At 40.6% G+C, this 57,770-nt stretch overlaps 5 protein-coding genes and 1 long non-coding RNA gene across 8 annotated transcripts; all 6 read right to left on the bottom strand.

Moving 5' to 3' along the window:
- Positions 1–1,249: 1,249 nt before the first annotated feature.
- Positions 1,250–3,206, bottom strand: LOC115782506 (uncharacterized). Its single transcript, XR_004020156.1, has 3 exons — positions 2,998–3,206; positions 1,521–1,572; positions 1,250–1,304 (listed from the first exon to the last, which is right to left on the bottom strand). It is a non-coding gene; the product is annotated as an uncharacterized LOC115782506 (long non-coding RNA).
- A 1,778-nt stretch (positions 3,207–4,984) lies between these two features.
- l3mbtl1 (L3MBTL histone methyl-lysine binding protein 1) lies at positions 4,985–23,667 on the bottom strand. The gene is made up of 22 exons (XM_030734698.1): positions 23,640–23,667; positions 22,353–22,548; positions 18,491–18,672; positions 17,802–17,928; positions 17,070–17,247; positions 16,850–16,988; positions 16,704–16,752; positions 16,112–16,200; positions 15,509–15,613; positions 15,260–15,395; positions 14,830–14,921; positions 14,239–14,390; positions 12,820–12,896; positions 12,448–12,533; positions 12,223–12,333; positions 11,217–11,358; positions 10,734–10,836; positions 8,550–8,738; positions 8,429–8,478; positions 7,782–7,939; positions 7,625–7,687; positions 4,985–7,334 (listed from the first exon to the last, which is right to left on the bottom strand). The coding sequence occupies exons 2-22, from the start codon at positions 22,516–22,518 to the stop codon at positions 7,200–7,202; spliced, it is 2,529 nt and encodes an 842-aa protein (XP_030590558.1). The 5' UTR covers positions 22,519–22,548; positions 23,640–23,667; the 3' UTR covers positions 4,985–7,199.
- Positions 23,668–24,582: 915 nt separating this feature from the next.
- On the bottom strand, positions 24,583–29,040 carry LOC115782745 (serine/arginine-rich splicing factor 6-like). Of its 2 annotated transcripts, none has more exons than XM_030733137.1 (6): positions 28,846–29,040; positions 28,263–28,423; positions 26,441–26,589; positions 26,113–26,315; positions 25,907–25,993; positions 24,583–25,747 (listed from the first exon to the last, which is right to left on the bottom strand). In XM_030733137.1, the coding sequence occupies exons 1-6, from the start codon at positions 28,950–28,952 to the stop codon at positions 25,294–25,296; spliced, it is 1,161 nt and encodes a 386-aa protein (XP_030588997.1). In that variant the 5' UTR covers positions 28,953–29,040; the 3' UTR covers positions 24,583–25,293. The 2 variants fall into 2 exon arrangements, with proteins under 2 accessions (XP_030588997.1, XP_030588998.1); XM_030733138.1 differs by having other exon boundaries at positions 28,290–28,423.
- Positions 29,041–33,046: 4,006 nt separating this feature from the next.
- eif2s2 (eukaryotic translation initiation factor 2, subunit 2 beta) lies at positions 33,047–37,605 on the bottom strand. Its single transcript, XM_030734195.1, has 9 exons — positions 37,460–37,605; positions 36,196–36,379; positions 35,976–36,076; positions 35,678–35,807; positions 35,494–35,594; positions 34,649–34,797; positions 34,489–34,545; positions 34,281–34,366; positions 33,047–34,169 (listed from the first exon to the last, which is right to left on the bottom strand). Exons 1-9 carry the CDS (start codon positions 37,472–37,474, stop codon positions 33,994–33,996), a joined length of 999 nt encoding a protein of 332 aa, XP_030590055.1. The 5' UTR covers positions 37,475–37,605; the 3' UTR covers positions 33,047–33,993.
- A 2,313-nt stretch (positions 37,606–39,918) lies between these two features.
- On the bottom strand, positions 39,919–47,755 carry LOC115783476 (charged multivesicular body protein 4b). Its single transcript, XM_030734308.1, has 5 exons — positions 47,415–47,755; positions 45,103–45,280; positions 44,563–44,677; positions 41,638–41,764; positions 39,919–41,228 (listed from the first exon to the last, which is right to left on the bottom strand). The coding sequence occupies exons 1-5, from the start codon at positions 47,596–47,598 to the stop codon at positions 41,164–41,166; spliced, it is 669 nt and encodes a 222-aa protein (XP_030590168.1). The 5' UTR covers positions 47,599–47,755; the 3' UTR covers positions 39,919–41,163.
- A 533-nt stretch (positions 47,756–48,288) lies between these two features.
- Positions 48,289–56,720, bottom strand: LOC115783417 (vesicle-associated membrane protein-associated protein B/C-like). 2 transcript variants are annotated; one of them, XM_030734227.1, is made up of 6 exons: positions 56,365–56,720; positions 54,941–55,093; positions 52,851–52,954; positions 52,414–52,494; positions 51,413–51,592; positions 48,289–50,181 (listed from the first exon to the last, which is right to left on the bottom strand). In XM_030734227.1, the coding sequence occupies exons 1-6, from the start codon at positions 56,420–56,422 to the stop codon at positions 50,014–50,016; spliced, it is 744 nt and encodes a 247-aa protein (XP_030590087.1). In that variant the 5' UTR covers positions 56,423–56,720; the 3' UTR covers positions 48,289–50,013. The 2 variants fall into 2 exon arrangements, with proteins under 2 accessions (XP_030590087.1, XP_030590088.1); XM_030734228.1 differs by having other exon boundaries at positions 51,413–51,544.
- Positions 56,721–57,770: the final 1,050 nt, after the last annotated feature.

Below are 57,770 nucleotides of genomic sequence, written 5' to 3'. Positions count from 1 at the left end.
GGTGAAGCCGGCAACCCACATACATATGCCGCATTGAAGTGCAGGCAGCGCGGTTCGAGTCCCGGCCCCGTTGCCAATTTGCCCGTGTGTTTTTCCTCTGTATCTCTCCCCCATTTCCTGTCTCTCTCCACTACTGATAAAAAGCTGCTGTGGCCAAAAATGCAAAAAAACAAAAACAAACTGAGGACTCTTAATGGCGCTGCTATTAAGTCCATGCTACAATTCTCAGGTCATTTTGTATATGTTCACTAAAATATCAGAATAACATTGAAAGAGACAAATAATAATTTTGGATTTATTTAATATATATATATTATATAATATATATATATATAATATATATATATATATATTTTTTTTTTTTTTTTTTTTTTTTTTTTTATATATAAAAATAAGCAAAAAAATATGTTTGTTTGGCTTGGGACTAGGAGTCCACTGGTTTGTTGTCCCCTGGACAGGATTAGAAATGAATACATGAGAGGACAAGCTCAGGTTGAGCGGTTGGAGACAAGTTAGAGAGGAAAGGCCGAGATGGTTTGAACATGTGCAGAGGAAAGTTAGTGAATATATTGGACAAAAGATGTTGAAGATGGAGCTGGTAGGCAGGAGGAAAAGAGGAAGACCTCAGAGGAGGTTCATGGATGTAGTGAAGGAGGAGGTGCCGAGGGTTGGTGTGACAGAGGAGGATGCTAGATAGCGTGAGATGGAGCCGAGTGATCCACGGTGGTGACCCCTAATGGGAGCAGCCGAAGGAAGAACAACAACGAAGACGATGTAGTAAAAGAGAAGGACTGACTCTCCTTTAAATATCAGTTTTATCAAAGTTGGAAATTTCCAGATTTAATTCTGCGGAGGATTTTGTGAAAATCTAATCTACTCTCTGGAAATCTGGACAAAAAAAAATAAAATAGAAGTGAGCACAAGCTTTGTTAAAACAGGGAAACCCAGCTAGGACACCACAAAGTGATACACCTGGAAGCAGCCATAATCATTTTTATCATTTCTCTCCTCCTAAGTGGTCACTTCAGGGGAATGACGTCTCACTGTTAGAGATCATATGTTGAATCTATTGAAAACATTCCAGTTATTCAGTGTGACCTGATCTAATATGGGATGACATGGAAGACAAAGACACAAACTACCAAAACACCCAGTAACAGTTTGCTCACAAGCAGGACTGCACTGCAAGCACGATTCCCTTTTCACCAAACACAGTGAAGTCAAAGCCTCATAATAACGTTACACTCACATTACAGTGTGCATGGGTGCTATGCTCCACTCCCATCAGTGTGTTGGCAGACCTGCTAGGAGAGGAGAAAAATTCATCAGCTCTTGTAGGGTTCAACTCTTCAACGTTTTCAAAAAATTCTCCTCATTAGCATTCCACTAAGGTGGTCACCAAATTTTTTTTTCTGTTGTCTGTGTGTGTGTGTGTGTGTGTGTGTGTGTGTGTGTGTGTGTGTGTGTGTGTGTGTGTGTGTGTGGTGTGTGTGTGTGCAGATTTTATTAAATTAGCTCACCTCATATGATGACAGCCTGAGGATCCAGAGGAGCTGGTAGTTCTGGTTTGTACTGAGGAGGATGTTGGATCAACAGAAAGGCAATGAGGGACCTTGTGTTTGTATAGTGTGTGTCTGTGTGTGTTCGTGCATTGCTAACGTTGCTAAAAAACATACATTTTTACACTGTTAGGAATCTCCAGAATTTAAAAAATTTTTTTAAAAATCAGTGAATTTTACTTTTAATATTAGGGAAAGGGTTTTGTTTAGGGAAGTAAAAGTTATGGTAGGTCTTCACAGCATTATTGGAAGTCAGTGCAGTGCCCTCTAAAGTGATGGAAACATGACTCTGTGGTGCGTTTGTGTGTGTCGGTGAACATGTTTATATGCTAAATATTTTCATATCAGTCAAAACATGTGGGATGACCAAGATCACACACGCACACACACACACACACATGAAACAAAAGCCCCATTTATCTGAGGTCATGCTTTTCCCTAGGATCCCCGGGCTTGTTTATCTATTCTAGGCACAAAGGCAAATGAGGTGCTGAACGTCCCATTACAAATGTATTCAGGAGGATTTGTTCAATCAGACTGCATTTACTGTAATTGTATAGTGATATTTTGAGGCCACAGTTAGGAGTTTTGAAGCCAGTTGGGAGATGAATCCATGCACATTCACAACTAAACATTAATTACTAATTAAAGATTTTATCCTAAATTAAACCACTACAACTACTGAACAACTATGATAGTTACTGCACGACAAAGACCAGTCATACCAATAACATTACCCTCTTCAGTCCATATGCATCCATGCATATTTAGTCTTTGCATGTAACCAAAAGAAACTGATTAGAATGCACACCCTACTTAATGTATTAATAAATAATGACACAGAGGGATTTGGAAGGACATGACAGGAGGTTAAAATGACACCGTTATGATCACCTCCTCTTAATCTGCCATGGCAAGCAAAGCTGCACTCAGCTAAACTGCAGCTCTCTGTTCAGAGATTATTCCGCAGAGCAAATCTCACAGACAGGCTCTGATTCACAAACCTAAAAGCTGGATAGAAACAAGGCTGAATCCCATGTACCCCCCCCCCCCCCCCCCCCCCCCCCCCCCCCCCAGAGGGTTCTTAGAAAAATTATGACTTTCCATTAAAGAAGAAACAAATGTTCAACTGCAAGTCAGTGATCTATGTAAGAGTCATGAAAAAAGACAACTTGTAAAGACTTCCTATGAGACACTAACAGTGATATCATACAGTATCATAAATAACCCTGATTACTGAGATCACACATGGACATGTCTAAATATGCACCTTGGCAGCACAACAAGTTTGTCCGGAAGTTTGAGTAGCAGACCTCTACAACAAACGTGAGACTCTACGGTACATGCATTGCATGCACGTCTCTATTAACAATAAAGAATATCTGAGGAATACAGAAATGAACTAAACCAGGCAAAGTATATCAGAAATGTAGCTCACCTGTGTGAAGGATGAGGCGATCCGTGTTCTGCTCAGTTCACACTGACAGGACTCAAACAGAGGCCAGTCCCAGAAGCAGGGAGCTGATGTCAGGTCAGTGTGTCTGTTTTCGTAAGGAAGGTCGGCAGGACTTCACAGAGTGAATCATTGATAAAATGTTACCGAGCTTAAAAAAATAAGGCGGAGCCAAAGGCGCTACTTTCAGCAACCCTCTGTCTGTGTGTGTGTGTGTGTGTGTGTGGGAGGAAGGGGGGGGGGGGGGGGGGGGGTGAGAGCAAATAGCCAAGACTTCCGGAACATGTCGTGTGGTTTCAAATAAGGTAATTAACCAAGTTTAAAAAAAAAAAAAAATTCCAACCTTATTTTTCAAGAAAAAGGTTAAGACAGTGACCACATTTTTGTAGATATTTCATGTATGTGATTAGATGAACTGAACTGAAACCAAGTCTAGCTTGGCTTTAGCTTGGATTGGGGTGTCAAACATGCGGTCCAGGGGTCGGAACCGGGCCTCAGAAGGTTCCAGTCCGGCCCACGGATGGTGACTATTAATTGCAATTCCAGCATTACTACACAGGAGTTCAAATATATGAAAAGTTAATTTTTTCCTGTATTTTTTATTTATTTATTTTTTAACATACAGACAATCATTTGATTCCTAAAGCTGCATCTGTAAATTTGTGGAACAATTTCAGAATAACATTCCTCAACATTAAACTGCAAAGACTTTGAACATCTCATCATCTACAGTCCATAATGCACAATTTCGTTGTACCATGTACAATGACAATAAAAGGGCATTCCTATCCTATAATATCAAAAGATTCAGAGAATCTGCAGAAATCCAGTAATGATTTTTGGGCTTCTCCCTCATGCACAGAAATTTCTCCAGATTCTCTGACTCATTTAAAATGGACTGAGGTAAAGTGGAAAACTGTTCTGTGGTCAGATGAATTGAAACTTCAGCAAGATAATACTAAATCACACACTGTAGCTATTACAACCTCACGGTTTCGTAGTAGAAGAGTCCAGGTGCTGCCTGCAGTCCAGACCTTTCACCAGCTACAAACATCTGGAGCATCATGAAACAAACAATGCAACAAAGACCCAGATCCTCCATCAGACAAGGATGGGACAACAGTCCAAAAGTCCAGCACTTGCTCTGCTCAGTTCCCAGATGTTTCTGGACTGTTGCTAAAAGGAGAGGGGATGCGACACTGTGGTAAACATGGCCCCATTTGAGGGTAAATAAAGGTCAGCACAGTACTATCAGCAAACTGTTCATTTCCCTATTATGTTTCATTGAACTCAACAGGCTTTATAAATAGGCAAGTTTTTTTTTTTTAAGTTTTATGTCTTCTTACTTCACTGAAAACATTTTCAGCGAATGTGTGCCAAAGGTTTCAGGTTTCTATATCATGCTTCTATGTGTTCAATCTCAAAATGTCCACGTGTGTTGTTGTCCACAGGGAGACTCAAACATTTAACCCAGCTTCACACAAATTTGAATGTAATGAGAGGGTTTTTTTCTCTTTAACGCCACTCCTCCTATTAGAAAACATGAGTTCATTTTAAAACAAAAATTCCTGAGTTTGCTTTGCATCATCCTCTGAAATTACATTAAAAAAAAACAAAAAAAAACACCTGTTCACCTGCTGCTCCTTCCTGTATGAAACATCTACCACCCAACAGTCAATTGAATACTTTGCTTGTAGTCTTGCTGCAGCAGGTTATCAGAAACGCCTGCTTTCTGGCCTCTGCAGTGGAACAAGAAGATAAGCAGTGAAAGCAGAAAGGGTGTGGAGGAAATTATCACCACCACAGCCAAGTGTTGACGACAATATGATGAATAGGGGGGGGGTGTATCTAAGCAGTTTATAGTCAGTAGTGTAACACACACAATACCTGCACACTCACAGGAAATGCAGTATTTTAATCTGTAAAAATTAGACAAGAAGCAGACATTAACCAGACAAGACAGCTATGGACGTTTATTAATTCATAATGGTTTAAATGACATTTGTGACCCAAGATTATCTTGACACACACGCGCACATGCACACACACACTCACACGTACACACACACGCACATAAATCCCACCAGAGAGACACACAAAGAAGTAATATTTAAGATTCCAAAAGCCCTTAAAACATTCAGCTTTCATCTCACAATATCAGCTCCATATACAGTGTTTTAAACGAACCCTGACATCAAATGTAAACATTTCCGAGAACACAGTCTGAATGGAGCTTCCTTCACACGTAAACTGCAGAGAGCTCCATTGGCTGGATACCAAATGCATGTTTATAGTGCAAAAGATGGATTTTTGCACTCTCTAGTGACCGAGTGTGGGAATATCCGTGTGTAAAATCCATTTGAATTTCACAGTTGTGCTAAAATTCCAATGCAAAGAGTCCATTTCATCTATTTATAACAGCTAAAAAATAATTTCAGACATTTTGCATATAGAGATAAAAATTCAAACACTGTTGTTTCTTTTCTCTGCCTGTGATTCAAGTGCAGAGTGTTAGCATTTTAAAAGTCACATCTCATCCTTCGCTTGAGTGTTCACATTATTGGTGCAGCGCTGAGAATTTTGAGGCAGTGAACATAAATAACTAATACTTAGGAATATCAGTGAAATGAGCAAAGGCTCCCTCTGTGAAGCTGCTCATCTATCACAAATCTGAACAGTCTGAACAAAGCAGCTCATTTGATTTTTTTTTTTTACATTACAGTGCAACAATTTGTCTAATATTTAAGGAACTGTAATAACTGTTGCTGAATACAGTACTTCTGTATCAGCTTTATTGCACAGAACGTGAAGCCTGTAAGAGCCTCACAGACCAGCCGCACTTGCTGCATCGAAATCCTTTTACTTAATTTTTTTTGTTGTTGCCAACATTCCCCTTTGTGCAACCTTTTCTTGTCTTTTATCCAACTTTTGTCGCTTCCTTCATGTCCACTCGCCTATTCAGGATGTTTTCCTTCATTGTTGGAGTTCCAACTTTGACACATATTCCTTTTCCTTTCCTCATCAGACGTTACAAACTGATGGGTTTAGTCAAAATCCAAGCAGGGTTCTCACCACATCTGGCTACATATAGACTTCTTTTTAAAATAAGCTGACCTCTTTAGAGGTTTCAACTGACCTTTTAGATCACACTTCAATAGGAACTATTCTCAGTTAGGACATTAAAGTACCAGTGCTAGTTTCAGAATATCAGCTACATGGCTGTAGGCAGGAGCTGATGTCAGTCTGAAGGGGGGGCAGCACGTCTGTTAAACAAACATCTGTTTCATGATATTAACTTTTTTATTCCTTCACACCGCTGACAGCTGTGGATTGAAGGATTATGTCTGCAGTTCTCTGTTCATCCATGTGTCCCAGAGTTTGTATACCGGTCCGTCCCAATCAAGTCTGTGATATCATTTGAGCATCTTTAAATCTGGCAGTTCAAGGATGAGCTGATTAGAATTTGGTGGTCAGTGTTTAAAGGCTCAACAGGCCTCAAAAAAAAACTTTTTTTTTTTTGGCTTAATAATTCACACAGTGATAATATTTCTCGCGAAAGCCTAACAGGATATGTTATTTATAAAATTATAACATTTTATGTTCAGACAGTAAAAAAGTTAATTGCGGACAGACATGGATGTAAAACTCCAACTCGACTGGAGGCATAAAACTGAAGGTGGTCATTCTAGTTTCTAATTCCAGCTGTTTTCAACTGGTTTATAATTCAAATTCAGCAGAAAGTATGTGGGTTGAAATTTACTTTAGGATTTAGTGAAGCATACGCAGCCATACTGTAGCCAAGTGATGTTTGGGTGGTTTGGTGATAAGGTTGAACCCTGAAACTGAACCAAACGCATCAGTTTTGAAAACCACCAAACTCTGAAAAGTTTCTGTTTTCCTACATCTGCTACATCCTCATGTCCACCCTCCACAGATTTTATAGCAAAATTCAATTACTCTCCAAAAGTGTTTATATTATCTAAATTCACCTGATTCTTCCCAATCTCAGCTCTATTTCTCACTTAACCCTGACTGGACCTCACCTTCCCCCCTCCCCCCTCCCTCTCTCTGATGGGTACAGGACACCAAACACATGAAAAAGGGGTCAGGGTCTTTTTCCCTGCAATAGAATGAATTTGGCACATGATGATTGGCGGCCCAACGCGGCCACTGAGTGAGGGCGGGAATCACTTGAGTCCCTCGTCTGTGCTCTTGAACATGAGGATGGCGTTGGAGATCTTGAGGGCGGGGCCTAGCTTGATGCTCATGATCTTCACAATGTCGGTCTGAGTCAGCAGCAGGAAAGCCTCCCCGTCAATCATCTAGAGAGACACAGGTAGTAAGCGAAGAAAGTTTGTTTTGTCTGCCATCCATAGATACTCATGGATGATGTTTATAAATTACAAAAGCTCTGCTGATGAAACAGTTCATGGGGCTGAGGGGGGGGGGGGGGGGGCACGGTATTTTCTTTTTTAAATGGGCCGCAGCACTCTGGACTTTAGGAATGGCTGGTCTAAACAGTATCAGTAATGAAAGACATGTCTACAGTGAAGTGCAAATAATTCATTATTCATCATTCAATCATTAATCCAACAGCATTTGTTGGTCTCACCTCTTCTTTGAAGAGACGAGCCTGTTCTTCACAGCCAATTAAATTCTGGACAAACCTGAAAACCTGCAGCACAGATGCAGCAGATTTCAGACAATCATGTATATATAAGTCAGAGAAAGAACATAAATAATTATGAAGACGAACAACATTTTCTCACCTCCTCGACACTCCATGCAGCCACCTGGCTGGCGTGAATGCCCTGAACGCCAGGCAGCAGCTTGCAGTGCTGCTCCCAGCACAAAGACAGAGTGCGGTCTGACTGGTTGCTCAAAGCAGACATGAACAGTGACGGATACACACCCTGTGAGGACATGTCTGTGCACAAAAAACATACAAAAACACAATTTGAGGGGACTACCTGAGGCATGAGTAGGCTGGCTGGACTTTTGCTGTGTCTTCCTGCTGTAAGTGTCTAATAAATGCTTATAAAATTATCTTAGAAATAGTAAGTAATTTGATAAATAAATAATAAATGATTTGGCTACTGGAACTACCAATAAACTGTTTTTTAAAGCATTTATTGTGTGGTATCCAAGCAGGAAAAGCAAGGTTAATTCACTTCAATTAGCTTGCTAGGCTCAGTGGAAGACCTAAAAACAGGTTGTCATTAACTCCAGAGGCAGCCTGCCAGCCTTTTTACAGTAACACGTATATCAAACTGAGTAAAGCTGCAAATCTGCTGATTTGGTCTGATCCCAAGTATTTCTTCCATTGAGGTGAGGTGCTGCCAAAAAACAATAAACTACCAAGTTGGTATCCATGTCATATTTGGAAAAAAAAAAATGGTGCAGTGGTGCAGCTTACTCTGGTAGTCCCTCTGTTGGTTCTTTCTGTATTTGGGAGGACGACCAATCCTGAAAACAGAGGGAAAAAATTAATGCGAGAAAAGCCAAACTTGCACACATATTCATGGATGCAGTTTTACCTGCCACGGTAATGAGTCTTCTTAGTTCTCTGGCCAAAGAAGAGGTTTCTCTTGCACTCTGAGTCTGATAGGTCAGCCTTCAGCCTACCCTGGTTACGCTCAGCCAATGGGCACCCGGATATGCAGTGATGGGCAGTGAAACGGCCCGTGACATGGCCTGAGCCATCACAACCAGGAGTTGGACACTTCCTGTTTCAAAGACAAAGGTCCACTTTATTGTCAAATGGAGATTTGCCTTCAGTGAATATCAGCAATATCCTAATTTAACATAATTCAAAAGGACAAAAGTAATGTACAACCCGAATTTCAGCTGCTCTGTCACAAGCGATATGTGACTGTAGCATAATTTCAAATTCAAAAGTACTTTTGTGAAATATTCAAGTAGTGAGCTTATTAGATTAGATTAGATTAGATTAGATTAGATTAGATTAGATTAGATTAGATTAGATTAGATTAGATTAGATTAAACTTTATTAATCCCTTTGGGAGGGTTCCGTCAGGGAAATTAAAGTTCTAGTAGCGCTTTTTACATTATAGTCACACAAGCAGAGATATAGTTGGAAATATAGTCATACAAGAATATACAGTCAGAAATCTACAAGAATATGCAAGAATATACAGTCAGAATCTATATTAGCAAGTTCATGTAAATCATTTGATACCCACTGCAATATCAACAGATGTACAACCCCAATCCCAAAAACTGTTGGGATGCTGTGAAAAATGTAAATAAAAACACAATGCAATGATTTGCAAACCTCATAAAAACCACATTTTATTCACGAAAATGTTTAAAATGAGACATTTTAGTATTCCATGAAAAATATGAAGCTCATTTTGAATTTGATGGCAGCAACACGTCTCAAAAATGTTGGGACAAGTGCAACAAAAGTCTGGAACAGTAAGTGGTGCTAAAGAAAAAACAGCTGGAGGAACATTTTGCAGCTAATTAGGTTAAATGACAACAGCTCAGTAACATGACTGAGCATAAAAAGAGCATCTTAGAGAGGCAGAGTTTCTCAGGAGCAAAGATGGGCAATCTGCAAAAAACTGCATCTACATATTGTGAAACAATCTCAGAATAATGTTCCTCAGCATTAAATTGTGAAGACTTTGAACATCTTGTAATCTAAAGTACATAATATCATCAAAAGATTAAGAAAATCTGGAAAAATCTCTGTGTGCAAGGGACAAAGCTGAAAATCAACACATGGATGCTTGTGATTTTCAAGCCCTCAGAGTGCACTGCATTAAAAACAAGAATGATTCTGTCGTGGAAATTACTGCATGGGCTCAGAAGTACTTCCAGAAATGTCTGAACAGCAATGATGCAAAGAAAAAGCAATATGTGAACATAATCCAGAAACACTGCCATTCTCTCTCGGCCAAAGCTCATTTCAAATGGACTGAGACAAAGTGGAAAACTGTTCTGTGGTCAAACGAAGTGAAATTTTAAATTCTCTTTGGAAGACATGGGCGCCTCCAGACTAAAGAGAAGAGAGACCATCCACCTTGTTATCAACACTCAGTTTACAAGCCTGCATCTCTGATGGCACAGGGGTGCATCAGTGTAAAAATGGCAGCTTGCACATCTGGAAAGGCACCATCAATAGTAAAATATACAGGTTTAAGAGCTACACATGCTCCCAGCCAGACAACATCTTTTTCAGGGAAGGCTGTTTGTATTACAGCATGACAACGTTAACTGCATCCTGCATCTATTACAGCAGCACAGTTTTGTAGTAGAAGAGTCCGGGTGCTGAACAGGCCTGCCTGCAGTCCAATCCTTTCACCAGCTGAAAACATTTGACACATCGTGAAACAAAAAAGAAGACTCAGGACTGTCGAACAACTAGAATCCTAAATCAGACAAGAATAGGAAATTACTCTCCCAAAAGTCCAGCAGCTGCTCTTCTCAGTTCCCAGATGTTTACAGAAGAGGAGATCCTACACAGTGGTAAACATGGCCCTGTCCTAACTTTTCTTGAGATGTGTGGCTGCAATCAAATTTAAAATACTACATTTTCTCAGTTCAAACATTTGATATGTTTTTTAGGTTCCACTGTTCATGAAACTTTCTGTTTTTATTTACATTTCCCACAGCCTCCCAGCTTATTGGGAATTGGGGTTGTATAATGGTGATTAAATCATCCATTCAGTGACAGAGCTGAGTTTAGTATTTACCTGTTGTGGAAGCTGTACTTGTTGGTTCTGGGTTGACTGATGGGTTTACAGGGAACAGAGGAGGTGTAGGTGGACTGGCCTGTAGCAGGAGCTTCCCTCACACCTATATATATACAAATACCAAGAAGGAGAGAACATTCACATACACGCACAGTTGTTCACAAACCCTTGTGGCAGCATATTAGGGATTAGGCCCATAAGAAGTTATGTAAATAACAAGTGGCAACCCCTGAGGCTGAAAAAATGAAGCCAGCATTGAAATGCCAAAAACTGCAGTTCCTCAAATGGCCACTTGAGGCTGGCTCCAAAGCTGACATCCCTGTGGCTACATCTCCAAAACGCCAACAGGTCTTTCTACAGCAGCATGACTTGACTTGTCATGGCAGGAGTAATACATAATTATATAACTGACAATAATCGATTCGAGTTTTTGACCTTTAGTTTTAAATGAAGCAATAACAGTGACGTGAGGCTGGTTGCTACCATGTGGTTGCTGCGTTTTGGTGTCCCGTGGAGGAATTTTCAACGGGTGACCAGTCGCCTCACACCAGCCTGCTGGATGGATGTCTGGGTGATCGGAGTCCACCCACTCATCATAGACATGACTCCAGCCATCATAATGGATCTGAACAAGAAGCAGAGAGCGAGCTGTAACATAAATACCGCACATGCACACAAGCTCAAAATGCACAGAGATCAATGTAAAGGCGCATGTTACAGTACTGGGACATGTAAGCTCTTATTCCTGCATCCATCCAAACCGACAAGCACACATTAAACAGCTGTCGTCATTTTCATTTCTGAGTTTATTGTTTCTTCTGTTTATTTCTCTCAGTTGTTGTGTTGGTACTTCTGATGACAGAAAAGACTGATGCTTGCATGAAATGTGCATCCACACACAATTTACTGATACAGGCGGTCCTTTTTATACTTGGTGGATCTTTTATCTTTCTTTGTCTTCTTCATTTTTGCAAAATTCTTTATCAAACAGTTATGTAGGAGTCAAGATGATTTGAGCCATGAGATTGCTGTCTTCTGTTTGATTTTCCCAGATTTTCGGTTGATGCATTACATCAAGTAGATACTCAGAGGGTAGGAAAATGATCTACCTGTTCCAGATGGGTGTTTAAAAGGGAATGTGGCAGGGTTGTCTGGAGTAGATTGTACAAGTATCTTGATTAACTAGATGTTGATGGTCAGACCGAAGTGATCATATGCATTATTGTCACAAAGGTCAGTCTTTGTAAGCGGAGCTCGGACAGGTAGAAAAGTGCTTCACTAAAGTGACACTTGATCTCCACACTTGTTTATTGTTTTTCTTTATTAAAGCATGGCTGCTGAGCACAGGGGGAAAAGAACTGCAGCAGGAATATATCTTTGCATTACTGAATTTTCTTTATATGTGATATCGTTTCACAACATTAAACACGACGCACAAGCAAGATCATATTCTTTATGACCTCAGATGTACGCAAACACAAAGTATTACCTTAATGCGATGTGTATCCACCTCCTCCACTGTAGCCACTCTGATCAGACCAGGACTTCTCTTGTCCACAGCCTCCAGTTTCATCTGAGGCTGGAAGCTGTGAGGTGACCGCTGGAGATGAAGCAGAGGATGATGGGAATTTACATTCAAGTTGACAACAAAACACACCTAACATATTTTCCATTCGTTTATGACTTTACTGTTAGCACCCCTAGTTCTTCTTACCACTTTAAAGGCATCAGCGGCCACTGCTTTGGAACCCGTCTCCTCCAAGTATCGAGACCAGGAGAACCGGCCCTGGTCTGGATAATCTGGCGCAGAAAAATGTTTTTGCCAACACTCTTCACACATACATAAACAGTCACCTCTAGCATACAGAATTCCACAATTATGCCTGACTTATTATGCCTGAATTAAAATACAGCTTTAATAATTTAACTCTTGCATGTTTACATTCAGTTTAATGGTAATGAAAGGAAAAAGAGGACAAGGGCATAAAAAAAAATCAACTAGGCAGAACTCATGTTGAAGTTTATGACCCATGGTATGACTATGAACATGAATAAACCACTGATTCACTGGGAACACATTCCTCACCTTGGGGTGGTGTTAGAGGGAGGTTCCTCTCCTGGCACCAACCAATAGGATGAATGTACGGACTGCTGGCATCACACCTGCATATTTTAACAAACAACAATATGCAGAATTGAAGTACAATAGAAATTTCTGTGAACTTACAGCAAAATTGAGACAGAACTGATGAGAGCTGATGCTGCTTTGATTCCCTGTGAAGCCTGCGCTATAGTGGGTAATGCCATTGCATTACCCACTATAATGGGACTGCACTGCATTTTTTTCCCTTCATTGCTCTGTAATCAGTGGTAAAACCAGGCTGGTTATGTTTAACTTGGAGCTAATAAATGCTGAACAGTTACTTTTACTGAAGCACAGCAAAGCGAGAAAGCGAGAGCTACAAAACAAGAAAACAGCATGCATCTGCTGTATACTGGCAGAATCCTGGCAAATCCACTGAAGTACTGAGTGAGCTAGAAGTACAGCCTGTTACATTTTGTTTAATGGAAGCATTATGCTAATCAATATACTGTGCTTACACAGCAAATAACAACCACGCTGAACTATCAGAGTTGCTGTCGTCTGCATTGCTGCAACATGTAGTTACATTTCTGGGAATGTTAATATTATTATGTTCCCTTGTGTCACAGTGCTCACAAACAAATACTGCATTATCATCATTATTTAAACATTACAAATAAGCAGTAGTAAAAAGGAAATGGGGCATCATGATTGCATGGTGGTTAGCACTGTTGAGGTGTTTACATGTTCTCCCTGTGTTTGCGTGGGTTTTCTCCGAGTACTCCAGCTTCCGCCCACAGTCCAAAGACATGCAGTCAGTGGGGTTAGGTTAACTGGTGATTCTAAATTGCCCATAGGTGTGAATGTGAATGTGAATGGTTGTCTGTCTGTGTTAGCCCTACACAGGCTGGCGACCTGTCCAGGGTTTACCCTGCCTTTCACCCTTAGAAAAGAATTTTACACAGCATCCCATCATTTTTGGAACTAATACAGATCACAGTAAACTCACTACTTGAGCATTTTCAGAATGTGAAATCATGCTACAGTCACATATCACCTATGAAAAGGCATCAAGCAGTTGTTCACTCCTGACTATGGTTCATCCAGCCCTAACAAAGTTATGAATTTCATTCTACAGGATTCAAAACATTTTGCAAACTCCAGCAGCCATCATTAATCTCCATTAACAATGCTTACTGGTCTCCTCTTGACAAAAGTCAAACCTCCAACAACGTGAGCAGTATGAACAATTTTATCCTGATTACCCTTTTTATGACAGGAGGAAATATTTGAGCAACTCTATTATCACCCAACATTGCTTTAGATTTTTTAGCATATCATAAGCCCAATTATATATTAATTCTAGAAATCATTTAAATAATTTGTCAATGCGCACGCATTCAGAAAGATGCTATGGCTCACCAGTAGTCATACGTGTCATCCCAGTTGTCAAAATGAACCAGGAAGCGGCTGTCCACCACATCGGTGATGGTTGCTACACAGATCAGGGAGGGGTTCATACGATCCACAGCCTCCAGCTTCATTCCTATCTCGAAACCACACTTCACATCGATCTGAACAAACAGAAAAAGTACTTACTTACATACTTTGGTAAGATCACTTCAGGCAACACAGAAATACGTTGTTGAGTCACTTGACAAGATTGTTAGATAATACTGAAAACGCCAGTCCAAGCAGGAATATTTATACTATCTTTATACTAATATTTAATACTCTATGATTTCCTTGCAGCAGCAGGGATGGGCTCCAGCCCCCCCCACGACCCTGAAAAGGATAAGAGGAAGAAAATGGATGGATGGATGGGTTTCACTGCATGAGGTATTTACGGTAAAATCTTACAGAACCTTAGGTTCAAGTCTTTGATGCTACATCATGATCTAATTTTTTTAAAATATACTTTAAATGGCTTTCCCTGCCCTAAATCAATCACCTCATTCAATATGTGTGTGGTTAATACAACTACCATCTATTATACTATACAGTGAGAGTTACCCTTCCAGGACTGGCAAAAAGGTCTTTGGGAGCCACTTGTGCTTTAGTCATCCTCAGATAGTTAGTCCAAGTAAACTCCTCCTCTTTACAGCCTGCAGGAAGCACAGAAATACAGAGAGGAGTCACATGTTGGAAGGGCAGCATTTAGAAGAACAGTTTTACATTTTAATTCACTTTTCAAACCAAGAGGGAAGCAGGAAGATTGATACTATTTTCACAAATGTATGTTATAAATATGAAAATGCCAGAAGAGAGTTAGCTGAGCTCAGTAAAAGAAAGGAGAGCATAAGCTTCACTGGGTGTAAAACCCAAAACTAATTAACACTCCTCATCTCCTTATTTTAATCTTTCTGTACCAAAAGAAATAGTCCACTCTAAACTTCAGTTCTGGAAGTATTTATTTAATAGAAGAATAAGCATGAGCTCTGACCTTTGGGGGTGTGCAGTTTGTGCCCTGTGCTCTCACACCAGCCTGCAGGGTGGATGTCAGGGGAGTTGGCATTCACCCAGAAGTCATGACAGTCAGAGTAGCCATCAAAATGGAGCCGCAGCCGGTAACCACAGACCTGCGTGATAACATGAGAAGGAGACACCTGACTAAACTACTCACCCAAAACATTGTGTGAGTAAAAGATCCTAAAACAGATCCACTGGCTTTGTTAATGGACGTCCGGCTCACCTCAGCCACAGTAAGGACAAAGTACATGGACGGATGCTGCGGGTCGATGCCTTCCAGCTTCATCCCCTGTTTGAAGCCGTTCTTTACTGTCGGCACTCTCTGGGACTGGAATGTGTGATAAAAGAGGAAATGTCTCAGTCCAACACGGAGAGTGAAATAAAGTCAGCATAAATTATTTTTGTGACAGCAAAGAACAGAGAAAAGATACGAGCACTGCAAGTAAAATAGGGGACTTTTTTTTTTCTTTCTTTTCTTTTAATGCTTTTACTTCTTTTTCCCCCCAAGATCACAGTTATAAAAACCTTTAGATTACTTTAAAATAAAACCCCAACATTATATTTTATTAAAAATATTTAAAATATGAATATATGACTTTGGCTGCATACATTACTTTGTCCCAGGTAAATTCACTTTTCTTATTCCCTCTCTTGAGAGTGCTGCACTCCATTTTGCTCTGAGCAATAGATTTGACCCCGGTTACAGGAACGGCTGCAGTGGTAGTAAAACAAGTTTTAAAAATTGTGTGTGTGTGTGTGTGTGTGTGTGTGTGTGTGTGTGTGTGTGTGTGTGTGTGCACCCCTAGCTTGGGATGAAAAAATGTACCTCTTGGAAAAGCTTGTTAGGAGCAGCAACAGCTTTGGCTTCCTCCAGATACTGAGTCCACGTCCACTGCTCTGTCTTACTGTCTCCACCTTCACCAAAAAGACACAATCATTTATTAAATTTATGCAAGAAATTATTAAAACTTCCAACTAATGGAAATAGTGAAATGAACATAATTTAATGGCACGTGGGATGTAGAGGAATTAAAAGATGTTGCTGTGTAAATTTAATCTCAAGTTAAATATTACTGCAAATGTTCAATTTCTGATGCAACTCCAACATTACTCCTTCTATATATTATATGTACTTCTAACCTTCTGCCTTGCATGTTTTTAGGAAATTAACTGAAGAAAGAAAGGATATGTAATGAAAGGACAGAGACGGGCATACAGCTGCTGGGTGAAGTAACAAGATGATATTATGTGATGAACTGCAGCAGCTTGACAATAAAGAGTATGCAGTGTTTTAAATAAGACTGCATACTTGGATTTGTTATTTTGACTTAAGATTTGAAGGTAAACAAACTAAACACAAAAAAATACTGAAAGATGAGTCCAACAAAAACACAAATGTAAGAAATGAATGGTCCAACCTCCTCTGATGTGTCGGCCTTCTGCTTTAGAATCATCCATTTTCTCATCCTTAAAAATAAAATAGGAGAGCATACAGTAGCAGATGGTCAGATGGTAATCACGCATGTAAAAATTATGTCAAATGGAAATAACAACGTTGTTCCACCGTGCCCTCGATGTCAGAATCTTCCTCAGATGGACTCAGATACTCCTTCCTTTTCCTCTTCCTCATGGGTTTCAGGTGATCGGGGTTGAGGGAGGAGACTCTCCCACCTGCTGGCACTTTTTCTATGCCGACACTCCTCCTGAGGTGCAGGGAGGAATGATGTGCTTATGTATGCGGAGAGACACGAGTAAACATAAAGACCGAGCAGCTGCAGACTTACTTGTCAGTGATGGGGTCTCTCCGGAGCTCTTCTGTGTAGCTCCTTTGAGCTCTGGGATCATGGTTCTGTTGTCCTGGTTCAACCTGGACTTCAGGTTTGACCGGCACCAACCGCTCCGGCTCCACAGCTGCACCTCTCCCAGAGCTGGCAGGAGCCAACACATCTGACACAGAGAGGCCTGCAGGTGAAAAGTGGTGATACACTGGTCTGCATCTTCGACTTTCTTTTTTTCCATTTCATTTATTGGATATTCTTTTACTTTTTGTAAGTTTCTCAGCTGGATTTTGATGTTTTAAAAGAAATCTGCAGCTGCGCCCTCTTCACTTGTAAAGAGGAGCTCTGCTGCAGCTGATGTAATTACCACTCATTTATCCTTAATACATACACACACGCACACACACACACATACACACAGAGATCACTGATCACTGAGGGCATGCTGTTTGATACTTTGAATAAAAGTGCAGGCAGTTTTAACATGTGCAACACAAGCAGAGACACTCTTAGATTTGAAAGACCATATAACATACAAAAACTGATCAAATACTGTATGTGTTATATAATATAGTATATATATGCAGCTAAGTAGTACGAAAATATATTTAAACCGGCAGCGACTGGTTCCAAACTGTTTTCTGCACTGTGTGTGCAAAATGTAAATGATTCACCAGAATGCAGTATTTTTGCGTCTGTGCCTGATATTACTATGACCTTATGTAACCGTGACTCTACCTGGCTTGTCTGGAGCACTTTCTGCATCAGTGGATCTCCCAGAAGTCCCTGCTGCAGGTTCAGTGGTGCTGCTGGCGGTGCTCGGGGTGATCAGTGTGCTCAGAGTTCCTAAGTCACTCACACAGAACTACAAGGCATGCACAAATGCATGCAAACACACAGACACACACACGCGCGCGCATCAATGCACCATCTGTCAAAATGCATCTCTGTCTATACAAACCGTACGCTGCTCAAAAACAATTTATAACAGCATCACAATCCAGGGACTGCTTCCTTGTGCTATTTCAGATTCTCTGAGAGTTCAGAAAACTGAATGTGATCATTTTAAAGAGTTCAGATATTATTTTGATTAGTATATCATTTTGTAATATGCAATAATTTACAACACGTTTTGTTTTGGTAGTTTGGCTCTGTCTCGCTTTTAAACTACTCGAATCAAGGAAGATCCAGTTCTTCCTGACCCAAATGTTAAATGTCTGTCTTCACAGTGTGAAGAAAAATGCTTGAATGAAGAAATATAAAGGTATCTAAGCTGATTTTATACATGTGAGAAGTTATTTTTGACTTCATAATTCAGTTGCCAGTTGAAATAAAAATAAAAACAACTCTCTATGCCTGCAATCAGCGCTAAAACAAAGTGCCTGTTCAGCTGCTACACAGCATATTCAAGCCTAATATCACTTTACCTTCAGGTTGCTACTGGGCAGAATAGCCATCCCCTCCTTCAACTCTAGGACATGGACAATGCTACAAGCTCCGCCCACCTGTGCTGTCAGAGCAGGTGTGGTCATCTCATTGGCCCTGCTGCCTTTACCTGGGTTTCCCACTGCAACAGCTGGAGTCACCTCCACTTTCTGATGGCCAGTAGCTGAGGAAAGATATGCGTTTAGATTAATAAACTGTGTTACACACTGCAAATGGTAAAAGAACAGCACTTTGTTATGATGATAATCAGGCAAATACGATTTGTGCTAAGAATTTGTTTCTGTAGATTTGCAGCTACCAATCTCATCAACATCATCAGCATTACCATCATCATCATCTGGCATGACAATGGAAATCTCCTGTCCAGTATCTACCAGTTATTAGTGTTATATATTATTGTTATTAATGCTCAACACATTTGCCTGACATGTGAAAGATCCCCAATTCGAGACCGGGAGGGGACATAAACCCAGTCTTAGTGTCTGTCCCAAGTCAGGTGTGTCAGTCATCTGCTGTGGCGACCCTTTGGGAAATAAGCAAGCAGCCGAAAACACCTTTATTATTTTTCATTTCAATTTCAATTTTTCAAATTTAAATTTTCAGTTTGGTTTAGTTTTAGTACAATGTTTGGCATCAGATTATCTTGTTATTAGTTTCACAATCCCAGTGAACCTATGCATCAATACCTCCTGGTGGGTTTTGGGTTTTTGCATGAAAAATTATTACATTTCACTGTTTTTTGTGCGTAACTTGACCATTTTTATAATGAATCAGCAGTCAATGTAAGGATGGAGACTACATCACAGATTTATTATCAGCTCAGAAAAACCTCTATAGTCTCCCTCTTTCTAACACTGAGACTCTGTGGACAGTGATGCAGCTGTCAGCCTGTCAGACATTTTCCTTGCACTGGAAACATTTACTGCAACAATCACTGTTTAAGTAATCAATCATTTGCTGTGTTGTAATCGGTCACACTGATGGCAAAATGACTGTCACATCTTGGAGATGTTGTGAATGTTTAAGTGAAGATGAGGCTGAAATGACTGAATTGGAGCTAAATGTTTTTCAGTGTGATTTTTTTTAAATGGATGCTGCAGGCAGTCTGATTACATTTCATGTTGAAATTTGTTCACAGACTTAAGATTGTGTCATTCAATTTTAAAAGGTACAGTGTCTGATTATTTAGCACCTGAACCACAACCAGAGGTGGGAAGTAACGAAGTAAAAATACTTCGTTACTGTACTTAAGTAGATTTTTTAGGTATCTGTACTTTACTTGAGTATTTATTTTTCTCAGTACTTTTTACTTTTACTCCCTACATTTTTACACGAGTATCTGTACTTTCTACTTCTTACATTTTCAAAACAGACTCGTTACTTTTTAACACGTTAGAGAAAAGTTTTTATTTCCGGTCAGTGCGCCATCAAACATCAAACGATCTGAGCCTAAACGGAGGAATAATAACATATAAGAGACAATCGTACTGACGTATCGTTCATCACCGGGGCTTACGGGTGCAAAGGCATTAAATACGCAAACCCATATAATTAATGTATCATTTATAGCGCTATAATCAGGGGTTACAGCAGGCCGGACCGAGTCCGTAAGTTGTGCTTGCGGGACATAAACAGCTCTAGCGCTACTGAAGAGGAGCGAGCACGAAGGGAGTAACGTGTGGAAGGTAAATGCAACGTTTCTAAATGCTCAACAAAGCAAACACACAAAGTGTGTGCAGTTTGTCACACAGTGTGTCTGCTAGCTAAAGAAGAGCTGCTGTATTTCCAGGGAGAGCAAAGAGAGAGAAGTTCACTCAGAGATGGAGAAAGAGGACAGAAGAGGAAGAAGAGGTTAGATTTAAAGGTAAGGACTGCAAAACAAACTGAAGTATGCTGACTTTGTGTAATTCAAAGATTGTATCAAAATACTGCAGTTTAGTGTGTGATAAACAGGTCAGCTTGTTGTACTGTATTTACAGTAAAGCTCTGTGTTGGTGCACAGAGGCTGTGTTCATGGTCAGAGTTACAGGTTACATCAGTGCAGCAGAGATGAGTCTGAATCAAAGCTGCTGATGCTGAGATTCATTCACTGAATCCAACATTTCTACAGCCTGTATGCTGTCAGTGTAGGGGATGGAGATCAGCTCAGATAGTTGTGAAATACTGGGTTACATCTTTGTGAGTTCACTTCATCCACACAGAGCAGTAAACCTCAGAGCAGCAGCAGCAGGACAGCTGATCACAGCCTGCACACCAACATCATTTACTGCAGCTCACAATAGAAAGCTGTGATTCTTCTCCCCATGCAGAGCCACTACAGCTGATCTTAGGGTTCCTCCACCTTCTGAATCCCACTGTAACCCCTGAGTATCCTCATGTTGGTGTTTAGGTGGAGGCACAGTCACCCTCTACTATGGAGGACACAGAGAATAGAGCTGTGTTTAAATTCCCTTTCACAGTTTGTGTCCTCCATAACAGATTCAAGTTGAGAGCATTCATTAGGATTAAAATTTAGATTGGAATAACATTTGTATTCTCATGTATTATTTTATATGATTGCAATAATTTGTAGTGAGGTTCAGTTAGCTTTATAGAAAAATAGTTGGTAGAAACGTCCTCCAAAGAACTACTTTTACTTTCTTACTTTGAGTACATTTCAGAGCCTGTACTTTTTTACTTTTACTTAAGTAAAGAAGTTGAACCAGTACTTCAACTTTTACCAAAGTATTTTTTAACACAAGTACTTGTACTTCTACTTAAGTACAGAATGTAACTACTTTTGCCACCTCTGACCACGACATATTTTCCACTGAAAATCACCTAAAATCAGCCACATTGGGGCTTCCCAGAACTGGATCTGCTGGGATAAGCATCATGGTTCAGACCAGATCAGTTCTGGATCCCGTTCCGCTTCAGTTTATAGTGGCTTAATTTGTCCCAACATGATCTGCGTTCCTTATTTAAAAATGTTCATCCTCCCAGAATTATACTGAAACATCTCAAATCCATTTTGTCCCTGTCAGGTTACAGCTGAATCATTAGATTTAAAAATTTGATGAAAATTTTGAATTCGAGCTTTACCTAATAAAAAGTTGGGTAAATAATCACCACAGACAGTATTAAAAAAATCTGATATTTTATATCAAACTTTTGTATTGTGTATGATGATGATAGAGTGACCCAAACTGATTAAAATGACTCTTTTCTCCACTCCCATGTTTTAAGATAGAGATCACATTCCATACCAACATGTGATCATATCCTCGGCCCACAAAAGGCAGTTCTGCTCTTTATTTACCTGTTGCCATAGTGAATCGTGGTATCGGAGCTCCACTGATGATGGCTTTCCTTCCCTACTAATGCATGCGCTTAACTCATACGTGCTCAGAGTGAACTGAGCTCACTCTGATCAGCCTTTCTGGAACTGAGAGCTCAGAGCAGCCGATCTCAGAGTTTAAAAACTAGGAGTTTTTGAACGTGCTTCAGTGAACAGGGCCCTGGTAAGATGAGTTGGATCTTTTGTGCATTTATTTGTATGTGATGTTATTGAGTCAACAATTATAATGACCCCTTGCTTTGGGATATAACGCCTGTGAATGAGGTTAAACATTGCAGGTGTGACTTCTGAACTATGACTTTACAAATTTATCTAGTAAATTATTATACTGTTGGTTACTTAAAGGCTTTCTTCTCAATTTGTTCCTTAGTTTAACAATGCAAGAAGACAGGATCAATGTTTTCCATAACAGCACTTAAGCAGGGTATTTGTGGAGAAGCATCCTGGTAAAAGGTGGTCTGTGTCAACACGTATAGCTGAGGTGCCATCCTTACATATGAGTTCACCTGGCAGCAGGAGAGCCGTGGTAGTGTGGGGCTGAGGCCGAGTCTTCTTGGCCACGCCATCACTCCCACAGATGAGGATGGTCTCGGTGGGAGACGAAGACAACGGTTCCATAGGGGTGCAGTCCGGTTCTTTGGATGAAGCCTCCATGTTCACTTTGGCACTCATGATGGCGTCCCAGTCTGTTGTGCTGGAGCACTGGAAAACACAGCACGAGGAAGAGCACAAAGCAATGCTGTCTGGTTACAGGGTAACAGCTTTAACTTTATGTGTTAAAGATTTACAGAGGACACTGCACCTGAAATCCGAGGACAGTGTGTCACAGTATGGACAGAAGAGGGATCCCACCAGTTTAAGCTTTTTTGTTTGTTTTGGTTAGTATTTCTTTCTTCAAATCAAATGTGCATTAAGGAATTTGCTTGATTTAGGGGCATGTAAAACCGGCTTGATTAAGTTACTACAAATGTTCTTTTTACTTTTTTTAATCAATTGTCTAACTATCCAGAGTAGTATTGTGTCGCCTTGGTCCTTCAATAAAAGGCTATTCAATCAAACTACAGGACAGAGACTTTGATTTTACTGCATATTTCACCTAATTTAACAAAAAAATTATATGTTATTTTCTTATAAAAATATTTCCATTGACGCAAAACAGCCATGACCATACGGAACTTTTAAAAGCCATGCATTACTTCCGATATTAAAAGAATAATGGTGACACACCAATATTTACGCGCAAACTCCCAAATCTACACACACTCACACACACCGACAGAATAAAATACAGCATTTCAGTTAAAATGGCGGAGGATCTGAAATCCTTGTAGCAAAAAAACAAAAAAAAAAATGTATTAAAGCAGTGGCTCAGTTCCTGTGAAAATCCCATTTAATGGGGGAAAAAAAACAACCTTATCATCCATCCCGGCAATATCTTTAATGAATGAGCAACATTTTCACCTCATAACAGCGTTAAGTGTGTTGGATTTTTTTTTAAAACCTTGGCGCAACTGCTCCTGGATTCAAAATTGTATTTAAGCCTGCTACGTCAAAGATCCGCATGCCATTATCAAATTTATCTATTAAAGATGAAAAGCTTTGTGGTTGATTACATCTCTAACGCCAAAACGGTTTATCTCGGGGTGGGAAAAAAAAAAACCCAATCAGACTGGCGGTTTTCCTTTTAGAACCAGTGTAACTAAAACATTCTCCTGTCCTCTATAATTACAGGAAAGTTATAAAAATGATTTTAATTCGTGTTTTCAGATTTCAGGAACTGAAATTTGGCTTACCAGCTCTGATCTCCTGCGGCTCCGGGGTTCTGACTGCGCATGCGCGGGTCCACAGTACAGTCTGCGCTCGTTGGCTATAATCTAACGCCAAAAGAAAGACTTCCAGCGCGTCGCTCCACTTTCAGTAATGGTCGATAGGTGAAAATAATGCAGTGCTCCCTCGATTAGCTTCAAGACCGTAAAAATAGCTGATCTAACCATTTTTATTTGACATAAAAGTGAACTGTTTGCGCTTACAGTCACAAATACACATTGTGCTCATTTCCTCCAGAGATGCATCCTGTAATGAGGGAGCGTTTATTATATAATTAGCAGGATATAGGTCATGTCAATACTGCAGTCAAGACTTTTATAATCCAGACAAAACGTCAGGCGGCAGGGTTTTTGTTGAAGATACTATTTAAAAATTTTAAAAAAAGACTTTCCATTAGGTCTCATACATGTGTGGTGGTGTTGTGTGTTGTGTGTGTTGGGGGGACAAAACAAAAACCAAGTCAGTTACACAAGATGGAGAGTGTGGCTGCATCCAGCAAGTCTGGTGTTTACAGATCCACGCAAGACCTAAATGCTTTAAACTTTCCAGAACAGCAGCAGCACAACAGTGTTTACTGCACACCTTAAATAAGCAAAAGCTTTCCAAAACCATTGTCTGTAATGAACTGGAGAGGGAAACTATTACTAGGGATGCAATCAGAACAATGGAGGAAATGCGACCCAAAAAAAGGGGATGCCACACAGGAAGCCCCAATAAAACTTAAAACCAAAAATTTAAATCAAGGCCCTCACTAGATAACCTGCTTATGGTTTAAGACCCCCCCCCCCCCCACAAAAAATAAAATAAAAAATACCTAGCCACAAATAGATGAAAAGGAACAAATCGCTTTGTGCTGATTACTATGTACAAGAGGTTAAAAAGGGATCAAAATAATCCACCTACAAGTTGTTCAAACATCAAGTACAAACCCTCATTTTATTGAAAATATGCAGTTCTGCAGTACAAGGTCTCACATCCTAAATACGTACTGTTTAAAAATTGAGACCGACTGATTCCTGGAGAATGTGACTGAGTGTGCAGATCAAAAATTAAACTGCAGCCAAATGCTACTTTTGTCCAACAATCATGCGAGCTGAATGAGTACAAAAAAAAAAAAAATTAAAATACAATAAAATAAAATACTTTGCAATGGTGGATGCTTCAGACAAGAGGACTGGAGACATGAGAGCAGCAAACTGTCGAACTACCAACCAAAACAAACTGCTGCAAACTGAATAAACGTACACGTGGGACATCTTAACATTCACTGCATTACAAAAACCTTTAATGAAAGCAGAACAGTAAGAAACCTAAACTTTATCAATCTTAAGGTTTTAAGCCTCAATGTTTAGAATCCATGTTTTTCCAATAATAATTGGTGTCAATTTGTAATTTCAAGGGGCTGATCATATGGAACAACTCCAAAAACAGTCACTGTATTGTGATTGATGGTCTAATAAACTCCTGCTTAAACAAGTTAAAAGACAAATGCACACTTGTAGAGAAAAAAAAAAAAAAAAAAAAATCAGAAGCATAAGCCAATTATTACAACACTGCTCACTATGTACAGCATAAGGATCAAGCCCAACAATAAGAAAACCTCTCTCTTCTCCACCTCCACTACTCCTGAGAGGCTGATCTAGACCGTGAACGAGACCTGGAGCGGGACTTGGAGCGGGACGCTGAACGCTTCTCTCTGGACTGGGATCGGTGCTCATCCTCCTGTGGAGACGGGGAGCGGGAGGCAGATTTGGCTGCATGCTCTTCTTTTCCATTCTCTACTGGGGATGCTGAGCGACTGCGGGACTTCTTGTCGGCAGACCGTTCCTTTGATCGGCTACGAGAATCTCGCTCCGACTTCACCTTAGAACGACTCTTTGAACGAGACTTGGACTTGTGTTCGGCTGAACGGGACCGAGATTTGCGAGAGCGTGAACGAGATTTGGATTTGTGGGATCGAGAACGAGACCTGCCAGTGCGAGAACGTGATTTGCGTTCTCCTGACTTGGAGCGAGACTTTCTCTCAGACCTGGAACGGGAATGATCGCGTCTCTTGTTGCTGCGGGAACGAGACCTGCAGGAACAGAAGTAAAGCTCAGTACAGGTCCAGCTTGCAATAAAAAAAATCATTAGTAAATGAATGTCATACTGAAAAAATATCTTAACAGTATTTGAACTAGGAATCAAATCTCTGTTCTAGTGTTCCCATTTCCAAGAATATAGCCATCCTAACCTTGAGTGGGATCTGGAGTGACTCTTTGAGCTCCTGCTCCTGTGGCTCCTGCTTCTCCTGCTGCGGGAGCGGCGGCGACTGCGAGACCTGAGGATGACAGTGCATAATTCAGAAATAAATTACAGCAATTCCTCGTTAAATACAAAACTTTTTAGCAACAACAATCAACTATGATCAAATAACCGATTCAGCAAACAGTGGCTCACCTGGAGCGGCTGCCAGAGTAGGACCGACGCCTGCGAGGCCGATCCTCCACCAGACGAATCTTCCGTCCATTAATGTCTGTGCCATCCAGCTTGTCCAGAGCCCTCTTCATGTCAGAATAGGTCCGGAACTCAATCACTCCCTCGTTGGTACGTTCCTTGTGGGCGTCTGCATAGGTCACTTCTCCTGCCTGACGCATAAAGTCCTGGCAGATTGGGAGGGGGAGGATGAAGTGCTGAGTATTGCTTTCTATCTGTGCAGTTATGCAGCATAAATTCTTGATCTGATGAATACCCTCACTTAAAGGCAGGTTTATTTTCAAAGGTTTACCTTTAGGTCCTGCCAACTACAGCGGCTAGACAAGTTCTCCACAATGAGGCGGTACTCTGTACGGACTGGAGGGCCATATTTGTCCCTGCCAGAGCGGCTTCGGCTGCTGTAACCACCACCACCACTACCACCACCACCACCACCACCACCTTTAAAAACAACAGCACACAGAAAAGTTAGAAACCACTCAAACGAGCAGGACTCAAAAGTATTATTGGTCTGGGTTATCAAATGCACTCAAGACAGTGACTTTCCAGACCAATGTCCATTGGGGTATAAATTTGAACTAATAGTAAAAGGGGTTTCTTTTATCCTATCTTCAAACAGCTTCAGATAAGTGATCTACAAGCCACTGCATTGGCTCTTTAAAGTTTGTATTGTTCAGCATTTGGAAGTTGTTATCTGCTGCAAAGAACACCACTGCATCTGTTTCTGGCAATACACACACAGGGAAAAAAAAAAAAAAAAAAAAAAAAATAATCAGCATTTGTCTTACTCCAGCACATCACTCTGTGATGCTATAGCTGCATAAACAAATGGACAGTGATGTTCTTTCAAGACCTCTGTATCCTGTAACACAAACAGAAAGGAGGCATCCACAAAGGCTGCGGTCAAGGACACTGTTCAAATTGATAATGGTGTTAACACACCAATCTTTTGGCAATTGTTTTTTAGCCGGATGTCAGTCTGAAATTCTTTTTTTTCCAGTTTTGCACTTACAACATTTCTTTAGATTGTAAGGTCTGTAAAGGAGCCGATCCACTTATGTTTGCTGTCAACATAAAAACCAATGGCAATCCTCACCATCACCCCTGGTCTATTGGCAAAAGGCTGCTGTCATCATGGCTTCCGGTTAGGTCAGCCAAGGATCAAGGGGGGGCAAAGGTCACACACACATTGTAAGGTGAAAGCCAAGGCCAAACGGGACAGGCAGTCATCTTAGCCAGTCATCTTTAGCCTCAATGGACTCTCAGCCTCAGCCCGCAACTGGACTCTTTCAAATTGAAACATCAAGGACTTTTGTTAATGTTGAATATAAAAAAAATATATATATATATATATAAACCAAAGTTAAAACACATTTCACATGAAAATGTTAGTCTACTCCTAATGATTCAAATCAAACTACACTAGCTAAGTAGCTAGGTATGTGGTGATTTGTGTTCAGCTTTCCCCCCCACTGGAGCAAGCAAAAATTCACACCTTCACATGGCTCACCCAAATGATGATTATGTTTCAAGAAAACTCTGGAATTTGTAATAAGAAAGCTAGCTTATCTAATCAACACTAAACTTTTTAAACTATTTAATAGCTTACAGATTGTTGCCCCTTGCAATCAAATGAAGCGCAAACAAATGGCATGTAGCCCATGATCACTATGGAGGAGCAAAAATCTGCATGTCACTACCCCTTGGGTGGTTGAGACTGACAACAGCTGTTCAGCTGTGTGACATCAAAACTGGATTCCCTGACTGATAAGGATGGAGATAAAGCCTGGTTGCATGTGATGAAGCTACTGCATGATATAATAGACAATATGAACAATAGCACTACTTAAAATTCTACAACTTTCGCATGCAACCTGCGCCATGAAGAGCTACCCCCGTGACTCATTAACAAGAAATTCATGGCTTCTGGCTATATACCGTGAGGGTGTACCTGAAAACCTGATCAAGGCCCAGCTGAGTATCTGTAACTCTATGCAGCGAGTCTGTTAAAATTAGCGTAACCATGAAACCTCCAGCTGTCTGTGCAGTCCACATCGACACCTCACCCCAAGGGGAAGGGGAAGAGAGGGTATCTTGTAATAGACTGCACTTACTGCGCCCACCACCCCAGTAACCCCCACCGTAGCCATCTCGGTCTCGTCGCGGCCCCCGGGCATGCTCGACGATCACCCGCTCCCCGCACAGCTCCTTTCCGTTCAGCTCGTAAACGGCATCGTCAGCATCCCGATTATCCTCGAACTCCACGAATCCATACCTGCAAAAATAAAGTGTTTAAATACTCAAGCGTAAAACGTTAAAACATCAAAACGAGGTTAAGACGTGTGTTAAGTCTCCGTTTACTCCCACCGAACTCGTGCGCTAATTAGCGTTAGCGCACGTTAGCTCCGCGCTGTGCAAAGTATAGCGACGCCATGTTGGCCACGCGACATTTGCTTAACGGACATGAATAAAGTTAAATAAACAAACCGCTTTACATTTACGAGAACAGCGATAAACACGAGGCATCAACAGACTGCGTTTTACAATCAAACTTAACTACTCAAACAAAACAAATGTGCGTAAAAGAATCAAATGTCCCTGGGTCTGTGACGTCGTTTGCATGAACGGCTAACTTCAGCGCTAGCTACGAAATGCTAGCTAGCGCACGTTCGTTTACAAATATCACCGATAACATACCCGTTTTTTAAGTCGATCTCCATTAGTTTTCCGTATCCGCTAAAAAACCGCTGAATGTCTTTTTCGCGGACATGATAACTCAGTCGTCCAATATAGACTCGAGGCATTGTGTTGCGCCTTGAGTGGTTCTTGACTGCTGTTCACCTCGACTCCGAAACCGCTGAATGCCGATGCCGTTAGTTCTCTACCAGCAACCAGTGGGCTATCTCGCCAAACCAGCCAATAGGCGTGAAGCTAACGGTTACCCATTTCCGAAATGGAACTTCAAATTAAAAGCTTCCGTTTACCCCCCCCCCCCCCCCCCCCCCAACATAAAAAGCAAACAGTATGCACACAAGAGGAAAATACTGGTTAAATCATATGTGGGAAATCTGGCCCAATTATTACCAACCAGAGGTACTTAGTACGTGCAGTTTCCAGTGAGTATATAGAAGGATAAGCTTGACTCGTTCAGAAAAAAAACCTCAAGATGCAATTTCATTAAAAACAAAATATCTGCAGTTATGAAAAGTAGGTAGCAAAAAAAGCACAAAAAATCTAAACAGTTAGTAAATTATTGGAAAAGTAAGCTGAAAGTAATGGATTAAATGTAACAGCTAAACTCAAAGTAATGTAAAATGAGATGACAATAAGTCTTGTTACAGCAGTTGAAATAATGAATAATAATGATGATGATTATATAAACATAATTATCTGGCAGATCATTCTCTGCCATAAATTTCTTTTATTATGGGAGCTCTGCTACCTGTCCAGTAAGTAGTAAAGAGGATGGTTAGGACTATCTATGATGGATAGGTTTCAGTAGCTTCAGGAAGCAGCACGTGAGGCTGGGGAAGAATGTCTCGGACTCCCGGACCATCAGCACTGGCACTCCTCAGGGCTGTGTCCTCTCTCCTCTGCTCTTCTCCCTGTATACCAACTGCTGCACCTCTGACCACCAGTCTGTCAAGCTTATTAAGTTTGCAGACGACATGACTCTCATCGGACTCATCTCAGACGGGGACGAGTCGGCCTACAGGATGGAGGTCAAACGTCTGGTGTCCTGGTGCAGCCACAATAACCTGGTACTGAACGCCCAGAAGACAGTGGAGATTATAGTGGACTTTAGGAAGCACACAGCCCCTCTACCCTCCATCATCCTGACTGACACCCCCATCACCACAGTGGACTCTTTTCGCTTCCTGGGAACTACCATCACCCAGGACCTCAAGTGGGAGCCCACCATCACCTCTGTCGTCAAAAAGGCCCAGCAGAGGATGTACTTCCTGCGGCAGCTGAAGAAATTCAACTTGCCAGCAAGGACCATGGTGCAGTTCTATACTGCCATCATTGAGTCCATCCTCACCTCCTCCATCACTGTGTGGTACGCTGGAGCCACCACTAGGGACAAACAGAGACTACAGCGCGTTGTGCACTCTGCTGAGAAGGTGATTGGCTGTAACCTCCCATCTCTCCAGGACCTGTACACCTCCAGGACACTGGGGCGTGCAGGTCGGATCACAGCCGACCACTCTCACCCTGGGCACAGACTTTTTGACCCTCTCCCCTCAGGCAGGAGGCTACGGTCCATACGGACCAGAACCTCCCGCCATAAGAACAGTTTCTTCCCCTCTGCTGTTGGACTCATGAACAATTACCCTAAGACTGTTACCACCACCCTCCACAAACGCTGATGACCCTATGTCTATGCACCTGTCTGATTGCACTGATGTACATATTAGTGGAATATAGTATACATTCTTTTATCTTTTAATTAGTCTCTGCACTGTATATTTTGTAATATTGTGCTATAGTTATAGCTCTAATATCTCTGTATATTTGCAATTTGTATACTTGTATATTGTCTTATAGTTTTTATACTTATTTGTTTTTTTTCTGTAAGCACGAAGTACCGCAGCAATTTCCTAATGCTGTGAACCTGTTCACCCATATGGCAATAAAACCTTCTGATTCTGATTCTGATTCTGATTCTGATTCTGATTCTTCTACACCACAGCCTCCTAAAATCCTGCCAAAAAAAATGTATGTATGTACTGTACACATTTCATTATTAATAGATGCACATCTGAATTTCTAATAAGCTATTGGAACCTGTATCTCATTCTCTTATAGCTCTCTGTTTTATTTTATTTTTGCTTCTTTCAAGTTGCACATCATGGGTCACAGGGAAACAACATTTAAACTCTGTGAACATCCTGTACATATTGCAGAATTGCAATAAAGTTGACTTTGAAAAGTGTCCAGTTTGCAGCCAATCACAGAGCTCTAATGCTGGTGCAGGTGCGCCAGTGTACACTGTATTCACCACAGCTGACTGATAGAGATGTTCTACACATCTCTATCATTTTGCTGCACACATTGAAGGATCTCATCTTCTTGTATACAGCCTCTGTGTTGTTCTTCCAGTTCAGCCTCTTGTCCATGTGGACGCACATCGACATCCTGTCCCAGGATAAACATGGATTGTGTCCTGAAATCGATCACCAACTCTGGTCTTATTCACATTCAGGAGTAAATACCGACCACTCCACAAGTACTCTGAACCCCATTCCTGCCAATGACTTAAACATGGTAAATGGACTGGTTCTTATATATCAGTTTTCTACTCAAGCACTCAAAGCACTTTATACCTTCACCCATCTACACCTAATTGCGTTCTGACATTCACATTCCAATGGAGACCTCGGAGAGCAACTTGGGGTTCAGTATCATGCCCAAGGATAGTTTGGCATACAGTCTGGGGCAGCCAGGAATCAAACCATCAACCTTCCAGTTAGTAGATGACCTGCTCTACCTTTTGAGCTACAGCCACCCCAACCACTGCAGAACTGTCAGAGTATTTCTGTAGGTGGCATCATCTGCAATTGTACTGAAAGTCTGAACAGGAATTGAGACAGAACAGTACCCTATGGAGCACTTGCACTACACATCAACAATTCACCGAGCACTGCCTATCAGTACTGGCTCAATAACAATGAGTAATTTAAAAAAAAGTTGAAATGGTTATATAACTAATGGATAGATTGGGTATTAATGTAAAATAGTTAAACAATTAGCTAAATGGATGTCGGAAACATCCAAATTCTGCCTCCAAATAGTAATGCCAAATTGTTAATTTGATATAAACACTTGTGGTTCAGTTGCATAAAATGAACTGTAACAATATTTAAAATATATTCAAGTCAAACACATTTAGAGCATGCCAGGTGGTAGAGATGAATGGGTACCCATCTGATAAGCCATGTGCTGAAGTGGGTGAAGAAAGATGGGTGAGGTGAGACCTTTGGTACCGAGTAAAAGTTGCCGGAAGTTTGAGGGCCAAGGCTGTTCTAATTTTTAAATGAACAAATTTAGGCTACTTATAATTACAGAGATCAATGTGTTCACCGGCATGCTGTTCTAAGTGCAGCTAACAGAACTGCGTTAAATATTATATAATGATAATATACTGACATTTGATCATTTAAGTCTAAGATTATTCCTTTGCCGGCAACATCTGAACCTGCCAACTGTCACATAAATTTGGGCCTGCAGAGGAAACTCAATGGCGCCCAGTTTAGACACCATTCTGCTGTCAGGTGAAAAAAACTACACCTCCCAACTGGTCATGTAATCACTGGTTTCAAGGACATTGTCTTCACAGTCGCTACCTTGAGAGTTTGTCCATGTGTGTCATTATGGCAAATTGTGGTCCTTGAGAGCACAGTCTGATGTACAGATTTTATCAGTGTAATAGCGTCACATCTGAGCAAGACACAGGAACAAAATGTGTTTTGATGGGACTGGAAATGATGGCCATATTTGGAAGTAAGGTGAGACCCATGGGTACTGAGTGGAAGGTGTTGTAAGTATGAGGGCCAAAGCTGTTCTAATGTTCAAATCCTTTGAACTCCACCTTTAGTTTTTAGGTTAGGGTTTCCATTACAACACATACAGTGAAAAACAGTATCAGCTTCATTATGGCAGCTGATACTAACTAACCAGATATACTGCGACATCAATGAAAGCACAGAAAGTAGTGGAGAGAGAGAGAGAAGAATATTTTATTTTTGTAAAAACCAGGTTTTTTAAAATGATTCCAGCCAGACCTTCTTATTCACATTCGTCTCAAGAGATTAATCCTCCTTTGTTAGATTACGGTGTAAATTTCTTTAACCACACTGCAAAATAGAAACTTGAAGGAGGAGACCAATCTGAGGTGCCTGCTCAGAAGTTGTCTTTTTTTTTTTTTTTTTTAAGCAAACTGGCATTAGTTCGTAAAAACAAAATTTTTATTTTCAAATTATTCTGATCAAACCTCCACTGGTTTTTAAAATTTGCCGGTCTAATCAAATAAGTACACAAACTGCTCACCGGTGCCACAAAAGCACTCACAAAGTTGTCTCATAAACAGCCTCCTTTATTAAAGTACTCTTTAAAGTTGCTCTCGCCTTAATCAGCCCCAAGTCTTCTGGTTTCGTGTCATCTCCTGCTCATCCTGCAGGTCCGTCTCAGGCTCACAGGCTTGTGTTCCTGTATGTACTCCCACGTGGTGACTGATTTTTCTTTATAATAAGCTTGAGTAAAAAATTCTGGACTGACAGTTTTGTGATTTAGGGCCAGAACAGAAACATGAACACAACCTTTAGCTGAAGCAAACTGAGCTCAAGAATAAAGAAGCGACCAAGTCAACAATTTCTAGGCTCTGTTACCATAGATGAACTTAGCTTTTCTACAATTTGGCTATTCTGAAGAAATATCAATGTCTGGTTTATGCAAAGTGGGAGAAGAGGAAAAAAAAACCTTCAAGCTGTGTTAAATCAAGGTTTCTTGGAGGAATCAAGAATCACAGCAAATGGGAAACAGAAAAAAAAAAAAAAAAATAACAGTTGGAGGGTTCATCAACCAAACAACAAATCAAATCCAGTGGTGTGTATGTCAAACATCTGTTGCTTATCAGGTGCCTGAACCCTATCTGTCATCTTTAGATACTCTCTCTAACTCCCTGTCGGGTCAGGCCATGACACAACCAAACGACAGCCAAACCCTCCCGCAGTTCGATTCAGAGAGTCCTTTGAGCGAATCAGGCGGACGCCCGACCCCAGCTTCGGTCCTTCTGAGGGGAAAGATCAGACCGAGAGAAGAGGGGGAGCCCAGTTTTAATGGCCTTTAGTTGGCTTTGGCGCGGAGCTGCGCCCTCTTGCCCGTCACGGCCTGGAAACCGGTCTTGATGCTGGCAACGGAACAGCGGGAGTGGCACGTCTCACACTGCAGGAAATAGAGACGAGTGTCCTTCTGCAGGATGGTCTCTGGAGAGCGGCAGGTGTGACACGTCACATATTCCTCTGCACGGGTGAGAAGACAGTTCATTGAACCTTACTGTACAGAAGCAGTAATAACCGTTTACTCCCATCAGTTTAGCTTCACTATAAAGAACAGGTGTAATTATTACTTACTGATATATCTTCTCAACACATTTTCTATCTGTTTCTGTTGAAATCTGCCTTTGATCACAAGCTGGTTATTTCCATCTATGGAGCCACTGTTAACAAAAAATTTACAAAGCAAAAACACAAATGAAACTTTTTAAGTGCACACAAAAAACGTGTCCTTTCATGTAATCATAAATTCTTAACTGACATCACTGTAAATACAAAAACATACCTCGTTCCCAGCTCAGCCAACAGAAAAGCGAGGAGATGTTTAGGCTGACGATGCAACCTGTGATGAATTGCAGGAAAGGTCAGTTTGTGGTTAACACATAATAAGAGTATCAAGCTGAACTGAACCCATCAGTAATTACAAAAAGTGATGTGGGGCTCACAGTTTGCAGATGTCTGTGAAGTTGACAAAGGAGGTTTTCTTGGTTCCCACTCGGACCACCTGAGGAGGCTTCATCACAAACTTCCTCTTTTCTCCGGCCACCATGTCAGGGTTCTTCTCCCGCATGATGTTGAAGACTCTGTTCAGGAGCTGAGAGAGACACAATACGGTGACACTTTTTTCTTGTCTATGTGGACAAGTTTTCAATGTACAATGTAAAAGGACAGAAGTACAGAGCCCTGTGGGATCAGCTGCGAGGAGAAAAAAAAAAAAAAAAAAAACCTGTGTAAATCTGTACTCGTAGTTTATAAACCCTGCTCTCAGACTAGTAATCTGCCTCTATAGTTTTATAAACCATTTCACTATTGTCTTCACAGAACAAGTGGAGGATTTTAACAGCTGCATGTGCCAATGTATCTATTCAAAAAGGTATATTTAATGCTATAAAATATTCAGTGCAAAATCCAATATAACTTTACCCATAAATGTAGGCAGAAGCACCAATTTAGTGGATGCCATCAAAGACAAAGTGTTCCATTCCTCATTCTACAAAGAAAAGAACTGTTTCCAAATTAAGTTCAATGTAAAAAATGTACAGGGTTACAAAATCAATAATGGGCAGATTTCTCAGGTGAGGTCTTGACTTCAAGACATTATTAAAATGGTCCCTTAAAAAAAAAAAAAATAAAAAATCTATTATGTCTATGTGAACTAAACAACTAAAAGACAACCTTCTATTTCTCCCACTTTACTGGAAATAACTCCACAAACAGCTGTGATACCTCGTTTTCTGCCCTTTCTGATTCTTTCAAGCAACTCTCTACCTCATTTCAAGCGTCATCCTACCTCATCGTAAGTGTAGTCTCTTTCTGAACCAGCCCAGGCTGGTCCTGTGGAGGAGCTGAAAGAGATTCCGTCATTGTTCTTCCCATCATCGTCCTCCAGTGCTGGAAAAACATTACGTAAACATTATCACTCATGGCCCCTTTTTTCAGTTCTTAAGATTCAAGAAGACGCCATTTAGTCTTACCGTCATCTTTCTCAGTGGGCTCTCCCTCATCAAAGTCTACTTTCTTTAATTTCTTCTTTTTGGTGAGGAGCATCAGATCCAGGTTGTCCTCCTCCAGCGCCTCCGTCTGCTCCCCTTCGATTTTCAGCTCCTGGTTTAGACAAGGTGAGAAGTTAAACTCAGCAAAGAGGCGATCAACTGTGCACGTGAAGTTCATTTTTAAGACAAGAAAAATGTGAACTTAAGAATGGACACTGGAAGAAGCAGCCAAATGTAAACATAGTAATGAGACATGAGCAAACAAATATCAGTAACTGACCTTTAATCCCTCCTCAATATCATTATCAAACACTTTCTTGGGTTTCTTCTTCTTTTTCTTCTGATTGAAGAAGTTTAGGTCGTTCAAATCATCGGATGGTTCTGGAAAATAAATAAACCCCCTCTAGTGCTCAACTCTACATAACAGTTTTGCATGTAATGTATGGTAAAACATTCCTGAAAACATTAACACTGCAATTTAAACAGATCTAATGTCTAACCTCTCTTCCTGCCTTCATCTTCATCTAGATCCAGCTCCTTGTCATCTCCAGCCTCAGGTTCTGCCTCCTTGGTCTCCACCTCCTTAGCTTCTTCTCCTCCCATCCCTTCTCCTCCATCCTCATCCAGCATGAAGGGCTTCTTCTTCTTCTTTTTCTTCTTGGTCATGTTGGGATCAAAAATCATCTGAAGAAGAGTTGAAGAAAAACAGAACGTGGTTCAACACTGACAATTTACAGCTACTTTGAATACAGATAACTGTGTAATACAGCAGCGGTGCTTCAGGTGAAAAAAAAAACAATACCAACTAGACACATCTCCACTGCTTATTTTGTAATTTCCACACATCAAAACGGTTTATTCATAGTACGCCTGTGCTTCTAGTGGCTCAAAAGGACAAATATTAGCCATTAATTCCCACTGTTTTCTGTCATATTGTGGAGCACAGCCCAGCATGTCTACAAAAGATAAGGTTTATTTGTCACATGCAGTTATACACAGTACAATGCACAGTTAAACGTATTTTGTCCCTGCAGCCGACAGTAAGTAGTAAAAAATGAATAAATAAAATACGTAAGTAATTCACTCCGTGTCAGTAAAAGATCCTGGACTCTTAATATCTCACTTAGCTGATGTAATGTATTGACATGCTGCCACTGCTGTAGTTTGAGATAAAGGAAGCCTCCAGGATTACATATACTGACTGTCCCTATCTTGCTTTAGAGAAGATTTCCTATTCGGTCCCTATTCAGTAAAAAAAAAAAAAAAAAGAATAAATAAAAATAAAAAAATGTGATATTAACATTAAGCAACCGCAATTCTGATGGTTTGCTTGCAGTTGTTTTCCTACACCCAGAGCAGCCGTCCTTCAGGAAAAACCGAGCCACAGAGAGCTTTTGCTACCAGCAGTTAGCTCCGCAGATCAGTTAACGGGAGGCTAAAGCTACACAGCTAACTTCAACTCATCCCTTCGAGTCCGCCAGCAATTGCGACAGCTCGGACTGAGGAGCCGCGATGAGTATGAATACTTTATATTGCGTGATAAATAACTGTACATCACTATACTGGTTGTTTTCTTGTCATTCTGGTGAGTCGAGCCGCTGTTAGACCGACTGCAGCAGCCATGTGAGAGCTGCTGCGGACAGAAAGGGAGTGGAGGCCCAAAGTCATCCCCAGCACCGATGTGCGGATAAAACTCAGCGAACTCCGTCTAGCGGCTCTACATACCGACACGGGTCAAACCGTGCCCGGCTCGGAGCGCCTTACCTCGTCTCCTGACATGTTTGCGGGCTGAACACTGACAAAAATGTGCCTTCTGTTTCTTCCTCGATCAGCCCCACACCGCTGCGCCCAAAATTTCTTGCATCAGCGTAAGACCACAGTGCGCAAGCGTGAGGTCGCCAAATCCTGACGTGCTCGCTAGGCGACCCCTTTTGCGCTTGCGCGTTCACAGTTCTTAGGGGAATGTTCAAGATCGAGATTCAGACATTTTAAACTGGTGCTAAATATGCACATTTTAGGTTTGTATAATCCATTTCTTAAATAATAATAAATTAAACCTTTATTTATCAACCGAAAACGGGCCATTACAACATTATTATAGAAAATAACATTTAAGTACAAAAAGGACTGCGAACATGAGTGACAACAGTACAAAAAGAAAGCGTAAAATAACAGTAAATAATAAATAACATATAGAAATAACAGTAAATCAGCTTAAATGCAACCAAATAATTAAGTAAAATCCAAATAAACACCAACACCAAAGTAATAAAAAGAGGTCTATTCAGATAAGCATAAATGTGAAGTTTTGTAAATGTTCCTGTTTCATCCATTCATCCATCCATCCATTCGCTTCCGCTCATCCTGTTCAGGGTCGCGGGGGGGGCTGGAGCCTATCCCAGCTATCACAGGGCGAGAGGCAGGGTACACCCTGAACAGGTCGCCAGCCTGTTGCAGGGCCAACTGTTCCTGTTTGGTTTTGACATATTTCACTGACTTTGACAGAACATCCATAAAAATGTGAAGGAATATTGCAGAATCTTCATCATCCTGAGAAGCAACACATGGTTTGGCAAACAAAATTAAACAGTTGTATAAAGATTAAGTCTTCTTGTCCTTCGTTATCAGGCCATATTTTTTGCTTTGTTGAAATCCAGAGGGCTTTAAGTCTTTTTTCTGATACCAACTTTTGAAACAAGTCCCACAAGCAGCAAACACAGACACACTCAAAGCAGGCGGTCCAATGTTTCAATATCTGACTTACAGAATAAACTGTTATTTCTATCTATGTTAAATCATTGAAAGGATGAATATCGTTCATCATTTGAGGTGTGTCTTTTCTGCCTTTGAGGAAGATTGGCAGTGATGGGTATCTGGTTCTAACCCTGCCAGTCACATCACTGGGATGATCTTTCATCATATTTTTCCTACATTTTCTGTCTGTGAAATTTAGACCATTAATATAAAGTATTGGTAAACCTGGCTGTAACACCTGATATGTCAGTGCTGTATAGTCCATTCTTCCTTTACAGCCAGTACCATATCTTCTGATCATAAGAGTATGTCTCTCTGACACTTTACAACCCATTTTTCTGACTGAAAATGCTCAAAGTAAGTGTAGACACACCTATTTTTAAGCAAACACCATATAAACAAATCACACTGACATTTGATTGAGTTAGAATTGTCATAATAACTGCATGCGGTCAGTGATTATGAGTTGAAGACTTGGCAATGTGTAGTGAATGTGCTGAAGTTAGAATTATAGTTTTACTTTGAGCAGTCAGTCACTGACATCTGATAAACAAATACCATTTATCAAACTATGGAAGATCAGTGTAATGGAAAATTGATTTTCCCCTTTAGTCACACTGGGGTAAATGGATACAGAACCTGGTGGATATTTTATATTTTAATGTCTTTTGGGTTAAAAAACTGATGAATTTTCTCATCTTTGTCTTACAAAGGCAATCGATGAACGTTGTGTTCTTTTGCCCTGTGTTAGTTTAACCTGATCCTTTCATCTCCTTTAAAAAAATATTGTATTCATTTATTTTAGACATGCACAAAAAGTGTGAACAGGTGCAAAAAAAAAAAAAAGTGCATTAGGAAAAGGATGGCTACACAACCCCCGTCTATCCTGGGACAGGATGTTGATGTGGAGGGCTATAAGTACCTGGGCATCCACATCAACAGGCTGAACTGGAGGACCAACACAGAGGCTGTATGCAAAAAGGAGATGAGCAGGCTCTGTAAACTGGACCAAGCTGTATTACATCCTCTCCACTACTTAGAGGACAGGCAGTGGAGTTCCCATAGCAGACTGATTCAGCTCTGCTGCCGCAACGACAGATACAGGAAATATTTCAGACCGCATGCTGTTGCCCTCTGTAATATAATATATCTGTCTGGTGGAGAGGTATCTGCCAGAGAATAATAAATTATGATTCATTTAAACTGCTTTAATAAAATCTTGTTTATGATGTAAGACTGGAACGATTTTAGAAAGACTCCTAAAAGACTGTCAGAGTAGCTGTGCGCAAATCCTGAACCTGTAATTTTCAAACTTAACATGTATTCACACAGGTGTTTCTTGACTCACGCTGTCTCTGTCTCTGATGATCTGACCGACTTAGTCATGTGACTAAAAAAGGTCCGTTAAAATAATAACGATCTGTAACCCTGAGCAAACAGCATGAACACACCAAGCTTCCACCACAATGAAAGAATTGAAAACAGTTTAATGATTCGCAAATAATATTCTCATCTGGATAAATAAAACATAGAAATGCAAACATGCTTATCCATTTGTCCTTGTGTTATGTTCTCTTTTCTATGCAAAAAATGTACATCATGATGTTGCAAAACTAAAGAAATTCAACTCTTTTAAACTCTGAAATGTATGTGTTGTAGATTGGCTATAATCTAATCTTTTATTAACCACCACCTCCCTCTGGATGCAGTTAATAAGGTGTGACAATAGTTTATCATTACTATTTTTTTTTAAAAACATACAATTTGAAATGAAAACTCTGATGAGAAGGATCAAAAGAGCCGGAGCAGGATGAAAGTGGTAGGTTAAACATCTCTCTTTCTAGCTGTGCGGTGTGTCACCTGTGTCGTGACTTCCCCACTGTTGCATGCTTCACACAGCCTCAACTGAAGCTCTCAGTGGCAGCAGTAATGCAGTGTACAAAAAACAAAACGAAAGAAACCACACACACAGCTGGGATATTTACACCAAAGAACAAGAACCACTGGTGGGGAAAGCTTTGAGGGAGGGAGAAGTCACTGAAACGACGACAGGAGGCAAAGAAGGAGCGAGGGGTGGGAGGTCAAAGCACGCAACCTGAAACGAAAGAAGAGGTTTGGATTCTGGCAAACACACGCCTCGAAGTGTCTTCAGTCAGCACATGCTCAGCTGTGGCTTCATTGCCAGAGCAGTTAACAAGACAAGGGAGCCATGGGTTAATTTTTTGTCAAAACAACACAAAGAAAATGCCACAAATAAGAAAGAACTCACAAAAGAACTCAATTTTTGAGCATTAAGCATCCTTGAAAATTCTCTGTCATCTAGTGATGTGAACAATGCCAACAACTTGGGCAATAACTGCATTATTGCACCATCCAGCTCATAATACCACCCTGCAATATGAAATCTGTGGCCACCAGCATGGCCCAGTACAAGGACCGCAAAGTGCTGCATTAAAATTGAGGGTAAAAATATTAGGTGACTTTGTCAGAGATTCAGTATGAGAGACCCTGACAGGCTCATTTGTGCTGAGCACCTTGGGGGTCTTTTAAGGGGAGAGGAAAAGAAAGACTACAGCATTGTTGCTTTTTTTTGTCGTAGTGTTACACATGAAGTAGACAGTCCACTCTTCTCAGTCACACAGAAACATTCAAACAAAACATCTCATCAGTCCATTCGTTTCCCTCGTTCCTTCCGTCTCCGATGCAGGTGTGATTTACATGGCTTCCATCGCCCAGCGCTGCAGGTCCTCCATGTCGTCCTCATCCTCCTCTTTCTTGGCTTTGGGGGTGGGGGAGAAGGACAGAAATAAAAGCTATGATGTGCAGATCTCATCACATTGTCATCACATTCTGGGATCCCTGGAGTAAGTAACAGTTAACTGAGAAATATCCAGAGAGCCGGATGAGAAGCACAGTGGGAAACATATTCTGCCTCTATCCAAGTGTAATAAAATCGTTCTAGCAGCACTGCTAAAACTCAGTAATTAACATTTTGCATCTCAAATGAACACTGGAAAAAAACAACATTCAGTGTGTTACGAGTGTTTACACACCAGCTTTTAACAACACTACTCAAACAGCTAAATCTTCTCTGAAGCAGGATATCTCCTCTGTAACTCCAAAAGAGAAAAAGACCCTGCAGCCAAGGCCACCAAGGTGTTGCGTGCGTTTTCTCAAAGAGCTCTTACCGGGTCTGGAAGGTAATGAAGTAGAAGGCACGTTGGGGAGAGGGGTGGTCTCTGGTCCCCCGATCTCCAGCAGATTTTTGTCCAGCTCTTCCTGTTCCAGCTCGTCCAGCTCAGCCAGCAGCTCATCCTGCGAAGGAAAAGCGATCAACACCAAAGATGAAGACCAGCACTAACTTATTCATGCAACAGCAGAAGCAAGAAAGGTATAAATACTGATAACAACACCAAATTTAGGGTGGACTAACTCACAGAATCTTCTTCGATATTAAGGTGTAATGAGATCTCTCGCTCGGGAAAAATACTCCAATTCAGTTGACTGAATTTTTTAGGAGTGTATTCACTTTCTCTCTCTTGTCTCAGAGTGACTGAAACCATTGACTCAATCAAGGCTGGACTGTGAAGAAGACCATTCAAACTGAGGCCTTATGTCAGAGCAATGCACGAAGGAGAACTAACAGTCTATCCTGGTCACAAAACAAGTCTAAACTGTGCTCTGCTGAACATTCACACCCCAAACACAGGATAATAAGTCTCTGACAGATGTCCAGGGATATTTCTGAGTCAGGTGTGTAAAAAGTTACTTGTGCCATGTACAGTAAAAATCCCAAATGACTTGAATAACATCACCATTAAGAAGGAAGGTGGAGATATTTAAAAAAGGTACAAAAGACAGAACGGTTAAATGTAGAAAACCTGTTAAAAAGAACATTAATGTGAGTAGAAAACGGAACTTAGTTATTTTTAATATGGGCGAGACTCTGACTCAGTGTGAAGGGATTATCAGTGTGAACCAGCAGCACCAATTAAAGGCACATATTCATGCAATCAGCTAAGTATGGAGTGTAAGCATAAATGTCTATTTAAATAACTGTGTGGGTATGTGGTTGTGTGAGAATGCACACAACCACATACCCTGTGGGCAGGCAGTCTCTCCGCTCTCTCTGCCTTGTGTGGTTTAACTGCTTTGCAAGCTTGTTAGTGTGTGCAGGCCCCTTCTCCTGATTGGTGTCTGTACTTCTTCATTATTCTGCCTTCTACATTTGCTGATGGGGTTTTCCGACAGTCTTGAAGGAGTTCCCAGAGGTGCTGAGCACTTGTTGGCTGCTTTGCCTTCATCTCAGTTGGGTTTAGATCAGGTGATTGTGGAGGCCAGGTCATCTGACACAGCACTCCATCTCCCTCTTTCTTGGTCAAATAGCCCTGACATAGCCTGGAGGTGTGTAAGGTCATTGTCCTGTTGAAAAACAAATGATGGTCCCACTGAACGCAAACCAGATGGGATGGCATGGCACTGCAGAATGCTGTGGTAGCCATGCTGGTTAAGTGTACCTTGGGTTTTGAATAAACTGCCAACAGTGTCACCAGCAAAGCACCTGCATACCATCACACTCCCTCCTCCATACTTCATGGTGGGAACATGTAGAAACTTGTGTTTCTACATGAAGCTCACCTTTTCTGCGTCTTACAAAGACATGGCGTTTGGAACCAAAAATCTCAAATTTGGACTCATCAGACCAAAAGACAGATTTCCACTGGTCTAATGTCCATTCTTTGTGTTCCTTGGCCCAAACCATTCTCTTCCTCTTGTTGTTCTTCTTTAGAAATGGCTTCATTGCAACAATTCGACCATAAAGTCCAGATTCACGCAGTCTTCTCTGGACAGTTGATGTAGAGGTGTGTGCGTTGCTTGAACTCTTTGAAGCATTTAGGTGGGCTCTTATCTGGGGTGCTGTTTACTTGCAGTTTCTGAGGCTGGTAACTGATGAACTTATCCTCCACAACAGAGGAAACTCTTGGTCTTCTTTTCCTGGGGCTGTCCCGATGAGAGCCAGTTTCATCATAACGCTTGATGGTCTTTGTGACTGCACTTGAGGATACTTTCAAAGTTCCTGAAATTTTCAGACTGACTGACCTTCATTTCTTAAAGTAATGATGGACTGTGGTTTTTCTTTAATTAGTTGAGTAGTTCTTGCCATAATATGGATTAGAGCATTACTCCAATAGGGCTATTCACTGTATACCAACACTACGTCTTCACAACACAACTGATGGCCTCAAACACATTAAGAGGGCAAGAAATTAGCTGAAAGCCATTCCAGGTGACGACTTCATAAAGCTGACTGAGAAAATGTCAAGCTGTGCAAAGCTGTCATCTAAGCAAGAGGTGCCTACTTTGAAGAATCTCAAATATAAAACATATTCGGGTTTGTTTTTTTAAAATTATTCCATATGCATTTCTCATAGTTTGTATGACTTCAGTATTAATCTACAATGCAGACAATTTTTAAAAAATGAAAAACCACTGAATTAGAAGGTGTGTCCAAACGTTTGACTGGTACTGCATGTTGGATTCAGTTCATTGTATTCGTAGCTACCCTGAGAGGTAACTTGTTGCCTGGTACTTGTGCTACTTTAATGTACCTCAGGCTCTGTGTTCTGCTCGACATGCATGTGCTTGCTTTTTTGTGCTCAGTAACCTGTTTTGTTTCCATCTGGGACACTTACCTAACCTCGACTACTGTTGACTGGGTCAAGTTTAGTAGAAAAAGCACCATGCATAGATTCTACTCTGTCTGCAGACAATAGAACTAGAGCTTTACTATAGTTCTTTTAAATGTGGCTGTAGTTGAGGTAAGCTTCTGTTTCTTATGGTTGAAAAGTCCATCCTTTGCTTCATTCAGTTACTTAACCTCCCTTAGTTCTCCAGATTTTTGCCATCTCCTGGGCTATTTTGTGATGTAAATTATCCACTGGATTTTGCTACTTCAAGTGTATGTACATCTCAATTTATGTAATAATGGTAATAAAATCTCTAAATAAAATCAGGCACTTGCACATTTAGAATGACATGTATTTAATACTAACACACCACAGATATACCACACAAATGTAAAAATAAAATACCTAAAAAAAAGATTCACCTACCTCATCAAACTCTTCTCCAAAGCCCACAGGTTTAGAGATGGCATCGGAGATTTCCTGGGCCAGTTCCTGCTGCTCTGTAATGTCCTGCATCAGTTCGTCCACTTTGTCAATGTCCCTGAAATAAGAAGGAAAGACAAACTGTGAGCAAAGAGAATTTACTCATATGCCCTTTAAATGGCCTCTTTTACATAAATACACTGACTTGATGCCTGAGCAGTTCATGGCAAAAACCAAGGAGGATGTCAGGCTTCTAACAGTGAAATCCACAAACATTTTTTACAGTTACATTTCACTGATACGGACTAAAATAACTGCATAAAAGACGAGTATTTCACAATGGTTTAATTATATGCATTTCATTATCCTAGAAAAGCCTTTTCCTTGGAATATTACTAAGGATTTGAGAACAGACTAAATCTTCTTTACTTTTCCTTTAGTCTCAGTTAAAAAACAAAACAAAACATTAAGTTGCAAATATAATCTGTGCAGAGAGGTTTCATCCCTGTCCAATCAATCATGCCTCCAAGTGCTCACTCTCACATGTTTTCATGAGCAGACTTCATGGCCTTGGCAGCGAATCCCATGTTCTTGAGCACTTCAGTGTTGGTATTGGCGTTCTCCAGAGCCTCCCTCTGGAATTCGATGGTGGACAGTGTCCCATCAATCTGCTCGAGCTGCTTCTCGTATCGCTTCTTTCTTTTCAAAGCTTGCAGTGCAGCTGAGGAGACAAAGACAGGGAGCAGGGAGGGAGTCAGGGTGAACAGACTGGCCTTGAAACATGATTTAGTGACAGTGCAAACAGTGAATAATGATTCTTTGACAGGAATGGCAGCCTGATTCGGTAGTTAAATATTTGGGGTGTTAGTCAGCACCACCCTGTGAACTTAACTGATCCACCACTGACCAGTCTGCCATGTTAGTGACAATTCAAACACAAAAGAGAGTCAAATACAGCTTGTGAGAAGCCTAATAGAAAGGAGGAGTTAATCAGCAAATGGGGGTCACATTACCGCAACTCCTGACACTTGATAAGCTGCAGTGAACCTGCCAGAGAGGGTTGCGCTAAGCTGAGTCATTCTGTGAACTTCATAGATCAGGAGAAGGGAGTGATTAGTTAATGTACACTGCAGTATTCAAACTAAAAATTGGCACAAAGTTTTTTTTATTTAATATGTCTGGATGATCCGTGATCTATTCATCCATCCTTTTTTTTCCCCACTTATCCAATTCAGGGTCAGAGGGAGGGGGCTGAGGGCTGGCTGGAGACTATCCCAGCAGTCATGAGGTGAGAGGCAGGGTGCACCTGGGACGGGCTGCCAGTCTATCGCAGGTCTAAGACAGAGATACAGACAACCATTCTCACCTACCTCAATTTAGAATCAACAGTTAACCCAGGGATATTAAACTCATTTTAGATTGTGGGCCCACTTTGATCCTAAGTGGGCCGGACCAGTGAAACTCCCTTTTCTATCAGTGTAAAGAAGTTTAACTACACACTTAATCCATGAGATATCTTAGTATTAGAAAAAGAAAGGAAATTTCAACAGTACATCTCAGTTTTTCCAGATAACAGATAAATGCTGCTCTCGTAAATGAAAAATCTATTTATATGACTCTTTGTCCATAAATTCTAACAAATAAATGTAAAAGTTACAGAAAAAGTTTTGGTAGCTCGTTAACCAGCCTGTCCTGTAATTATAAAACAAAGTTTTTGTTAATTCACAGAAAATGTCCTTTAAAAAAAGAATTACTTTGGAGCCATTAAAAAAAAAAGAGAGACATTTTTATAGAAGTGAAAAAACTGGAAGGTTTCTGTCATTTTGTCTATTACTTTGGTGTAATATGAATGACCATGGGGGGTCTTTATCAGTAAGAAAAGGTGTAAAAGTTATGAAAATACAGTTAAAAGTCCAAAATTTATGCCTTCCTTCACATTCTCCAAAGCTGTTCAGTGGGCCAGAGTGGAGTCTTTGCTGGGGTGATTTTAGCCCCAGGACTTTTTGTTTGACATCCCTGAATTGACCTAATCCCATGAATCTCTTTGGGCTCAGAGAGCATGCAAATTCGATATAGAAAGGCCCCAGACTGGATTTGAACCCGGGACCTTCTTGCTGTGAGGCGACAGCGCTCACCACCGTGATTTAAATTAAATTTAATCTGTTCCCCAGAAATGTGCTTGATGTCAGCAAGAACAAATAACCGGTACCTATTTTTATCGTTTGTTTCACTTTGTGTTAGAACATGGCCAAAAAGTTACCGTCGCCTACGAACGTAGCGCCTTACTGACTTACTGATAATGAGCCCTGTTTAGAAATCCAGCTGTGATCTGCTCAATATAATCATTTATAAGGAAGCTGTGGGACCTGCTGGAGGTCCACAGGTTTCTATACGGACGTCTGATCAAGGTGCAAACACGCCCACCTCTCTGACACTGATAACACGTGCTCAACCCTTGTCCTGGCTAACTGTGTCGATATCTTTATTGCCAATACATCTCTATATCAGGACACCTCGCAGTGTATGCGCCACACCTTTAACCAGGTCTTCTGATTTTTAAATGGCCACATCTCAATCAGGCGAAAACACGACATATGTCAGCAAAAATCTAAGGCTAGCGGCCCCGCGGTTTTCACATAATGAGGTCCGTCACACAGCGAGTTAAACAGCCACCCATCCCGGCTGGCAGCTGTGGCCGTGGTAAAGACGGCCGGCAGGTGAGGCTGCCAACAGTTACGAAAGCTCGAGAAAGTTAGCCAAGTTAGCTAACGCGCTAGCTAACGCAGGTCGCTGACCAGGCAACCCAACAGGCAGGAGGAAAAGCTATGAACAAAACCCACGGCCCAGTGTTTCACCTCTTTTGTTCTTTGTGCCGTTTTTCTTCGCGGTCTGCAGCTCCTGCTCGATCTTCTTCTCTAAAAATTCCTGTTTCTTGGTTAGCATCTCCTCCGTCTCCCGGAGTTTCTGGATCGCCTCCTGCGGGCTCGGTCCCTTTCCCGATTTTCCCCCTCCTCCAAATATCTTGCCAAACACCGACATGTCTGGGATTACTGCACGGCGCTTATTATAAAGGAAACAAATGCGAGATACCCTAAAAAAAAATAACGCTACGTCTCTGCTAAGCTACTCGAACACTTCGCCCTAACCTGGACCCTGGAAGGGTTGTTGATGTTTTTCTACTTCCTGGATTAGGCCTACTGACGTCATACTGCCCGGCAAATGAGGGGCTTTGCCTGCTTGCGCTCTGTCGCCATCTACTGGACTACTGTTTTTAATCACATTTAACGGTTTTATTCTTCTTTAACTAAAAATAATGACAATAGTTCCTCTTGTGAGTTTAGCTGTTGTACTTTCTTATTTAGTGAGCCATTTCTGAACAACTCTGTAAAGGCTGAGCTTCAATACTTATGTTTGCAGTTGTCAGCATATGCACACCCACTCAGTCCAAGACTGCAATCTTAACTGTAAGGAACAAAAAAAAATAAACCTTTCACACAACCAGACAGTTGGGGGTTTATGTATTTTAATTCATTATGATGCTACATGATCCACGGTGGCTGTTTATTTTCTTCCTTTACTACAGTATGTTAATAACTTTGCCAGTTATCTTTTTGAGTCTTTTTATTTTTTATATACATACAAAAAAAAATTATCCAGTTACTGCGTGATTACATTTGTTGTGACTGTATCTGCAGGTGTGGTCTGAAGCACTGATGCCTTATATATATATTTTTTTGTTTAATCCTTTAATGTAGTGTGTATTCACAGGTCAGTCCTCCTCACAGCTGCCCACATTCACACATATCTGACCCCCTCCCCCACAAAAAACAAAAAAAAAAAAAAGAAAAAATATTTTACTTTTAAAGAAATGAGTTTGCTGAGATGGTCATGTGACAGCAAAGATAATACAGCTGTGTTATCTCTCAACCACCAGAGCTCAATAGGAAACAAACACAAAAGGTGATGGAAATAAGACGCGGACACACACTGAAAACCAGACTCAAGATGGTCCCTTTTGGAAAAGACAGTATTTTTTTGTTTGTTTTGTTAACATAATTTTTCAACACAAAAAAATAAAATAATCATAATAAATTCAGGCTATTCCATGCAGACTACAGCGTGCATATCTGAGAATAGTGCATTTGAATATTTTAAACAACAGAATCCAAGTGTCTACACAATGAGGAAGGGGGGGGGAGCAAAGAACTGCTGTAGCACACCAGAAGGGTCAAAGTCAATACACCATGGGCAAAATTAAATAAGGTGGCCAAAACTCTTGTTATATTTCAGTACACTATGTAAGAGTTGGTTTTTTCCACAGCTTTAAAGTTGGAAATTAGGTCTTTTTTGTCATCCAGCATCACTGCGTGCGTGAGCCTGAGGAAGTAATTACTAACAAAAATAAAAATGTGAAAATGTGACATCTTCAACTAAATTACAGCTTTGTTTAAAAAAAAACACACAAAAAAAAACTCACAAATAACACCCTATAGGACACCTTTTTAATTGTGAATTTATCATTTTACAAATGGTCTAAAAGTGGACTTCACTGAATTTCTATAGATTCCTTGCTGTGGATAACAGGTTAGATCACCCAAATATTGAATTTGATTTTCAAACACCTCCATTTTTGATGAATACAAGAAATCTGTTTGGATTATTTTTTTCAAACCAGCCCCCTTCCTTTGTCCTAAAACAGCCTGCCATCTCACCGTCTGTGGTCTCCTCACATTAAAACATTCACACAGTCTGTCACATCAGCGCCCCTGCACGAGGCAAAAAACAAGACACACACACACACACACACACACACACACACACACACACACACACACACACACACACACACACACACACGCGCGACTTCTACTGGGTCTTTTTTTTTAAAACCCAAAAGTGTTTAGAAGACAATATATGAAGCTTGAATTTACAAGAAGAAAAAAAAAAAGTCTCACTGATCAGCTATGTTCACCTCTCCTTTAAGATTATCATAATAAGTGGAAGAGATTATCAGAAGAGGAGTGTTAGAGCTTTCCTACAGATGATGCGTGAGCAACTCAAGAAAACTTGAATCAATGAAAGACTCAAGACATTCAGCCAGCGTGAAGCCACTTCCACACACCACTAACAGTTACCTGTGCAAGATAGGGAAGATCATTTTAGGAAGAGAGATGGACGGAAAGAAGAGAGAAAAAAAAAAAGAAGAGGCAGGAACTGTGACAAAGACGCTCACACTCATGGTTTAACTTGGGATAACCTTTCTTTTTACACCAAACCATCACATTGCCTTAAATGTTTAAAAAAAAGAAAAAAAAAAAGAAAAAAAAAAAAGTAAAAGGAAGAAACAGATCAACATAAACCCAGAAGACATCCCCATCGCCGCCTCTGATACGTGTCCTCCCGGGCACGCTGTCCATCCGTCTGTCTGTCACTGTGCTCTGTCCGTCTGTGTCCCTACAGGGCCAGCTTGCCAATGATGACTCCGATCACAAAGAAGAGCACGCAGAACGCCAGAACGCGGGTGCTTAGGCCTTCGTCCCTCACGGCTGTGGTGGCCATGGCGGAGGAGGAGTGAGGGGTGGTCAGTGATGTCACCTTTCTCTTCCGCAGGCCATCATCCTCCTGTGATGAAGACAGGAGTCAGAAATACAAATGAGATGCCTCAGCACACACACTCCGATACAGATTTCAGATACAGTGTATGCTTCCTTGGTCAATAAGCAGTACAGCCCGTACAACCACATTAATGCCCGACCACCAGACCACGCCCACAAGTTTACTTTCCAATTGTTAGAATTTCTCACTCCATACACATCTCGCCCATAACTCAATTATATCCAAATGTAAAGGATCACTGTCAAAAATCTGATATAAAAGATATGTCATTAGTGGATTTTTAAACTTTAGCATCAACACCAGTATCTTTTCCCATCATTTAACAAAGAGCCAACACAGCGAACAGCTTTTTTACTTTTCTGCTGCAAACAGAAACCTTCAAGCACTGTCAGAATGGATGCCGTTTTTAAAAACACACATAAATAAATACAGCGTAATGTTTGCACGTTTGTATGCATGTTACATGGACACCAAAGGGTTTAAGTTTTCAGACTTGGCAAGTTTTTATTTTCAATCTGGTGCACTTTTCCCATTCAATACCATTAGCTGAGGGTGAAAGAACATATTTAGCAATGCAAAGAAAGGATAGATTTTTGTGTTCTTCGATTGTCCCGTATAACAACTTTGCTGTACCTAAGTCTTCTTAACTAAGAAAGGGATGCATGTCAGGGGACACTGCTCCTCTTTGACTTGAGCCAGCAAAAGGTACCAACAAGAGAGCATACTGGACTCAAAAGACATGCAGACAATCAGTCTTTACTCCAGTCTTTTTTCCAATGGACCTCATTTTGGAGGGGAAAAAAATAAAAATAAAATAAATAAATATATAAATAAATCAAAATAGAGTGAACATATTTAAATAGTGAAGGGTTGTCGATCAGGACGAGTTACTCCCGTTGTGTCCAAATTTTGACTGGTATATATATATATATATATATATATATATATATATATATATATATATATATATATATATATATATATATATATATATATATATATATATATATATATATATATATATATATATATATATATATCAGAACAGCATTCCTTGCACTGCTGCTGAAAGTGTTATAGTTCTGAATGATATGATAAACAATTTTCCTTTTTTTTTTTATATTTGCCATTTTAAAGATCATAATGTAGAAACAGAGCTAGAAGAACTAGGGCAGAAAATACAAGTCTGACTGGAATATGAAACTGACAGTCTCTTATTTGTTTTAGCGCGTCTCACCCTGATTTGTTTGTTTTCTTCCCGTAGCCTCTGCACTTCCATCTGCAGTCGCTTGCACTCCTCCATGATCTTCTTCACCTCTCCATCATCCAGCGAGGCGCTGGCTGACTTGGGCAGGACAGAGTGCTCAGTCTTAACAGAGGCAGAGGAAGACACAGGTTTGATGCTTTCACTCTCATGCTGTGGAAAGAGAGAGTGAGGGTGGAGAGTGGTCGGTGGGATGACAGTGGAAGGGGAAAAAAAAACAAAAAAAAAAAAAAAGGAACAAGGGGATGGAAAGATGTGCACAGACAGCATGGAGATTAAAGTGGAAACAAATCTGAAATAAAATAAATCACGTGATGGTGAAACAGTGATGTGTAACTGATGGATACGAGACTTAAAAAATATCAAACAAAAAATGAAAAAAAAAATCTACTGCATTAAAACAATTAAATGCTTTGATCTGATTTTCTTCTTTCAAGGGGGACCTATTGAGCTTGTTTTCAGCTCTAAACTTTTATGCTAGGTCTCTGCTAGAGCATGACATGATTTACAGCTCAAAATATTCCTTATTCATCTTATACTTGGCCTCAGTACAGCCAAGTAGTTCATTGACTGTCTGAAAAAAGACATTTTAGCTCCTCACCCATTAAGGATGCTGTCTGTTTTAGCCAACCTTCTTCGGATTGGCTGTCCCCTCTTAAACGGGAGGTTTGGCCAGCAGCTAGGTGGGGTGCCTGTGCTTCCAGCCAAATTACTTATCCATGACCTCATTATCTGACACATGCTTCAAACATGCTTACAACTTTCCTGTTTTTCTGTCAGGAAACACAAAATAGGTCCCACTAAATACTCAGTCAGCATCTAATTTGTTAATATATATATAGCCATTATTATGCATTTAAATCAGTGAAGTACACAGTGGAACAATTGTTTGTTTCTGGAACTCATTGGGGATGTGAAAAAAAAATTTGTTGTGAATGTTTAAAGTGACACAGCAAATGCTAAGAAAGACTTACAGTTTCCCCATTTTCTAGAGGCATCTCAAATGTACATCTCAACTTTGAATCCATCAGCTCTTCGGGCTTTGCCTCCTTCCACTGTTGACAAGAAAATTGAGGAGGAAAGGGAGATCAGGTACTCTTTCACAAATATCTGTACTTCAAAGAAAAACCTCGACAAATGATCTAGGTTACAGTTTCAGGCTTCGGGAGGTGCATTAAAAATGCATGTTTGCCTAACTGTTTGAAATAGCTTTTAGTATGCAAGCTACAACATTCAAGAATTCAGCTAAAGGTAGACTTCTGGAAGACATAGATGCCTCCAACATGGATTAACATGATTAAAAACTCAGGGCTGATAGGCCAACAGAAACATACTTTAAAATTTAACCACCACCCCACGAGAAATTCTCCAGCAATGAAATATCCCAAATAAATTATGCTCAGGCACTCACAACTCCCTCCATGTCAGTCATGTCGTACGGAGCCAGCATGGACTGCACCATGAATTTGTGTTTACTCTTTTCATTGGGGTCATAGTCAAAAGGCTGCAGCATAACTGTGGACAAAAACAACAACAGAATGAAGAAGTCAGCATTTCTGCATGACAACTATTATCATCATTACTTAACAGTATGAAGACTGTGGTCATACGTTATAGCAAAGTTTATTTCCATGATAGCAATGACTACTATAGAGGCATCAGACCATTTCACTGCAAACAATAATGCATGAAAGCAGATTTAATTTAAAAAAATAAATAAATAAATGGAGGCGATCTCATCCAGTGTTGCCTCGGCATTATGAAGCCTTCAAACAGGCATGAATGTTCAACCTTGGACTACCAGGCAATGTGGAGTATAAATATAAACCCCAATTCCAAAGAGTCAGGATGCTGTGTAAAATGCAAATTAAAAACACAAAGCAATAATTCACACATCTCATAAACCCATATCTTATTCAAAAAAGAACACAGAAATCACAGAAAACTAAGAAAATGTACCGTCAAGAAAAATAATAGCTCATTTTGAATTTAATGGCAGCAACACATCTCAAAAAGTTGGGACAGGACCATTTTTAATCACAGTGTAGCATTCCCTTTTCTTTTAACAGCAGTCCTTAAACATCTGGGAACTGAGGACTTCTGGGAGAGGAATGTTGTCCAATCTTGTCAGATGTGGATTCTAGCTGCTCAACACTCCTGGGTCTTCTTTGTCATATTTTTAATTTTGTGATGCTTCAAATGTTTTTAGCTGGGGAAAATTCTAGCCTGCAGGCAGGTCAGTTCAGCACCTGAACTATTCTACTATGAAGCATTGCTGTTGTAACAGATGGCTGCTTCTTTGTTTGATAGCGCTTTAAGCTGGAAGTGTTCCTGAGCCTGTGCAGTGATTGAAGTGATTGAGCCTTATGTACAGATTTCTCCAGATTCCCTGAATGTTTTGATATTATGTACTGTAAATGATGAGATATTCAACATCTTCACAATTTTACATTGAGCAACATCATTCTGAAATTGCTGTAGATGCAGTTTTTTTTTTTGCAGTCTGGTGAACCTCTGGCCATCTTTACTTCTGAGAAACTCTAAGATGCTCTTTTTATACCCAATCATGTTACTGACCTGTTCCCAGTGAATCTAAATAGTTGCAAAATGTTCCTACAACTGTTTCTTTTTAGAACCACTTCCTGTTCCAGCCTTTTGTTGCACCTGCCCAAACTTTTTTGAGACATGTTGCTGCCATCAAATTCAAAATGAACTTATGTTTTTAATAAAATGTGTCATGTTTAAACATTTGATATGTTTCTAAATAACAATATATGGGTTTATGGGACTTAAATTTTATGCTTGATTAAATTCAACCCCACTTAAATAAAAAAAAAAAAAAAAAAAAAAGATACTTTTTAATTAACAGTCCTGGGGTGATTGCCCTTTGGCAGCAGGTAGGAAAAAGTCATTTTTGTTTTCATTTTCAAATAGTTTTGTGCTGATTAGACAAGTTATTAGGAAAATCATTAGGAGGCATATCTATAAAATGTCTGCAAGCATGAAGTAATTATTAACTCAGGTGTCGACTGGAGTATCCATTACAGATAGAGTAGAAGTGAGATTTGAGACTTTATTTTAGTGCTGAAACACAATACCTAGTGGCTGCTAGTTCAGCACTACTGTTCCATACTGGAAGCTGTTAAATGCAGTTATGTTACACTAGATTTTATCCAGCATTTAGATTATTATGACAGCTCAATATAGTTTTATATTAAGCCCAATTAGGTAATGTTAATTATGGAGTTAAGAAAAAAAATTAATATAATTTATCAATCTTGTTCTATATGAAGTTCATAGCTGTAATAACTTGTTTCTTCACAAAGCAAACACTCAGAAAATGCCTCTTATTTAGAGCTAACACACCAGAAAAGAAAGAAAGAAAGAAAACAAACAAAAAAGGATATCCAACAGCATCAGTAATAGTAAATGAGATGAGAAAACTCAATCATGCTCACCCCCAAACCAATCTGGGCTACAAGATGATGCAAAAACCCTTACCAGAAACATTTATGAAGGTTCCAGCATCAATGATGCCACTGTTTGGGCGCACACAGTATCTGCGAGGGGCGGTCGTCTTGACTTTGAAACACACATTTCTATCTGTGGGGTTGGTCAGCTTCAGAGTGGCGGTGACAACATCTGTAAACGGGCCTGAGGACGACAAAGAAACAAACACAGTGACTTGAGGGTGTAGACATGTGTGCCAATTTACACATTTGCCTAGTAATTTGGGCACAGATGAAGCATTTGTTTGTCATTCAGGCTCCATGTTAAGAAAACAGAGTGGGTGCACATGGATTCTCCCAGGGCTTGTTGGTAAAAAGCGCATACATACACACAGCGTGTCTGCAAGGATGAATATGTGAGCAGATTTTATCAGGGGCTCCACAGAGCCTGCCACAAACAGAGCAAATTAAACATTAAAACAGTGGTAAGAGCAGCGAAGTGTGCACACGTTTATAATTCATGCCCCACCCTCAGGCAAATACTGGATGCTGTAGAAAAATTATTAGATGGTCTAAGTGTCTATGTAGCATTTACATGTCTCCTGCACTTTTCTTAACAGCTGAAGCTTGGTTTTTGGAAACTGAAACAGTCTCACTGTGCTTTTTGATCTAACTCTACATTAGTAAGAGTGGGTGTATGCATCTTCTCCTGGCTCACCTGCAATGATCAATCAGTGAACAGCCCACTACAAACTCACACCACCACCCTAGGCCTCACTTGACCCATTTCTGCAGCAAAATGACACACCAAGGTAATTATCCAAGAAAATAATCATTACCCCTGGCGCTGCAGCTCAGTCAGTAATTTCGTAATCATTGTGCCTGGATATAGAAAAAGCTGGACAGGAATTTGAGTTGCACAGTGGGAGAAAAAGGGACAAATCTCTCAGAGCCGGCTAGCTTATAATATTGTGAAACAGCACGGTAATAAGGATAAGCAATGACACCCTGATCGTAGAAAATGCTAGAGTAGTGAATTCTTTGCAGTGGGGTGTTAGAAACAACATCGAGGGGACGCTCAAGTCAACTGTTAGATCAGACCAAGGTGTTTCACACGTATGAAAGGAGAAGTGTGTGAATAAAAATGAGAGAATCAGAGAAATGGTCCGGCGGGCCTGCCCTGACGGTGCAATGACAGCTAGCAGTCTGCTTTGTTGCTAGTAAGATTAGCTGGATGCTATCCAGCGAGCTACTTAGCACCGTCGCACAGTATCGTTTCACCTGTCACCACCACAACCGTCGCACACACAGCGCAGACTACAGCTACCAGCTATCTCTCTCATTTAACAACAGCATGTACAGCTAACGGTACATCAGCAAACTGGGTACAGCAGAAATCGAAATACTGGCGTTCGTTATAACGCCTCCTAATGTTAGCTACCTAAGCTGGGCCCTGCCCTCCGCTTCTCCAGTTACCTCTGAATTTCAGTTCGTGTTGTGGCTCCAGCAGCAGGACTTGTTCTGGTCTCGCCATGTCCCAGGGCTTCTTCCTGTCGTGACGGCGAGGACAATATTTTTATCGCAGGTGGCCCGCAGAGGTGAAGCAAAAGCTGGCTCCCGAAAAAAACAACCCGGCCGTCGTCGGGTTTTCTACGGGTGGAGGGGAAGAGGAAAAAAAAGTGGGGGGGATTTACACACGCATAAACGGACACCACCACTCGGACTGACAGGCTGGCTGACTGACTGCCACCGACAGCTGCTGGAGGCTAAAAGGTGCTATTGCTAATTCTGCTAGCAGCGGAGACGAAGAGGGGAAAGGCGACGTCACGCTGTGGGCGGTGCTAGCAGGTGACGTGTACTGTAAGACAGCACTTTAAACACTAAGCCACAATGAGGATCTTAGATAAAGGCTTCCCGAGTCCCAAAGTCCCTAAAACCGCCCCCTACATTTGCTAAATAGTCCTAAAATGTTTAATTTTATGCAATTTTAACGGTGGAAAGAAAGGACAGAAAAAAAAAACTAACATTGTATAGGAAGAAATGTAAGCTCTTGTTTGGCATAAAATATTAAAATGTCGTCTTCTGGCTGCTCCCTTTAGGGGTCGCCACAGCAGATCATCTGCCTCCATCTCACCCCATCCCTCGGACCCTCTTACGGTACGTCACACCAGCCGGATGAATGCATGTCCTCCTTCACCACATCCATGAATCCTCTGTGGTCTTCTGCTTTTCCTCTGAACATGTCCAAACCATCTCAGCTTCCCTCTCCATCCTGCTGACTCCCAATAAAAATCTTAGCATCTTCATTCTGCCACCACCTTTTTGTGTCGGTGCCACCATCACCAAATTAGACATAGCATGTCTTACTACCATCATGCAAACCTTAAAAATACTCAAATATAGGAGTTGACCTGTATACCAGCCTCCCATATGTACATTTTAAATTGGATCAAACCAGTAATCTCAGCCAGATTCTTAGTGACCCACAGGGGGATGGTGATAGAGATATCTCAAAAATCAAGAAATAATAAAATTTATAGAAGTGGCCACATCAGCACAATGGCAATATCTTACAGGTTTACAGTCTGAGCTGAGGTTAGCTCCTGCTGAGTAAAGGAGGCCTACTGTAATCAAAATTCTCTTTACCTTGAACTCCAAAACATCCAGTAACTTTGGAAAATGTGGGATCTACACATCAAGTTTTTAAGTTTCAGTGCTTTAAAATATGTTGATACTTCATTTGACTGGTCATGAAAACTGAGCTGAAAATGCTTAGGAGCTACATTATCCAGAAGAAAACTGGGGATTCACATTTCTCCATTCAGTACATTTTAACCTTAAGATACTCACTGAGGTGAAATCCAGGAAAACGGCACATTTAC

Source organism: Archocentrus centrarchus, chromosome 7 (assembly GCF_007364275.1).
Source record: "Archocentrus centrarchus isolate MPI-CPG fArcCen1 chromosome 7, fArcCen1, whole genome shotgun sequence".
Lineage (NCBI taxonomy): Eukaryota > Metazoa > Chordata > Actinopteri > Cichliformes > Cichlidae > Archocentrus > Archocentrus centrarchus.
Note: the sequence above shows the minus strand (reverse complement) of the source record. Positions and strands in the feature narration are given on the sequence as shown.

Excerpts from the sequence above, each read along its gene's own strand:
- l3mbtl1 (XM_030734698.1), bottom strand. The coding sequence starts at position 22,518 with ATGAGTGCCAAAGTGAACATGGAGGCTTCATCCAAAGAACCGGACTGC. Across the intron at positions 14,391-14,829 it reads TTTTTGCCAGTCCTGGAAGG|ATCGATGTGAAGTGTGGTTT; the intron begins GTAACTCTCACT and ends CTGTTTGTTCAG. Across the intron at positions 7,688-7,781 it reads CTGCATGGAGTGTCGAGGAG|GTTTTCAGGTTTGTCCAGAA; the intron begins GTGAGAAAATGT and ends TCTGTGCTGCAG.
- LOC115782745 (XM_030733137.1), bottom strand. The coding sequence starts at position 28,952 with ATGCCTCGAGTCTATATTGGACGACTGAGTTATCATGTCCGCGAAAAA. Across the intron at positions 25,994-26,112 it reads TACTCTGGCAGCCGCTCCAG|GTCTCGCAGTCGCCGCCGCT; the intron begins GTGAGCCACTGT and ends TGTCATCCTCAG. Across the intron at positions 25,748-25,906 it reads CACTCCAGATCCCACTCAAG|GTCTCGTTCCCGCAGCAACA; the intron begins GTTAGGATGGCT and ends CTGTTCCTGCAG.
- eif2s2 (XM_030734195.1), bottom strand. Across the intron at positions 35,808-35,975 it reads ATATTGAGGAGGGATTAAAG|GAGCTGAAAATCGAAGGGGA; the intron begins GTCAGTTACTGA and ends TGTCTAAACCAG. Across the intron at positions 34,170-34,280 it reads TGTGTTGAGAAGATATATCA|AGGAATATGTGACGTGTCAC; the intron begins GTAAGTAATAAT and ends TCACCCGTGCAG.
- LOC115783476 (XM_030734308.1), bottom strand. The coding sequence starts at position 47,598 with ATGTCGGTGTTTGGCAAGATATTTGGAGGAGGGGGAAAATCGGGAAAG. Across the intron at positions 45,281-47,414 it reads CGGCACAAAGAACAAAAGAG|CTGCACTGCAAGCTTTGAAA; the intron begins GTGAAACACTGG and ends TTGTCTCCTCAG. Across the intron at positions 41,229-41,637 it reads TTCATTACCTTCCAGACCCG|CCAAGAAAGAGGAGGATGAG; the intron begins GTAAGAGCTCTT and ends CCACCCCCAAAG.
- LOC115783417 (XM_030734227.1), bottom strand. The coding sequence starts at position 56,422 with ATGGCGAGACCAGAACAAGTCCTGCTGCTGGAGCCACAACACGAACTG. Across the intron at positions 55,094-56,364 it reads ACACGAACTGAAATTCAGAG|GCCCGTTTACAGATGTTGTC; the intron begins GTAACTGGAGAA and ends TGTCGTCCTCAG. Across the intron at positions 50,182-51,412 it reads AAGAAAACAAACAAATCAGG|GAGGATGATGGCCTGCGGAA; the intron begins GTGAGACGCGCT and ends TCTTCATCACAG.